General features: G+C 44.4%; 4 protein-coding genes across 9 annotated transcripts; 1 reads left to right on the top strand and 3 right to left on the bottom strand.

Annotated features, from left to right (window-relative positions):
* Positions 1–18458: 18458 nt before the first annotated feature.
* LOC122001194 (tropinone reductase homolog At5g06060-like) lies at positions 18459–19860 on the bottom strand. Its single transcript, XM_042555810.1, has 5 exons — positions 19619–19860; positions 19327–19534; positions 19038–19254; positions 18854–18960; positions 18459–18758 (listed from the first exon to the last, which is right to left on the bottom strand). The coding sequence occupies exons 1-5, from the start codon at positions 19804–19806 to the stop codon at positions 18579–18581; spliced, it is 900 nt and encodes a 299-aa protein (XP_042411744.1). The 5' UTR covers positions 19807–19860; the 3' UTR covers positions 18459–18578.
* A 1354-nt stretch (positions 19861–21214) lies between these two features.
* LOC122001193 lies at positions 21215–24443 on the bottom strand. 3 transcript variants are annotated; one of them, XM_042555807.1, is made up of 5 exons: positions 24298–24443; positions 22305–24159; positions 21982–22186; positions 21700–21896; positions 21215–21618 (listed from the first exon to the last, which is right to left on the bottom strand). In XM_042555807.1, the coding sequence occupies exons 2-5, from the start codon at positions 24115–24117 to the stop codon at positions 21524–21526; spliced, it is 2310 nt and encodes a 769-aa protein (XP_042411741.1). In that variant the 5' UTR covers positions 24118–24159; positions 24298–24443; the 3' UTR covers positions 21215–21523. The 3 variants fall into 3 exon arrangements, with proteins under 3 accessions (XP_042411741.1, XP_042411742.1, XP_042411743.1); XM_042555808.1 differs by lacking the exon at positions 24298–24443 and having other exon boundaries at positions 22305–24228; XM_042555809.1 differs by lacking the exon at positions 21215–21618 and having other exon boundaries at positions 21824–21855.
* A 19938-nt stretch (positions 24444–44381) lies between these two features.
* On the bottom strand, positions 44382–46734 carry LOC122001195 (laccase-17-like). 2 transcript variants are annotated; one of them, XM_042555812.1, is made up of 6 exons: positions 46611–46734; positions 46357–46496; positions 46023–46270; positions 45812–45940; positions 44780–45736; positions 44382–44684 (listed from the first exon to the last, which is right to left on the bottom strand). In XM_042555812.1, the coding sequence occupies exons 1-6, from the start codon at positions 46704–46706 to the stop codon at positions 44554–44556; spliced, it is 1701 nt and encodes a 566-aa protein (XP_042411746.1). In that variant the 5' UTR covers positions 46707–46734; the 3' UTR covers positions 44382–44553. The 2 variants fall into 2 exon arrangements, with proteins under 2 accessions (XP_042411746.1, XP_042411745.1); XM_042555811.1 differs by having other exon boundaries at positions 46357–46508; positions 46611–46726.
* A 7902-nt stretch (positions 46735–54636) lies between these two features.
* LOC122001196 (transcription factor AS1-like) lies at positions 54637–56351 on the top strand. Of its 3 annotated transcripts, none has more exons than XM_042555814.1 (2): positions 54637–54973; positions 55054–56351. In XM_042555814.1, the coding sequence occupies exon 2, from the start codon at positions 55150–55152 to the stop codon at positions 56167–56169; it is 1020 nt and encodes a 339-aa protein (XP_042411748.1). In that variant the 5' UTR covers positions 54637–54973; positions 55054–55149; the 3' UTR covers positions 56170–56351. The 3 variants fall into 3 exon arrangements, with proteins under 3 accessions (XP_042411748.1, XP_042411749.1, XP_042411747.1); XM_042555815.1 differs by having other exon boundaries at positions 54637–54830; XM_042555813.1 differs by having other exon boundaries at positions 54637–54830; positions 55105–56351.
* Positions 56352–71107: the final 14756 nt, after the last annotated feature.

The raw sequence follows: 71107 nt of genomic DNA on the forward strand, positions 1-71107 counted from the left end.
CTAAGATATTCACTACCTCGATCTGATCGAAGTATCTTAATACTCTTGCCTAGCTGGTTTTGTACTTCATTCTTAAATTCTTTGAACTTTTCAAAGGATTGTGACTTATGTGTCATCAGATATACATAACCTACCTATAACCACCTCTGGCAGTGACATTGAAAGAGCCACATACATCACTATGTATAAGTCCTAACAAGTCAGTTGCTCTTTCGCTGTGTCTACTAAAGGGAGTCTTTGTCATCTTGCCCAGTAGGCATGACTCGCATGTCTCATATGATTCAAAATCAAATGAGTCCAGCAAACCATCTTTATGGAGCTGGGATAGTGATTTTCATTTATATGACCTAAGCGACTAATCTTGTCCGAACGCTGAATCAACGGACGCTGGGCACGTGGCGCTCTCCACGTTGCTAACGTAGATCCCCGGCCGATCGTATGGTCCTCCGGCGAACCTACAGGGAAGTCGGGCCGGGAAGGGGTTCCCGGCGATGACCCTCCGACGCTCAAGTCAGGCAAAGCTCAACAAGAAAGTGGCTCCAAGAATCGTAGAATGCGTACCTCTGGCGAAGGATGAGGGCCTTTATATAGGGCTCTGGAGAAGTGAGTGCACACATACCGGGGTGTACACGTGTCCTCAGCCCATACCCCAGTAAGGGCATGTCAGTGAGCTTACCTGACCTCATACTGCCACAGCCCAAGCACGTCTTCGATGGGACAACGGAACCCCCTGTCGTAAGATTTGGAGTATGGCATAAACGTAGAACATGCCGCTGTCAGAAAAAGATGTCCCTTGTCTTTTTCCCCTTGCTCCCGGCCGGGCGTCCGGCCGGCCAACCTCTGCCTTACGTCCGGCCGGACACCTATAGTGGTCTACTTGGGAGATTCTCGGTAATGTGCTTTATGGGGACTGTTAGCAGTATGCTACCTCATGTCTTCGGCCGAGCGTGCCCTCCGCTCGGCCCTACGATCCTATATCATGAGCGTCGGGGCCCAGCTTCCTGCTAGGGCGCCTTTTGCCATCAGTTAGACATCGGTCGGTCGGCCGGGCATTCGACCCACCCATCTCCGGTCGGCCACCTAGCCCTTTGACTTCCACGTGGCGTTGACTCCCCAGACCGGGGGTCCCCTGTTCTTACCGTCGGATCACTTGCCTCCCCTTCAAGTCTAGTCGAAGGAGGCGATTAGTCCGACTGACTGGACTGCGAGTCTAGCCGGGCGGCACCTTCGTGCCATTATCCTCCGCTCGGCCTACCGCAGGGATGGGCTTAAGGTTAGTCAACAGCCACATTCCTTGGACCTCCTCGTAATCTGCGCCAATCTTCGACATTAAGGTTGAGCATGCGCTCATTAAATGCTTCGAATGGCTGAATGCCACGTGGTGCACTGTCGTCATCGTACGGCGGTGGCAGATGGTGCTCTGAAATAAACGGCCAGATGTGTGCTTTGGCTCCCGTGACCTGGATCCAACGGTGGAGGCCGCCCGGCCTCCACCCTATAAAATCTTCGTTTTCTCCTCCGTCGCCTCACTCCTTCTTTCGCGTGCCCCCGGTTATCCTTCGCGTTCTAGAGCTCCGGCGATCGTGTTCTCCTGCTTCCACCGATCCCCAGTGTTCTTCCTTCGATCATCCATTTTCTCGTAAGGTTCTCCTCCTTTCTTTCTTGTTTCCGGTGCTCTCTTTACATTTCTTTCCCCAGTTTTCGCTTCCAGAGTACTCTTTTCGCTTGTTGTCGTCTTTCTTCTGCCTTTTTGCCTTTTCGATTTCTTCCGATCGGACCATGGCTAGTTCTTCTCATCCTGAAGACCAGTCCCTCGACCCCTGGTACACTACCATGCAGTCACGATTCGACCAGCGTGACTTTGATATTCTGAACTTCTTTTAGCCGGTCCTTCCGCTCGGCCACACAGGCCGCCGTGCGGAGCTTTTTGTGTCTTCCGTGACCAGTTTACTGCCGGTCTGCGTTTCCCTGTACATCCTTTCATTATAGATGTTTGTAATTTTTTCGGTGTTCCGCTCGGCAGTCTAGTACCCAACACCTTTCGTCTTCTCTGTGGGGTTGTTGTTTTGTTCAAAATCCACAACATCCCCCTCCGACCGGACGTCTTTTTTTATTTCTATTACCCCAAGCAGTCCAAGCCGGGCACCTTCATGTTCCGAGCTCGGCCCGGCCTAGTTTTCTTCAACAAACTGCCTTCTTCCAATAAAGATTGGAAGGAGTATTTTTTCTATATTCGTATGCCCGATCAGGCCAATTTCCGGACCAAGTGGTAGGTCGACCTACCCCCCACTCCTGAGCTGAAGAAATTCAAGACCCGACCGGACTACCTCCATGCTGCAAATATGCTAGCCGGTCTACGGCTCGACATCAATAAGCTTCTTCACGAAGGAGTGATGTACATCTTCGGTCTGAGTCCCATACGGACTCCTCTTCCGACCGGCTTCGGTAAGAATTTTACTTGGGCGTTTGCTTTGATTGCTAACTGACATTCTGAAGAGAAAGGCGGTGGCGCTCGAAGCCGCGGCAGCAAAGGAGATGGAGGCGCTCGGCATCCAGCCGGTCGGCTCGCATGAAGAAGAGAGCGGGACACATGCCGGGGAGTCGGCCGCTCAGGCTTCTCTCCCAGAGCCAGCGGCTGGGGCAACCCTCAGCCAAGAGCCTTCCGCTCGGGGTGACGGCTCAGCTCCAGAAGAAGAGCAGCCTCACTCGAAAAGGCGCCGAGTGGAGACTCTCGTCCGCTCAGCCACGTCTGCTGTTCAACCCTCTGCACGAGCCACTGCAAGTGCTCGCAGAAAGGCTCCGGAGATCGAAGCCATTTCGTCCGATCGGACTCCTTTGGAATGGGATGAGCCGGCGGCCCCTATTGAAGCCGTTCCAGTCAGCTCCCTTCTGCTCGCTCCTCAACCAGCCCAGCGTTCGACCATTCGATCTCAGTTTTTGGCGCCGGCTTCTGATCCTCTTCCGACCGCCGGTCGGACGACCCCAGGTCATGGCCGCACGATACGAATCACTCTTCATCTTCCGACTGAAGAGATGTTGCTAGAGGTCGACCAACCGACAGCGCCCGAGCATACCATCACTCTGAAGGGTCCATTAGCTGAGATGTGGGCCGACGCTCGGGCACGCGTCACTCTGATCCCCCTCCGAAATTTGGCCAATAGCCATATGCAGCAGGCCACAGGGGTAAGTTTATTTTCTCCCAAGCTTTGTATGCATTCCTTCCGATCGGCCAATAACAACCTCTTATTTCTTTTGTCAGAGATGGGTGGAGGAGATTGCTGTCTCCAACCGCCTGGCCTTGGTAGATGAAGAACTAAGGCAACTGAAGGTGGCAGTCGGTCCGCCCGGCTCTCAAGGCCCTTCATATGCCGAGCTGCAAAAGGAGCTGAAGAAAGCTCAAGATCTGTTGGCGGTCGAGCAGAAGAAGACGGCCGATCAGGCCCACGCCTTGGCCGAGTCCGAGCGACAGGTCAAGTCGCTCGACACAAAAATAACCCTGGCCACCACTCGAAAAAACACGGCCATCTCCGATCTGGAGAAAAAGAATGTGGAGGCTCGGGGCCTAGAGCAGAAGGTAAAGGGGCTGATGGACCAGCTTGATGGCGAGAAAGCAGGCCGCTCGGCTGACGCATTGAAGCATATAGACGAGCTGAAAACTCTTCAGGAGTCCCTCAAAGCATCTCAATTGGCCTTCAAAGAATACCAAGAGACCGAGCCGAGTCGGGTAGCTGCCCTAAGACAAAGCTACATCCGCTCGCCCGAATTTTCGGAGAAAGTCTGTGAGCGGATGTACACAGCCTTCGACCTGGCTATGACTGCCACCACTACGTATCTGAAGTCTAAGGGTCTTCTTCTGGACTCTACTACTATTCCGGCCGGCGATCAAGTGACACTCCTGAACAACATTCCCAAGGACCTTTACGATTATATTGAGTAGGCATTTTCATATGTAATTAGGCCGCTCGGCCAGAAATGATCCTTTTTTGCACTTAAGCCGCTCGGCTTAAAGTTTTATTTTTAATGCAATGCTTTCCTTTCGCGTACTTCGCCCCTTTGGCTAGCTAATATATGTGTTGTCCGCCCATCTATTATCACACTTCTAGCATCCGAAAAGGATTTTTACGAAGTATTTGGCGTGACCCTTCCGCTCGGCTAAATATATAATATTCCGCTCGCTATATGCCGATGTACTCTTGGGTTCTGAGTCGAGCGGAACGTAGAGACGGTCGAATGATATTGACGGCGAGTTTCTTGGACACTTGTAGTCCTTTTTATTGGCCTTTTCCGCTCGGAGGGTTTATAGACGCCGGCTCGTCTCTCGATATTTAACGTCGGAGCTCGACGGCCTTCCGCTCGGAGGGTTTATAGACGCCGGCTCGTCTCTCGATATTTAACGTCGGAGCTCGACGGTCTTCCGCTCGGAGGGTTTATAGACGCCGGCTCGTCTCTCGATATTTAACGTCGGAGCTCGACAGTCTTCCGCTCGGAGGGTTTATAGACGCCGGCTCGTCTCTCGATATTTAACGTCGGAGCTCGACGACCTTCCGCTCGGAGGGTTTATAGATGCCGGCTCATCTCTCGATATTTAACGTCGGAGCTTGACGGTCTTCCGCTCGGAGGGTTTATAGACGCTGGCTCGTCTCTCGATATTTAACGTCGGAGCTCGACGGCCTTTAAGGCTAATTTGAACACCGCCGTTCAGCGAAGCTATTTGTCATCCTTTTTATCATTTTTGCTGCCTGCATTACAAGTACATAGGCGATCAAAATATACACAAAAATGAGTTACATCAGTGCACCTTTCACCCAGCTCGATAAGGTTGGAGATGATTCGCGCTCCACGGTCGGTCCAGCTGTCGCCCGTCTTCATCCTCCAAATAATAAGCTCCCGAGCGGAGCTTTTCGATGATTTTGAAGGGGCCTGCCCAAGGAGCCTCTAGTTTGCCGACGTCGCCGACCGGCTTTACTTTCTTCCAGACCAAGTCGCCTACCTGGAATGATCTGGGGATTACGCGCCGATTGTAGTTTTGCTTCATCCGTTGCCGGTACGCCATCAGCCGGACTGACGCCTTGGCTCGCTCCTCGTCGACCAAATCCAGCTCCATGTTCCTCCTCTCGGCGTTGCCATTATCATAATTCTGGATCCGGACAGACTCGACGCCGACTTCGACAGGAATCACCGCTTCGCCGCCGTACACCAGATGGAAAGGCGTGACGCCCGTTCCTTCCTTTGGGGTCGTGCGGATGGCCCATAAGACGCCAGGCACTTCATCCACCCAGCTTCCTCCCAAATGGTCGAGCCGAGCGCGCAGAATATGAAGAATTTCCCGATTGCCTACTTCGGCTTGACCATTGCTTTGACGATACGCCACGGACGTGAAGTATTGCTCGATGCCATAGCTTCTGCACCAATCTTCGAGCAACTTTCCTGTGAATTGACGACCGTTGTTTGAAACAAGTCGACGGGGGATGCCGAACCGACAGATGATATGTTGCCAGATAAATTTCTTGATCATCTGCTCGGTGATCTTGGCTAGCGGCTCGGCCTCCACCCACTTGGAAAAATAATCAACCGCCACCAATAAAAATTTCCGCTGTCCGGTCGCCATAGGAAATGGACCCACGATATCCATTCCCCATTGGTCGAACGGACAAGACACAGTAGTTGTCTTCATTTCTTCCGTCGGTCGGTGAGAGAAATTATGATACCTTTGGCAAGAAAGGCACGTCGCGACGGTCCGAGCGGCGTCTGCTTGTAAAGTTGGCCAGAAGTATCCGGCCAGCAGGATTTTCTTAGCCAGCGATCGTCCGCCCGGATGCTCACCGCAGGATCCTTGATGCACTTCTTGGAGGATGTACGCCGCGTCTTCCGATCTCACGCATTTCAACAGTGGGCGAGAGAAAGCCTTCTTGTATAGTTGGTCTCCAATGAGTGTGAACCGACCAGCTCTCCTCCTTAGTAGCTGTGCCTCATCCCGGTCGGAAGGTGTAGCACCCGAGCGAAGGAACTCCATGATGGGTGTCCGCCAGTCGCTCGGGAACGAGAGGCCCTCCATCCGGTCGACGTGCGCCACCAAAGATACTTGTTCAATTGGCTGCTGGATGGCGACCGACATTATTGAGCTTGCGAGTTTGGCTAACTCATCGGCCGCTTGGTTCTCCGCTCGAGGTATCTTCTGGATAATAACCTCTCTGAAGTCGGCCTTGAGTTTCTCGAAGGCTTGAGCGTAAAGCTTGAGCCGAGCGTTGTTGATTTCAAAAGAGCCTGAGAGTTGTTGAGCGGCCAATTGGGAGTCTGAATGTAGCGTCACCCGTCCGGCCCCAACATGCCGGACAGCCCATAAGCCGGCTATGAGAGCCTCATACTCTGCTTCGTTATTTGTAGCTCGATAATCCAGCCGGACGGACAAGTGTATCTTTTCTTCTTGAGGAGAGAGTAATAATACGCCAATCCCGCTTCCGAGCCGAGTGGGCGATCCATCCACGAATATTTTCCACATGGCTTCGGGTTCTGGCCTTTGTACTTCGGTGATGAAATCTGCCAAGGACTGTGCTTTTATCGCTGAACGGGGCTGGTATTGAATATCAAATTCGCTCAACTCCGTTGTCCATTTGATGAGTCGCCCGGATGCTTCTGGATTCAACAACACTCTTCCCAATGGGTTGTTCGTCCGGACGATGACAGTATGAGCTAAGAAATAGGGACGGAGGCGCCGAGCGGTGAGGACCAAAGCGAAAGCCAGTTTCTCGAGCCCAGTGTAGCGAGATTCAGTATCTTTTAAAATATGGCTCAGAAAATATACAGGCTCTTCTCCGCTCGCCCTTACTAATGCCGAGCCGATGGCTTGCTCGGTTGAAGATAAGTAGATACAAAGTGGCTCATCCGCAGCTGGCTTGGCTAATACCAGAAGAGAATTCAAATATGTCTTCAGATCTTCGAACGCCCGATCACATTCTTCGTCCCAGTGAAACTTGGTAGCCTTGCGTAAGATTTTGAAAAATGGGAGACTCCGATCGGCGGTCTTCGAGATGAATCTAGACAATGCTGTTATCCGACCGGTCAAGCGCTGCACTTCCCTCAGATTTCTTGGAGGCGGCATATCTTGTAAGGCTTTCACCTTGCTGGGATTTGCTTCGATACCTCGGTCGATCACTATGTAACCCAGGAAACACCCTCCTTTTGCTCCGAACAGACACTTCTGGGGATTTAGTTTAACTCCATACCTTCTTAGCGTTTGGAAAGTCTCCTCCAAGTCTTCCAAGAGATCGGCCGCTAGGACGGACTTGATGAGAATGCCATCCACATATACTTCCAGATTTCGCCCGATCTGCTCCTTGAACACTTTGTTCATCAAGCGTTGGTAAGTGGCTCCCGCGTTCTTCAGTCCAAACGGCATCACATTATAGCAGTAGGTGCCGTCGGCTGTAACGAAGCTTACTTTTTCTTGATCTTCCCGGGCGAGCGGCACTTGATGATATCCTTGATAAGCGTCGAGCATGCATATCAACTTGCAGCCAGCCGTAGAGTCCACCAGTTGATCGATCCTGGGTAGGGGATAAAAATCCTTTGGGCATGCCTTGTTAAGGTCCCGAAAATCGATGCACACTCTCCACTTATTGCCGGGCTTGGAGACAAGCACCACATTCGCCAACCAGCTCGGGAACTAGACCTCGCGTATGTGGTCGGCCTCCAGGAGTTTCTCCACCTTCGCTCGGATGATGACATTCTGTTCGGCGCTGAAATCCCTCTTTCTCTGCTTCACCGGCTGAGCATCTGGTCGGACATGGAGCTCATGTCACGCTATACTTGGTGAAATTTCGGGCAGCTCATGCGTCGCCCAGACGAAGACATCATGCTTTCTCTGGAGGCATTGGATCACTTCCTCCTTCTGGCTTGCCTCCAGATCGGACGCGATGAATGTCGTGACCTCCGATCGGGTCGGGTGAATTTGCACTTCCTCTTTTTCTTCATAAATCAAAGAGGGTGGCTTTTCAGTGATAGCGTTCACCTCTATCCGGGGCGTCTTCCGAGCGGCATTGGCTTCTGCTCGGACCATCTCGACGCAACATCGCCGAGCTGCCAGTTGATCCCCTCGTACTTATCCCACTTTGTCCTCGACGGGGAACTTGATCTTCTGGTGGAAGGTGGAAACGGTCGCTCGGAATTCACTGAGAGCTGGTCGCCCCAATATGACGTTGTATGCCGACGGAGAGTCTACCACGACGTAGTTTGCAGTACGAGTCCTTCTGAGCGGCTCCTCTCCCAACGATATGGCCAACCGGATCTGTCCGACCGGCTGAACTTCATTGCCCGTAAACCCGTAAAGGGGGGTTGTCATGGGCAGCAGCTCGACTCGATCAATTTGTAGTTGATCGAATGCCTTTTTGAATATGATATTGACCGAGCTTCCTGTGTCAATAAAAATGTGGTGAATAGTGTAATTGGCTATTACCGCTTTGATGAGAAGAGCGTCGTCGTGGGGAACTTCAACCCCTTCTAAGTCCCTGGGCCCGAAACTAATTTCGGGTCCGCTCGCCCGTTCCTGGCTGTAGTCGACCACATGGATCTGGAGCTGCCGGACGCTCGCCTTCCTTGCTCGATTGGAATCTCCTCCGGTCGGACCACCAGCTATGATGTTGATCTCGCCTCGGGAAGTATTACTTCTATTTTCTTCTTCCTGAGCGAACTGTCGGGGTCGTTCCCTAGACATCCGAAGATTCTCCCGCCTCGGAGAGCGATGCCGCTCAGGAGTCTGTTATTGTCGCCTGTCAGCTTGAGTCCGATCGGCTTCATGAGTTCTCTGTCGCCTGTCGGATGATGGCGATCGACGACTGCCACTCCGGGGAAAGGGATGAGCGATCAAGGGAAGACTTCGACAATCCCTTGTGTTGTGCGTGTCCGTCCGGTGAAAGGAGCAGAACATTGGGGTCCATTTCTTCTTTGGCTTGGGCCGCGCGGCAGCTACCTCTTGCACGTGGGACCTAGCATGGGGGGAGCGGATTGCTTCGGCCCTCGGTCCTCTGGGTGGCTGATGAGCAGCGTGCGGCTTTCGTTTAGCAGGAGGAGCCCGCTCGGTTGGAGTTTCTTTTTTCCGGGCGGCTTCCGAATGAGTGATCCGAAGAAATCCCCATTCACGAGGCCTTGTGTGAAGGCATTCATCATGGTCTCCGAGGTGGCCGTTGGAATATCCATGGCCACTCTGTTGAACCGCTGGATGTAGGCTCGGAGCGATTCGCGGGCTTCCTGTTTGATGGCAAACAGGCTGACACTAGTCTTCTGATAGCGCCGACTGCTTGCGAAGTGGTGGAGAAAAGCCGTTCGGAAGTCTTTGAAACTTGAGATAGATCCGTCCGGCAGTCTCCGAAACCACCGTTGAGCCGATCCAGAGAGGGTGGTGAGGAAAACCCGACACTTCACCCCATCTGTGTATTGATGCAGGGTTGCCGTGTTATCAAACTTACCCAAATGATCATCCGGGTCGGTGGTTCCATTGTATTCACCGATCATCGGAGGCACATAGTGCTTGGGCAGAGGGTCTCATAGAATAGCCTCTGAAAATTGGCGGTTGATCCGCTCAGGCAATGCGTCCGCTCGGGGGGCTTTCCCTTTTTTGTCGTCTCGTCTTGGCATTTCATCCGAAGAAGATCCCCGATCTCGATTAGTTGTTGCGGCTTCAGGAGTGCGGAATAGGGCCCGATGGAATGCAACGGTGGCCTGAGGTGCTTCCGCTCGGCCTCCTGATGCTGATGTTGCTTGCTGCTCTGCCCGCTCAGCTTGTGACTTTTGTCTCTGTTCCATAAGCTTGGCGACTCTTGTAACAATCAGAGCGTCGAGTTCCTCTGTGGAGAGCATCACCGAGTGCTGTCGTCCAGCTTCGTCCATTGCTTCCGATCGGATGCAGGAGCGATCCCACAGACGGCGCCAAATTGATCATGTCCGAACGCTGAATCAACGGACGCTGGGCACGTGGCGCTCTCCGCGTTGCTGACGTAGATCCCCGGCCGATCGTATGGTCCTCCGGCGAACCTGCAGGGAAGTCGGTCCGGGAAGGGGTTCCCGGCGATGACCCTCCGACGCTCAAGTCAGGCAAAGCTCAACAAGAAAGTGGCTCCAAGAATCGTAGAATGCGTACCTCTGGTTAAGGATGAGGGCCTTTATATAGGGCTCTGGAGAAGCAGGTGCACACATACCGGGGTGTACACGTGTCCTCAGCCCATACCCCAGTAAGGGCCTGTCAGTGAGCTTACCTGACCCCATACTGCCACAGTTTAAGCACGTCTTCGATGGGACAGCGGAACCCCCTGTCGTAAGATTTGGAGTATGGCCTAAACGTAGAACATGCCGCTGTCAGAAAAAGATGTCCCTTGTCTTTTTCCCCTTGCTCCCGACCGAGCGTCCGGCCGGCCAGCCTCTGCCTTACGTCCGGCCGGACACCTATAGTGGTCTACTTGGGAGATTCTCGGTAATGTGCTTTGTGGGGACTGTTAGCAGTATGCTACCTCATGTCTTCGGTCGAGCGTGCCCTCCGCTCGGCCCTACGATCCTGTACCATGAGCGCCGGGGCCCATCTTCCTGTTGGGGCGCCTTTTGCCATCAGTTAGACATCGGTCGGCCGGCCGGGCATTCGACCCACCCATCTCCGGTCGGCCACCTAGCCCTTTGACTTCCACGTGGCGTTGACTCCCCAGACCAGGGGTCCCCTGTTCTTACCGTCGGATCAGCGACAATGCCAGAGATATGTTTGGTTCATATCATTTGATTTGAACTTTTTGGTACTTATGTTATAGATGGGGTTCTCTAAGTCTAGAATGTAGAGTTCGTTTATCAGAGGTGCACTACAATAGAATATATCATTTAAGTAAACGGAACAACATTTGTTCTTTATTATAAAAGAAAAGCCTTTCTTGTCCAAACAAGAGACTGAAATGATGTTCTTTGTAAGAGCAGACACATAACAACATTCATCTAATTCTAGTACAAGCCTAGAGGGCAGAGATAGATAGTAAGTTCCTACAGCAATAGCAGCAACCCGTGCTCCATTGCCTACTCGTAGGTCCACCTCGCCCTTCGTCAATGGCCTGCTATTTCTCAGCGCATGTACATTAGTACAGATGTGAGAAGCACATCCGGTATCCAATACCCACGATGCAGAAATAGATAGATTGACTTCTATAACATATATACCTGAAGTAGAAGTCTCACTTCTCTTCTTCTTAAGATCTTCCAGATATACTTTGCAGTTCCTCTTCCAGTGTCGCGTCTGACCGCAGTGGAAGCATGTAGCATTCTTGGCAACCCCTCCTTTAGGTTTCATTGCCTTGCCTTTGCCCTTGGCTTGGGACTTTCCCTTACCTTTAAGCTTGCCCTTGCCTTTATGCTTTTGCACCATCAAAATGGAGTTAGGCTTTACCTTCTTAAGATTGAGCTCAACAGTTCTTAACATGCTTAGCAACTCAGGCAGTGACTTGTCAATTTCGTTCATGTTGTAATTCATGACAAATTGACTGTAGCTCTTTGGCAATGATTGCAAGATCAAGTCTATGGCCAGCTCTTGGCCAAGTGGGAATCCCAACCTCTGTAGGTTTTCTATGTACCCAATCATCTTGAGCACATATGGACCTACGGGAGTCCCATCTTGCATCTTGCACTGAAACAGTGCCTTGGAGATCACGAATCTCTCGTGCCTCGTTTGTTCTTGATATAGTTGACGAAGATGTTCAACCATATCATAAGCAGGCATCAACTCGTGTTGCTTCTGAAGCTCAGAGTTCATGGTCGCGAGCATGAGGCATGACACATCTAATGCATCATCTTGATGCTTCTTATAAGCATCTCGGTCAGCTCGCGTAGCAGTGGCAGGAGGTGCCTCGGGAATGGGCTGCTCCAGGACGTACAATTTTCTTTCTTATGTGAGAACGATTCTCATATTCCTGTACCAGTCCAGGAAGTTAGCTCCATTGAACTTGTCCTTGTCAAGGACATAACGCAAGGAGAAGGTGTTCGTGTTTGTCGACATGACAATCTACAACAGAAATAATAGAGAAAGTAAATATCATATTCCATTTATCATTTAATTAGGCCTTTAATTAAATGATGTTCCCACTGAATTATAGAGCTTTTTTGTAGAATCAAGTCATGGATGTGGTCAAATCACACTACTAGATTCATACCAATTAGCTATAATTCTCGTGGGACAAGATCCATATCATAATATGCCTTGAGTTAGCTTTGGCTAAATCACCCAAGATTTAGTATAAATGTGATTTTTATCATATCTTCCAACCGTTGGAAAATGCCTATAGTTATACCCGATCAAATAGAGTTAACTAGTTATACTCAATCTAATTGAGTTTGCACTCACCCAAGCTTTGATAGGCGGGACCAAGATTGCCCCTCCGCACCTTACCAAGATAATATGCGTTGCTCTGCTTTGACAGATTCAATAACAATAAATGATCGAGGTAGTGATGGGTATCAAAACTTGATAGACATCTCGCGTTGACTTGATTAAGATCTAATCTAATCGTTAATGTGTATCATATACGCATCAAGGCACTAATTACCCTACACTAGTATGCATCACATACACACAAGCAAATATATCAAGATATATACATATATTGTGATGAGGTCATGGCCTACTACGATCTTCTCAAGCCAATGAGAAGATCGGACGGTCAATCTAGGGTCAATAGCTTCTTCAAGCATCTCCTTTGACCGCCTTGTGTTGTCGGCTTCCTTCTTGTAACTCCATCTTGAATTGTACATTACAAAATTGAAACTCGAGTTACATTTAAGTCTAAAACTATTTTACAACAGGAATATAAATAAAAGAGACACGACGCGCAGGTCGCAAATCACATACAATACGCACAACACAAAAATGGCGCACATGCCATATTATGAATTACAACACAATTTTTGTCCAATCAAATTGGGGTTTTTGGGCCATGACTATCACAATATCACACATAATTCTAAATTATGTATTTTACATAAATTTCTATAATTTTACTATTGTTTTTATCAATTTTATGAGTCACAACTTCCCGGCGGTCCCATTTAGCGATTTTCGGACGCGATCGCGGGACAATGCCCCTTGCGAGGTTAGGGACAACGCCCCTACTCGCGAAATGAATATCACGAGTGTCCCATCTTGATCTAACAGCGCCTTGAGCCGCTGTCCCAAAACAATTTGGGCGAGACCTTGCCGTTTCGGAAGGTTTTTCTCGGTAGTCGAAGCCTACAAGTGTCCAAACACTTGTTGCTTCACCTCTACGAGAAAAATACTCACAAAATCCATAAAAATAGTAAACTTACAGAAACTTACAGATCTGATATCTTTTCACAAAAACAAAATACAAACAAGTACATGCTTCGCACGTGGCTCTGATACCACTGTTAGAAATTCGAGCCACAAAAATCGCTTTTTGCGTTGCGGAACCCCCGAAGCTAGCCACGGATCCGTGCGAAGATATATTTAAAAATTAAATCATGTACATGTTTCTACCCTAGATCTACCTTAGATCTACATGAAAAGAGAGTTACCCTTGTAGCGAAGCTCTTCGCTTATCCCGCTCGTCCAAGAGTTGCCGGATCTCGTAGGGTGTCAAGTGTACACCCCTCTATATATATCCACACGGACAAAAAGGTGGAGAAAAAACCACTTAGAGTGTGCTAGCACTCTTGGTGGTCACTGTTGGTGCAACCTTAGGTCAAGGTTGACCTGGTTGACTGGACTCGAGTTGACTGGACTCGAGTTGTGTTTTAATGTTTGACGAGTTATGTTTGACAATGGTTGTATCTTGATGTTTGACAAGGATACAAGCTTGGGAGATTGTGGGTGCAACCCGTGGTCAAGGTTGACCTGGTTGACCCGAGGTGAGTTGACCTGACTCGGAAAAGTCCAAGCAGGGAGCTTGGCATGGGAAAAGTCCAAGTAGGGAGCTTGGCACGGGAAAAGTCCAAGTATGGAAGCTTGGCACATGGGAAGTCGGAGAAGGCTCGGTAGCTCGTTCTCCGAACTGTGGTCAGAGAGGGCTCGGTAGCTCGTTCTCTAGACCGGATGTGGAAAAGTCCTGGTGAGTGAAGCTAGGCAATCGGGAAGTCCTGGTGAGTGAAGCCAGGCAGTTGGGAAGTCCTGGTGAGTGAAGCCGGGCAGATTGGAAATCCTGGTGAGTGAAGCCAGGTGAAAACCCTAGTGAGTGAAGCTAGGTGAAAGTCCTGGTGAGTGAAGCCGGGCAAGGGAAAAATCCAGATGGATCAAGGATGATCGGACATCTGGTGTTGGAAAGACCAAGTGGGTCAAAGGGATTGACCGGACACTTGGTAGGGAGTCTTAGCAGGTCAAGGGAGTGACCAGATGCTAAGCATGAGATACCAATAGGTCAAGGTTGACCGGATATTGGTTTGGAAGACTTGGGACTTGGTTTGGGCAAAAACCAAGCTCTGGATCGATCAGTGGATCGATCCAGTGATACACTGGGTATCTGGATCGGTCTGGTGACCGATCAGTAACCAAACAGTAGCCTGCTGAGTGTTATCTGATCGGTCTACAGACCGATCAGGAAACAATGATCAGAAGGCAAGAAGCTCGGGAGAAAAGGAAGGGGATCGGTCCCTGGACCGATCAGAGAAAGATCTGATCGGTCCCCAGGACCAATCAGGATAAAGCTGGACCGATCAGGAGCATGCCTGATCGGTCCACAGCTTAAGTCCAGGAGGGCTTAGCCTGATCGGTCCCCATGACCGATCAGATAGGCTCTGGACCGATCAGGGTGGAGCCTGATCGGTCCAGGCCTAGCCGTTGTGACTCAACGGCTAGGCTATTTCGGGCTTCTGTGTTCTGGCCTTTTTGCTTGCAGGTTTGCAGGTTGACTCAGGATATCAGAGGCCATATAAACGAGATCGAGGGCCTCTACAGATAATTTTCTTCCTCCTCTGAACAGCTGTGCTCTTGAGCTTTGCTGAGCTCCGAAGCTTCGTGTGAGCTTCTTTGACTGTGTTGCTTGTTGGCATTCGTCCGTGAAGTTGGTGCTTCTTCCGGGACTTCAGTCGACGAGAAGGCAAGCGAGTATTTGTACATTCATTGTATATTTTGTTCTTGCTCTTCTTTGTATCTCCTTATTGCTGTTGCAAAGATTGTGGCGAGGTTTCTCCACCCACAAGGAGTTTATATTAGCCGGTTCTCCGGGGACTCATCCACCGACGGATTGATAGGCTTCGTCCACCTTACGGACACGCCGAGGAGTAGGAGTATCATCTCCGAACCTCGTTACATCGTCGAGTTCGAGTTTGAGGTTTGTCTTCTTCCTTTTCGTTTCTACGGTTTCATTTCCGCTGCGCTAACCCTAGTTTATAGAAAGAAAAGAACGAATTTGGGGCGGCTATTCACACCCCCCCTCTCTAGCCGAGATCATCGATCCCAACAGTCACGACAATGAAGGATAGGGAGAGAACAAGAGAATGAGAGGAGGAAGAAGAAGACTTCAATTAGCACAAAAAATGCTTAATGCACACCATCATGTGGTCGACCACATTATGAGAGGTTATATACCTCCATGTAATACCAAGAGTCATGACTCTTGGTCTCCCTCATGAGGTGACACACACTTGATGTAGCCTTGATGATGTGGACTATCATCATTGGCCGGTCCTATGCCAAGTCAAAATGAGGTGACAATTGGTCAAGTCAAACTTGATCCTTCATCTTCCCTCTCAAGTCAAGTCAAACTTAACACATTTATCTCCCATGGTTGATCAAATCTAATCATTGATTCAAGTCAATTTAATTTAATGAATCTCTATTCATTGAATTAAATTGATTTAATGAGTCATAATCTAAATTAGACTCATTCAAAACATGAATCAAATTGAGTCCAACTCAATTAGCCTAATTTGGATTACTCTTAATCCAATTTGGTTCATCATATGAACTTAATCCTCTTGGTTCATCATATGAACCTATTCTTCATCTAATTGCCCTTTGTGTGACCCTATAGGTTCTTGTAACATTGGCAATGCTCCTAAACTCATTTAGAAGCATAAGTAATGAGCGATATCTAGCAACACATCATTGTTGGAGCAATCCCAATGGTCTGTGTGACCATGTGTTTTAGTGTTTGGGCAAAGGGTTTAAATTAGGTTCACCCTTGTATTTGATATGTGTATTTGAGTTGTGCAGGTTTGCAGGATACACATGTGACTCAGGTTGATAGCTTCGGGTCCAGTGAAGGATGGAGCATCCGAGGGACCGTGGACAAGGCAGCGAGGACAAGGGCCGAGGGAAGCGACTTCGAGGCATACGCGAAGGATGGCATTGGGGACGAGCCGCGGGCTTGAATGCATCCAAGGGACGAGAGCCAAAGGAAGTAGGCTTGAAGGCAAGAGATCAAAGCTGTAAATGAAGCGTCAAATGAGTCATAAGGGTGAGGGTACGAGTGCATGAGAGATTGTACTCGGAGTAAAATCCTAGTTTTAGGGTTTTACTGTAGCAGTACTGTAGCACTACTGTAGCAGTACTGTAGCAGTCGACTGCATGTTTTAGCAGTCGACTGCATGTTTTAGCAGTCGACTGACAGCGAACAGAATGTCTCTGTTCGCTCGGTTAGTGTGAAATCGAGCCGTTGGGATGTAATAGTCGAATTTCCACAGAGGGCAATCGACTGCATGTTTTAGCAGTCGACTGGTAGGCGGGGTTTTCCAACCCGTGGCCTATATAACCAAGCCTTGGGAGCTTGGTTGAGGTTGACGAAATAGAGGTGGTTAATCTCTATTAGTAGTCTACTTGTGGCCTAGCGTCAAAAGAGTTCTTGTGAGGGTTGTGGTGAGGTTTCTCCACCCACAAGGAGCTACGTGAGCTAGCCGGAGTTTGCCGGGGAGTAATCCACCGAAGGATCGGGATCGTCTACCTTACGGACAGCCGTGGAGTAGGAGCCCTAATCTCCGAACCACGTTAAACGATCGTGTAGCTTGGTTTGCATTTCTTTCTTGCCTTTATCTTTAAGCTTGTTTGTTTTGTTTGTATTTTCGCTGCGCAAACTAACGTTGTAGAAAGAAGCGAGTATTTGGGGGTGCCGTCTATCCAACCCCCCTTCAAGCCGACCGACCGATCCCCAACAATCATTACTACCCAAGTTACAAGAATGTTGAGATCCAACATCACCTTTGTGACTACTAATTGTGACTCTCACAATATATGATAATGTCCTTCTATCCTTGACATCTAGATTGATTAAATTGAGGTATAGACTGTGTCATCCTCTAATCAATCTATATCTTGAACTCCAAGTAGACTCACTCTAAACAAATGAGCTCAATATCTCATATTGACTCATTTGAGCATGACCATGCATTTAGTGGTCTCACTCTATCAAGAATCATGATATCACTCCCGTCATATAGGAGGAATAGATTCCATCTACATCACTCACATCCCTCCGCATAATTTGTTACATACCCAGTAATCGCCTTTATAGTCCACCCAGTTACGGGTGACGTTTGACGAAGCCAAAGTATGCAACTTCTTATATAGGGAACCATGGTGACTTCAGGTTCAAGGACTGATAGTCATACTAATAGTTACATGAGAAAGTATATGACACTCATATAACGATCCATGATACTTTTTCATGGCGGGTCATTCAGTATACATTCTCCAATGCATACCCATGTGTTAACTTGATATCTCCATATCCATGACTTGTGAAATCAAGTCATCGAGTTGACCTACATGCTAGTCTCATCGCATTAACATTGTCCCTGAATGTTAATACTTGACTAGAAATGATTAAGAATAGTGTTCTCTATATCATCTCATTATCGATTCAACCAATTGATTGATATAGATAAGAACCTTCTACTCAAGGACGCTATTATACTTAGTTATTTGACACCAATACAAGTAAGTATAATAACCATAAAGAAATGTCTTTATAAGTATATAGGAATATGATACATCGAGTTTATACAATAATCATCATATGATTGGCTATAGGATTTTAACTAACACTTATCTCACCTATGGTTTGAAAACTCTTATTTATTTAACACTACATCCAAATTCTTATGGAGATGTAGCGATTTTATTGATACATTACAATCAAACTCAACAACGAGAACTCTTATATATTTAACACTACATCAAAATTCTGAAGCTGTAGCTATCTTTATCGAGACGTTACTATTGAATCCTATAACACATTTCTTCTTAGAAATAATTTAATATTAATACAATAATTTAATAGATCCCTTTACTAAACATTCGTCACAATTTAATATTGACCGGCAATTTAACACAATTATTCTTTATTCGAATATGATTGTCATGGACGGAGTTAGTGAAGAATAGTTGAGCATTTAAAAAAACTTACAATAGGTCGTCATTTTTACCCAATATTTTATGATAAAACTTCGGATAAATATTAAACTTGGTATAGTTTTTAAAACTTCTAACCACATTAATTAAACTCAATATTTTTATTGAATCCACGTGGCACACACATGGAATATCACACTCGACAACGATAATTAAGCTTGCAATTTAACTATTTAGGATGGGCATATACGCAGGGAACGGATCATCTTGCGTTACCGTTGATTGATACGCCACCATCTGCATTAATGACTTGACCATTGATGTAGGACGACGTCGGGAGACAGAGGAAAGTGACCAGGGCTGCCACCTCTTCTGGCTCTCCCACACGTCCAATGGGAATACTTCGAGCACACACAGCTTTAAACTCTTCCTTCCCAACTAGCTGCATACATATTGATATCAAAATCAAGTAGAGGAGTGAGCATAGACTGACTGTATGTTACTTACTGTTGGAGCAACTGTATGTGATATACTTACCCACTGAGAGAGGGGGGTTTTGATGAGACCTGGAACCACACAATTGGCTCTGATGTTGTCTTTCGCCCACTCGCAAGCAAGGCTTCTCGTCAATTGATTTATCGCTCCTAATTAAAAGAGAAAGAGAACAAAACTACTTCAGTCTATTCTTTTTTCCCTTCATCGATAAATAGATATTATGCACCTTTGGTTGCTCCGTACACAGAGAGCGTATCGATTCCTAGAAGACTAGCGGTGGAGGAGATAAAAACAATGCTACCGCTTCCTGAAGCCTTGAGAAGAGGGTAAGCGAGCTGGCTCAGATGGAAACCTGCGTCTAAGTTGGTGCGCACAGTGAGCTCATACTCCTCCAGAGTCACTTCAAGAGCAGGCTTCCGATAACCGAACGCTGCATTGTTAACCTGCATCAACCAAGATCAAACTAAACAGTTTCAACTAAATCATAGAGTTGGCCATGCTCATGAAAGGCTCACCAGAATATTGAGCTTCCCTCCGAAGATGGAGTCGACTTCCTTCATCAGCTTCTCTCTCTCAGCCGGGGATGACACGTCGCACACTGACCCAGTTACTTGGAGTCCACAGCCTCTCCATTTCTGCACACACTCTTGGAGCTCTGCTTCATGGCGGGAGCAAGTATGGACCGCTGATCCAAATCTAGCTAGTTCTTCCACAATAGCATGTCTGCATGCGAGTTTCAAGGCCAATTGTTAGCAGATGCTGATTTAGGAGAAAACAGGAGGGGGGAATACTTAACAAGAGCAGTACCCGATGCCTTTGGAGCCTCCAGTGACCAAAGCCGTTGTGCCGGAAAGAGACCATCGATTGAGAAGGCGACTAGTTTCTGCCTCCATGACTTCTTTCTCAGAGCCAAGGTTTTTAGTGGGAAATGATTCTGAAAGAACACTGAGGCCAGATCGATCCTGTCGAATAGAGGGATAAGTGTTGTTGCGCATTTGATGAAAAGCAAAGCAAGGATTGCGGTGTGCTGTCAAATTATTGCCGAGCACTTTACAGTGCGGAGTTTGGTTGTCTGGAACGTTATTAGGCAACTGGCCGCTAGGGCACTATGGCGTAAATAGTGGTGGATTTGGACTACATCTACATGCTATTTGATTGAGAGTGAGTCCGAATTTAATACACTGCCCTCTCTATTTTTTTTTTATAACTCAGATTTATCATTCTTAATTAATTTTGAAGGCCTCTAAGACAACCGACATCCACAATCTTCACCGTTTATGTAAAACTATTTCACCAATGTATATAAATGATCGAGCCGCGATCCTAAGTTCTCTGCATAAGATTGTTGCGCTGCACCCAGCTTTCTACTTTCATGAGGTAATCTATCACTTAAATACCAATTCCCTCTCTATAGTTGAATTTGATATGGTCTATTTGATTGTTGTGCGGTAGCACCAGGGGGTAAGCACAAACTTCTGGCAATGCAACACCTAAATTTAAACATTTTAAAATCATAAAAAATACAAAAAAATATTTTTGTTTTATGAAAAAAAACACCCCGATAATTTTCAATTAGCTGGATGCTCAAATTCCAGGGAAAACGACCATGGAAACCACACACTAACACACGTTGCAACATCAATATAAGTTTTTTGATTGCCCTAGAGAGACCTTAATTTCAATTTTTGATGCTAAAGGCCTTTGAATCCCTAAAATATTTTCAACAGGGGAGTGATTAGGATATTATAGAAAAGAAAGTAGAGCCTAAACGGATAATTTATTTAAAAACACCCTCCAAGACAATTGCCCAAAACAAAATTCTACGTGAAATAAATTATCAATACATGGGATTAGTTGCAGTACACAACATGGCTAACAATCTTCATAATTAGTACAGGATTCAACTGCAGTAGGATGATTTAAGTTAAGTATCCCACAGATTAGGAAACCTAATCTAAATTTTCTTGGCGGCTGAGATTACCAAGAGAAAAAAAATCAACCATAGCCATTCCAGATCAATTGTGTCAATCAAACCAACAAGAGAAATTTTTTGGGACCAAGCTAATGAGAAGCATTTCAAAAATATTCAGAAAGAACTCTATTTTTGTTTCATATGTAGATTATACTATACAAGCTTGACAATGACCTTGGGCTTTCCTAAGATTTGCAGCAACTACTTTCTGCAGTCCAGGTTGCACCCATCACAAAGGGCTAAAGCTTTTCTCAAAGAATAAAGAATCCACGTAACAATACAAACAAAATATTAGATTTACACTTCATAGATATGGATCTTCAGAAGAACAAGGATTCCCATATATATGAAAAGATGAATGTGGAAGGAAAGGAATCAATCATTTGTTTATAGCAAATTAAAAGATACTATTTGGGTTAGAAACTGAAAAGAAGCTAATAACACCGATCTATCAAGCAATCCTTATTCAAAAGGCTGACCTGTATGGGGGGGAAGGAGCCCTACAATGGAGATTTTGAATACCCACAATTAACCATGAAAGAGCAGCCTACATCTAGATTTATCATGTCAACAGTTCCCTTGCAAATGGAATTATCTACAGAGCTACACAAACATGTTCAGGTCGGCAGTCACAAGCAAGTTGTTTACGACTGTAGTCAACAACCACCCATTTATACCAGCTTCAAAGAGGCTGAGAGCTTCCCTTTCGAACCTACCTTTCCCTGATAAGAAATTTCCATTCATGTAAAAGAAACATCTGCATGAACCTCCTCTTTTACATCACCATCATCTTCGACATTCTTACCAGCACCTTGGATCATCTCATCATCAATGCCTATGCAAATAAAGTTTCAGACCCAAATTAGTAATCAGTGACAAGTTTCAATCATGCACTAGAGGTGGAACGGAAGTATACCCGCAAGAAAAGCTTCAATTTCTTCATCATCTAGATTTACCCATTGCATTTGAGCTTCTGCTGGTTGGTTCAGTGACACCCAATTCAAAGGCTCGTTATCAACAGAGAACAAATCATTTTTTTCAACAACCCAGTCTCCCACAACATCAATATTATCTACAGAAATAGGATCAAATTGTTTGAGCCTAAAAATTTGCCTGCGTATATTGACAACAAAAAAAAAATCATAATGAGCCATTTAAATGTAAACTGGAAAGGTGTTTAACAGTCCAGATTGTTCACCTTCGCTGTAGTCGCAAGTTATAATGCACGAAGATGAGGTCACAAAGACGTTGGTGTTCTAAATAGTTCATTCTGTGGTTATGAATTTGTTCGAAAGGAAGGTGAACTTGTTCAGATCCCCTCAAACTGCAAGTTTGACTGAGTATGTGAATGGCAAGACGCATTAAGTTTGGACAAGCACCTCCATAAGTTGACCACCACTCAGCTGAAAAGTAATCAAATAAGATCAGCATCAGAAAAAGTATGAAAGAAATGTTAAATGAACCAATATTGCTTCATTCATGATACTTTCAAGGAACAACATTTTTTTCATTGTTTCTTACCAGGAAGTAAAGTGTTTCTTGCTCTAATAGCCATTTTTCTTCCAAAGTCCCCTGACGAACTTTTATATAGACTGAGCTCCTTTTGGACCTTGTCTTGGGTATTTGCATCAGGCACAAGCCTTTCTATGCAATCAAGCATTCCAGATGATATCTCATTGGATACATCTCCTTGAATGCTGAAGAAGAAGCGGGGATTCAAGAAGAAGGCAGCTGCATAAAGAGGACAAGGCAGTTGTCTATTCCATCTCCAGTCTATAATTTCCCAATATGTCATGTAATCTGCCTTCTTAACAAGCTCTTTTTTTATTGCTTGTTTGATTTGATAAATAGCAAGATGAATGTATCCCATGGCTGGTTTCTTATTGTTCTCGACTAATTTAAGAACCCGCAACAGTGGTTCTGTTATTCGAACAATTGCTACACAAGAAGACCAAAATGGCAAGCTACAAATAAGATCAGCAATTAAAACTCCTGCAGGCTTTCTAGAAAATGGTGAATCAAGCCACTCTACAGAAGTAACCATTGCTCTCAGGTTCTCCTTTAAGCTAATCATATTCCTTAATGTGATAAAGGCCATCGCTGAGCAACTGTCACAAGGAAGTATCAAATCTTTCCCGTTTGTGTGATTCCTCATAATATTCAGTATTGCTACATGAGAGTACATAAATCCTGTGATGGCTTTAGCATTCTCAATGACCTCACTTATCACTCCCAACTTACTGATATCCTCTAGGATTGCCTCAATGCATTGAGAAGAACACGATGTCCAAAACAAGGTAGGAAAAGTCTCAGTCAACTTATTCCCAGCAGCAACATGGGTCTCAGTATAATTTGTCATCACCTGAACAACATTTCTCTCACCAACTTCTTCTACAACATGCTTAAGTAGTTCATACAGAGTATCCGCAGATGACACAATGTGTGAAGCATCAATAGATTTGAGGAACATTGTTCCTTCGGGACAGTAGACTAAAAAGTTTATCAAAGTCTTACCAGTTACCGTAGTCCATTCATCTGCCAACACCGAGCACCCAGTGCGACTCCATGCCGCCCTGCATTGCTCCAATGTATTATTCATCTCTTCGACTGATCTCCTCAATATCCAGCCGCGAAAGTCGTGATAAGAGAATGCTCCCACCCCGGGTCCAGCCAATGTGAGTGCGTCTACCATTGATTGGAAATGCGGCGAATTGACAGCTTCCAACGGCACCCCAGCCTCAAATAGGAACCTCCCAATAGCCATGCAAACCTGGTCCCTAGTGACGGTGCCTCCAATGGTAGATTTTCCGGCGTCTGCAACCAGGGAAGGAGTCTGTTGCTGGAAAAGAGTGTTTTGAAGAGGCGAAGCTAGCCTTGATCTCTTTTTCCGTACTTTTTCAGGAGGTTTAGATACAACTCCCTCTTCTCTCACCTCCACCGGGACTGTGCCCATGTCAATCACATCCTGGATTTGCATCATCTGCATCCCGGAACCTACCTCACTCCCTTCCAGTTGCATCGGCACCGCTGTTTGAGCATTCGTCGCCTCCTCTGAGTACTTAAGCTTTTTCTTCCTCCTCGCCGCGGAGCCATCCAGGCTCTGCTGCATGGCAACCTGCACCTCCATAGGCACCTTGGGGCAGCAGGAGGCGTTTCCCTTATGCCGGGCGAGGTGCTCCTTGATGCGATGGATGCCCCCTCCGAGGAACAACTTCAAGCAGTACACGCACTTGAGTTTGGTCCGTCCGGCCGACCGTACCATGAGGCAATGCTTCCACGCCGGGTCGTGCTTCTGCGTGCCGATCGGCAGGATGATTTCGGATGCCGACGCCATCTGACCGGCGGATCCGGACGGAATCGAATCGCCTCCCTCCGCCTGAAAACAAAGGCCATGGCGGACCACGTTTAGCGAAGCAGGAACAACGAAGAGAAGGGCCCTCAGATCACGTGTCGCACTAATCTATGAAAATAAAAATTCAAAAAAACGAGGCTTGGTTTGGTTTAGAGAACTTACTTGGCTTTTCGCCTCGCGGTTGTTCGCTCGCTGGAGAACGGGAGAACCCAAAGAGCGTGAGAAAGGGATTCGGTCCGGTTTGGCAAATACTTATAGGAGGAGGCGAGGGTTTGGGATCTGACCGGATAAACCGGTGGGCGATCCGAGTTGGTTTTCCTGAGTAACCACGGATACGGGTCAAACTCCTGGTTGGACCGGTTCCGCGCTGGAATAACCGAGTCTTCCGGTCGCCTCCCTCTCCGTGGGCGGTTCGCTGTGCGCCCTCCGCCCGGCTCAGATCGGCCGGCGTCCAGCCGCGAATCGATCCGTTCTCTCCACCTCTCTCACTCTGCCCGGTCTATGAATTGATCCGAAAACGGATCGAGGAACACTGCGTCGCAGAATCGACCTTGTAAGAATTGTTTCTCCTCTTCGGCCTGGACTCGATGCGATGAGGAGAGGTGGACGGGATTTGGGGCGGTTCAGAGAACCGATCGACAGAGCACTTCTAGGATTTGATTCTTTCGCCCAATTCTTACAGTGAATTTGCGTGGAGAACCGGATCGATCAGTGCAAGGGTTCACTGGTTGGTTGACTAGGGCTACTGTTTGTGATATATAGTAAAATTTATGGTTTTGTTTGCATCAGATATCGTCTGCTCCATTGCTTGCGCCTTATTGGATGATTGATTCCTCTATCAATGGGTTCGTCAAGTTTACAGAACTGTAATGACACTTCTCTCTTTTCCTTCTTGTTCATCAACATCGTGATCAAAATAGAGGGGTTAGCAGACAAAGAACTCTCTAGGTCCTGCAGGAAAGGCTCAAATTCTGGAAAGCTCGGAGGTCAGTATCATTCTTCTCCGCTCATTCTTTGGTTTTTAGAGTTTGAAATGCTGGTTTTCATATTATTGCATTCTGATGTACATGCTTAGTAGATGATGGATTCAGAAAGATTTTTTTTTTTTTAAATGCTAATTTTTTCCATTAAACTGTTGCTTCTTGTTGATCTATCAATGTGTTAACTTGATTTTTTTTGTGTGTGTGTATCTTTCCGTTAGGAGAATATTTGTTGCACAAATTTTGATCAACCTGACAGGTTACAGATTCTTTGTTCAAATTTCTGTGGATTTTAGTTAAATTTTGGTTAAGATATCCCCACAATGCTCCTTTTTCGTCAAAGATTGCTAATGGTGAATCTTGTGATAACTTGGTTATGTGTCTGTACATGTGCAAAATCAAATGTATATACATCTAGATATCTATTTTAAAGCTCCATTCTATTTTCACAAATAGTCATTTGAATCGTGGAATTATTAGTCAACAGCAGTTTATGCTAGCATCAATACTAGTTTGAAACAGAGTTCAGCTTTTATCATGGAGATACTTGAAGAACATGCTTGTTATCCACTGTTGATTTGGCTAATATACTAGCACATGCTATCCAATATTTTTAAAATAGTGAGGGTAAGCTAGTATTCACCTTCCATTCCCTAGCAAAAGGAATTTCTTTAATTTTTTTGTTATTACTTTTTAAATCAAGAGCAAAAGAAGATTAGATGAACTTTTAGACATTCAGGTGTTAATTTGCATAATTGGCAAACTGTCAAATGATCTCAGTTTCTTATGAGATTTCTACATGTTTGTTGTTACCATCATTCCTCTATTGAGATATATTGCTAATAATATTTACATGAAATAAAATGTTTTTTATTACATTAAATCAAGCTCTCTTTGTGTATTTTTTATCCCTTATATCTTTCACATTTAATTATAAAATGTAATCCTGTCTAAGCGCTGAGTCGATGGACACTGGGGATGTGACGCTCTCCGCTGTCTTCGACTGGTGATGTAGATCTCCGGCGAACCTGCAAAGAAGCCGAACCGGGAGGGGTTTCCCGGCGACGACCCTCCGACGCTCAAGTCAGGCAGCGAAGAAGAAGAAGAACAAGGCTACGTTACTGTGGCTACAGTGATCAAGATTGCATACCTCCGTCGAAGTCTGGGGGTCCTTATATAGGACCCCGGGGAGGTGCGAGCACGCTTCTTGATGCGTGCACGCTTCCCCAAATATACCTCAGTAGGGTTGTGTCAGAAAAGCATGCCTGACGTCATTCCGCAATCGTCCGAGCATATCCCGGATGTGACGGTGGAAACTTCCACCGTACGATACTCTGTCCGCTCCGGCCGCCGACCATGCTGTTTGTCGGCGGCAGGTGTCTCGAGGATGAAGTTACCAGTTGTCCTTTTTGTCTCCTAGCGCTCTTGCCTGTTCCCGGGCCGAGCGGACAAGCCGCTCGACGCTCATGGCCTCCGGGAATGTGCATACCTCGGCCCGGGCGGGGAAGCCCTGCTCATGTGCTCGGATGGAATTGCGCCTTATCGTCCTGCGGCTCGGCCGAGCGGCCTGTCCGCTCGGCCCATAGACTCTTTTTACCTGAGCATCGGAAACCCGACCCCTGGTCGGACTGTCTTTCGTCCGGTCCGGGAAACCCCTGGCCGGATGTCTGGTCGGCTAGATGTTCGGTCGGCCCGCTACTCCGCTCGGCACGACCTTTGTCCGTTCGGCACGACCTTGGGGTTGACCCTCTTGACCATTGACCTTCACGTGTCGTTAACCTCCCGCCAATGAGGGTCCCCCGTCCTTACCACCGGATCACATGCCTCCCCCTCAAGTCTAGTCGAAGGAGGCGCTAAGTCCGACTGACTGGACTGCGTCTGGGTGGTGTGTTTGTCGCTCATCCACCGAGATTAGTGGTCGGCCGTCCGGGGACTATGCAAGTAGGTAACGCCGCTCGGCGTGTCCCCGGTTGGTACTTGGATGGTTTCGTTTGCCTGCCATTGTCCTGCCGTTCTGGCATCGGTCACGCTGATTATCCCTAGAAAACTCCTCGCCATTTGTGTAAATCACCGTCATTAATGCTGAGCACGCGGCCACGCTCGCATGATGATGCTTATTAAATGCGACCCGTGAGCGAGCGCCACGTGGTCACGCATTCGTCACCGTTCACTCGAGTCGTCAGGTCTGATGTGACCTTTGGCTTTTTTGAATTTGACGGTCAGATCCCCTCCTTGGATCCCGTAACCTGGATCGGACGGCTCCGGTTGATCAAGCCCAATGTTTATAAGCATCTTTCCTCTTCGGCCGCTTCACGATATCGCGTGCGCATCCGAAAGCTTCTGCTTCTTCTCGTCCAACGCTCCGGCGAGCTCGCTGCTTTGCTTTTTGGTGATCCACCACCGCCTCCTTCGGTCCTATCCTTTGTAAGGCCCTTTCGCCCTTTTCCTTTCAGTTCCTTCGTGCTTTTCTTCGCACTTCTCGCTGTTTTCGTGCTCTTTGGACACTGTTCCGACCATCCTGCTTGTCAAACTTCGATTTCCTCTGTGTCGTTCCTTGTCTTTGATAATGGCCAGTTCTTCTCGTCCATCTGATCTCGCCCTCGGCCTCTGGTATACCACCACTGAGAGCCGGTTCGATGAGAGGGATGCGCTGAGCCTTACCCGAACCTTTGAACTTCCCTCTGACCACGAACTGATATTAGTCACACCTTCCGATCGGCCACACGACCCTCCGACCGACACTGTTTGTTTTTTCCGAGACCAGTTCGTGGCCGGTCTGCGCTTCCCTATTCATCCGTTCACCCTTGAGGTGTGTAACTATTTCCTCCTTCCGCTCGGCCAACTCGTCCCTAACTCCTTCAGGTTGCTGTGCGGGGTGGTTGTCCTCTTTAGGCTGCACGACATCTCCTTAGTCCCTAAGACCTTCCACTACTTCTACTACCCCAAACAGTCCGAGTGGGGAACCTTTCTCTTCCAATCGCGGATCGGTCTAGTCTTCTTCGATAAGATGCCGACCTCGAACAAGCATTGGAAGGAAACTATTTCTATCTTCGTTTTCCCGAGCGGTCGTCCTTTCGCACTAAATGGCAAACCACTGTGCCGAGCCCGCCGGATCTCGGTAAATATAAGAGCCAGCCAGACTATTTCACGCAGCCAATTTGCTAGCCGGGCAAGATTCAACATCAACAAGCTGCTCTACGAGGAGGTGCTATATATATTTGGACTGAGCCCGATCAGAACGAAGCTTCCGAGCAGCATGGGTAAGCATTTCCCTTGTCCCCCTTCCTTTTGGTCTAACTGATTTATTCTTCTTTTATGCAGCTGACATCATGTGGCGCGCCAAGGTTGCCGATCGACTAAAGTTGAAAGTTGCCGAGGTGGAGGCGGCAGCCGCGAAGGAGATGGCCGATCTAGGTATTGAACCGGTCGGCTCACACTAAGGGGAAAGTGAAGAAGCTTCACCTGCGGTTGGAGAGTCAGCCGCTCGGACTTCTGCAACTGCACCGATCGGTGATGTTATCTCGTCCGCCGGACAACCGGCATCGGAAGAAGCGGGGCACTCGATCGAGGACTCCCCACTGATAATACGCAAACGGCGCCGGACGGACCTCCACACCCAGTCAGCTACATCTGTGGAGCCAGTGACTGAGCCGACTGGTGCCCCTACTGTAGCAATCGCCCCGGCCCCTGCTCAAGTCGAGGCCATTTCTTCGGACCGAACTCCTTCCCAGCTCGATCTGCCGATGGCTTCCCTTGGAGCGTCGCCTGTAAGTTCCCAGCCACAAGCTCCCGTCCGGCTTAGGCGGTCTGGTATAGTATCTACTCCGCTCGGCGAGTTATCCGGGCGCGCAACCTCGGCTCAATTTGATCCGAGCGGGCGTCGAGTGGTTAAGGTCGTCCTCCACCTCCCAACGGAAGAATTTCTTCTGGCGGCTGATCGGCCAGTCGCTCCTGAGCATCAGATTACTATCCGCGGACCACTCGCCAGGATATGGGAGGATGCGAGGGCCCGCGTCGCCTTGATGACTCCCGGTCAGCTCGGCGATAGCCACTTGCAGCAAGCTACCGGGGTATGTTTCTCAACACCATACATCCCTATTTGACTTGGTCCGTGATATTGTTTCCTCTGTGCGCAGACTTGGGTAGAGAACATCGCGGTCAACAACCGCCTGGCTGCACTGGAGGAAGAATTAAAAAAGCTTCAAATTTCCAGAGGGGCGCCAGCTCAGGGGCCCTCATATGCCACGCTCCGAGCCGAGCTGAGCAAATTGGAGAAATTACTGGAGGCCGAACGGCACAAGTCCTCTGGCCTGGAGACCAGGGTAGCTGGCCTTGAAGCCCAGGTCAAGTCTCACGACCAGGAGATGAAGCTGGCAACCAATAGAAAAATAGGGTCGTCTCCGATTTAGAGGAAAAGAATGTGCAGGCCCGAGCACTGCAGCAGCGTGTCAACAAGCTATCTGATTTGCTATCTGCTGAGCAGGAGGGTCGATCGGCCTCCGAAGCTAAACTTCAAGGAGAAAAGAAAGATCCCCAAGACGCTCTTGACGCTTCCCGAGCTGCGCTAAAGGAATATCAAGATGGTGAATCAGGCCGCTTCGAGGCGATGAAGAAAAACTATCTCCGCTCGGACGAATTTGGCGAAAAGTTTAGCGATCGGCTAGTTATAGCCTTCGAGGAAGCCATCCGGGCGACAACGATTTATCTGAAAGCTAAGGGTCATCTCCTGGAGACGGCCTCTATACCTGCCAAAGACATGGCCGGCCTCTTAGAGACCATTCCCGAGCCCATCTTTGATGCAATAGAGTGAGGAGTGTCTCTCACTTGTCTCAGTCTATGTTTTGAAGTTTTGTCTGTATGCTCGCCGTTCGGCGAGTTAACCTTATCATCTTTAACTTGACTTTTAATTTACTTGTTTGCGTATTTTTTGACGATGGGTCAATAAAACTCCGCTTCTGTTGATGTTACTTCCTCGACCGCATTTTTTCCAAGTGGCCTTTGGTATTCTCCGGGTCGGCGAGTTTATAGTCGCCGGTCCGACCCAGGGATTTAACGTCGCCGCTCGACGGTCCTTAAGCCGGGGGGTTTATAGTCGCCGGTCCGACTCTAGACTTTAATGTCGCAGCTCGGCGGTCTTCAACCAGGGGGTTTATAGTCGCCGGTTCGACTTTAGAGTTTAACGTCGCCGCTCGACGATCTTCAAGCCGGGGGGTTTATAGTCGCCGGTTCGACTCTAGAGTTTAACGTCGCCGCTCGACGGTCTTCAAGCCGGGGGTTTATAGTCGTCGGTTCGACTCTAGAGTTTAACGTCGCCGCTCGACGGTCTTCAAGTCGAGGTTTTTATAGTCGCCGGTTCGACTCTAGAGTTTAACGTCGCCGCTCGACGGTTTTCAAGCCGGGGTTTTTATAGTCGCCGATTCGACTCTAGAGTTTAACGTCGCCGCTCGACGGTCTTCCGAGCGGGATATTTATGGTCGCCGCTTGGACCCTAGAGTTTAACGTCGCCGCTCGACGGTCTTCATGTAGTTTGTCGTTCGGCGAATAACGCTCAGACCCCGCAATTTTTCTTATCTTCAATCCTGCAGCCAAAGGATACAGACGAACGGAACATACATGAAATGAATTACACTGGTGCACCTTTTATCCAGCACGGTACGGCTGGAGGTGGTTTGCGCTCCATGGTTGATCTAGCCGTCGTCCGTCCTCATCTTCCAGGTAGTATGCACCCGATCGGAGCTTCTTGACGACTCTGAAGGGCCCTGCCTAGGGAGCTGCCATCTTGCTCACATCGCCGACCGGCTTCACCTTTTTCCATACAAGATCACCGACCTGAAATGCTCTGGGAATTACACGCCTGTTGTAATTCTGCTTTATTCTCTGCCTATATGCCATCAGCCGGACGGCTGCTTTAGCTCTTGCTTCGTCCACCAGGTCCAACTCCAGCTGCCTTAGCTCGGCATTATCCCCATCGTAGCTTTGGATCCGATCGGACTCCACTCCGACCTCGACTGGGACGACCGCCTCGCCTCTGTACACCAAGTGGAACGGTGTTACCCCCGTTCCCTCTTTTGGGGTTATGCGGATGACCCATAGTACGCTCGGCAGCTCGTCCACCGAGCTTCCTCCCATGTGATCGAGCCGAACTCGAAGTATTCGCAGGATCTCCCGATTGGCTACTTCGGCTTGACTGTTGCTCTGAGGATACGCTACGGAAGTGAAGTGTTATTCGATGTCGTATCCTTTACACCATTCTCCGAGCTCCTGACCAACGAATTGCCACCCGTTATCCGAAATGAGCCGACGAGGGATGTCGAACCGACAGATTATATGCTGCCAGATGAACTTTTTGACCATCTGCTCGGTTATTTTGGCCAGTGGTTCAACTTCGACCCACTTGGAGAAATAGTCGACCGCCACCAATAAAAACTTCCGTTGTCCTGTCGCCATGGGGAAATGTCCCACTATATCCATACCCCACTGGTCGAACGGGCAGGACACAGCAGATGCCTTCATCTCCTCCGTTGGCCTATGGGAGAAGTTGTGGAACTTCTGACAGGAAAGGCAGGTAGCGATGGTTCGAACGACGTCTTCCTGTAGGGTTGGCCAGAAGTATCCGGCCAGCAGGATCTTCCTAGCCAAAGACCGGCCGCTCGGATGACCTCTGTAAGATCCTTGGTGTACCTCTTGGAGAATGTACTCTGCGTCCTCCGAGCTGACGCACTTTAGCAGCGGTCGGGAGAACGCTTTCTTGTAAAGTTAATCCCCGATGAGCGTGAACCGGCCGGCTCTCCTCCTCAACAGCTGGGCTTCCTCCCGATCAGACGGTGTGGCCTTCGATCGCAAAAATTCTATTATAGATGTCCTCCAATCGCTCGGGAATATGAGGCCTTCCATCCGGTCGATGTGCGCCACCAGGGACACTTGCTCGATTGGTTGCTGGATGATGACCGGCAATATCGAACTGGCGAGCTTGGCTAGCTCGTCCGCAGACTGGTTCTTGGTTCAGGGGATCTTCTGTATGACAACTTCGACGAAGTTGGTTTTGAGCTTTTCAAAGGCCTCCGCGTAGAGCCTGAGCCTCGTGTTGTTTATCTCGAAGGACCCTGAGAGCTGCTGAGCAGCCAACTGGGAGTCTGAAAATAGCGTCACCCGGCTGGCTCCCACGTGCCGCGCGGCCTGCAGGCCGGCTATAAGGGTCTCATACTCCGCTTCATTATTGGTTGCTCGGTAATGCAGCCGGACGGACAGGTGCATCCCCTCTTCTTGAGGAGAAAGTAACACGATACCAATTCCGCTTCCGAGCCGAGTGGACGATCCGTCCACAAATACTTTCCACATAGCTTCGGGCTCAGGATTTTGCACCTCGGTCACGAAATTTGCCAAGGACTGCGCTTTAATCGCCGAGCGGGGTTGGTACTGAATGTCGAATTCACTCAGCTCTATTGTCCAGTTGATGAGCCGCCCGGACGCTTCTGGATTCAGGAGCACCCTTCCCAGCGGGCTATTCGTCATCATGACGATTGTATACGCCAAAAAATAAGGGTGCAATCTCCGTACTGCGAGGATCAAGGCAAAAGCCAATTTCTCGAGACCAATGTAGCGAGATTCAGCATCCTTTAGAATATGACTTAAGAAGTACACGAGCTGCTCTTCGTTGTTCGGCCTCACTAATGCCGAGCCCACAGCATGCTCGGTCGAAGACAAGTAAATACGGAGTGGCTCTCCTACCGCCGGTTTAGCCAACACGGGCAGAGAATTGAGATAAGTCTTCAGCTCCTCGAATGCCCGATCGCATTCCTCGTCCCATTGAAATTTGGTAGCTTTGCGCAGAATCTTGAAGAAAGGGAGGCTTCGGTCGACCGTTCGAAAGATGAATCGTGATAGCGCCGTTATCCGACCGGTGAGGCACTGTACTTCTCGAAGATTTCTGGGAGGAGGCATATCTTGCAATTCTTTCACCTTGCTGGGATTCGCCTCTATGCCCCGTTCGGTCACAATATAGCCCAAGAAACGCCCACCCTTTACTCCGAACAAGCACTTCTGGGGGTTCAGCTTGACCCCGTATCTCCTTAGTGTCTGGAAAGTTTTTTCCAAATCCGCATAAAGGTCCGCCGCTCGAAAGGATTTGATAAGTATATCATCTACGTATACTTCTAAGTTGCGCCCGATTTGCTCACGGAATACCTTGTCCATCAGCCGCTGGTAGGTAGCTCCTGCGTTCTTCAGCCCGAACGGCATTACGTTGTAACAGTAAGTGCCGTCTGCAGTGACGAAACTGACCTTCTCTTGGTCTCCTCGGGCGAGCAGCACTTGATGGTAGCCCTGATAAGCATCCAACATGCATATCAGCTCGCACCCGGTTGTGGAGTCTACTAATTGATCGATCCGGGGTAGAGGGTAGAAGTCCTTCGGGCAGGCCTTGTTCAGATCCCGGAAGTCAATGCAGACTCTCTATTTGTTGCCTGGCTTGGAGACCAGCACCACGTTTGCGAGCCAGCTCGGGAATTGCACCTCTCTTATGTGGCCGGCCTCCAGGAGCTTCTCCACTTCCGGTCGGATGATGATATTCTGTTCAGCACTGAAGTTCCTCTTCCTTTGCTTTACTGGCCGAGCATCCGGTCGGACGTGAAGCTCGTGCTGCGCTATGCTCGGCGAGACTCCTGGCAACTCGTGGGTCGACCAAGCGAAAACGTCACAATTTTTCTGGAAGCATCTGATCAGCTTCTCTTTCTGGCTTGCTTCCAGGTCGGATGCTATGAAAGTCGTGGCTTCCGGTCGGGCAGGGTGGATCTGTACCTCCTCCTTTTCTTCATAAACTAGAGAAGGTGGCTTTTCGATTATAGTGTTTACCTCGACTCGTGGCACTTTCCGAGCGGATTTAGCCTCGGCTCGGACCATCTCTACATAGCATCGCCGAGCGGCAAGCTGATCTCCTCGGACCTCCCCAACTTGGTCTTCCACCGGGAACTTGATCTTCTGGCAGAAGGTGGAGACAACCGCTCGGAACTCGTTGAGAGCCGGTCGCCCCAGGATAACATTGTATGCGGAGGGAGCGTCGACCACGATGAAGTTGGCGGTCCACGTTCTTCTGAGTGGCTCCTCCTCCAGCGAGATAGCCAGCCGGACCTGTCCGACCGGCAAAACTTCATTACCGGTGAACCCGTAGAGGGGGGTTGTTATCGGAAGCAACTCGGCTCGGTCGATTTGTAATTGGTCGAAGGCCTTCCGGAAGATTATGTTGACCGAGCTGCCTGTATCAATAAAGATGCGGTGAATAGTGTAGTTAGCTATTACCGCTCGGATGATGAGGGTGTCATCATGCGGGATTTCAACTCCTTCGAGGTCCCTAGGCCCAAAGCTGATCTCGGGCCCGTTCGCCTGCTCCTGGCTGTAGCCAACCGCATGGATCGTCAGCTACCTGGCTTGCGCCTTCCTTGCCCTGTTAGAGTCGCCTCCGGTCGGCCCTCCGGCGATGATGTTGATTTCACCCCTCAACGCATTGCCTCTATTCTCCTCCTCCCGAGCGAATGGTCGGGGTCGCTCATGCGATGCCCGAGGAATGACCCTGTACTGCTGGTTATGTTGCCACTCGGGGGATCTCCTTTCTGTACGCCGGCCAGGACTTTGGTGTTGACGTCGTCGGCTTGGCAAAGGCGATTGACGGCGATAGCTCCTTGGCGTAGGATGAGCGATTGGGAGGAGGCTCCGACAGTCGCGGGTGTCGTGCGTTGCTGACCGATGGAGTGAACAAAACATGGGAGTCCATACCTTCCCTTTCGGTTTAGGCCGATCGGCCGCTACTTGTTGAACGACGTGCGGCCTTGCTTGCTGATAAGGTCGGGCGGCTTCTGCGCAGGGTCCTCTCGGTGGTTGATAATTGGAAGGCGGCTTCTGCTCGGTATGAGCTGGTGGCTCGGGTGGTGCTTCCTTTTTCCTCGCCATATGAGCTTCCTCCACGTTGATGTACCCGTTGGCCTTGTTCAACATGTGGTCGTAGCTGCGAGGCGGCTTTCGGATAAGCGATCGGAAGAACTCACCATCCACAAGCCCCTGCGTGAACGCGTTCATCATAGTTTCCGAGGTGACCGTCGGGATGTCCATGGCCACTTAGTTGAAGCGTTGGATGTAAGCTCGGAGCGACTTCCTCGGTCCTTGCTTGATGGCGAATAGACTGACGCTGGTTTTCTGATAGCGTCTGCTGCTTGCGAAGTGGTGGAGAAAGGCCGTGTGGAACTCTTTGAAGCTCGTGATGGATCCGTCTGGCAGCCTCCGGAACCACCGTTGCGCCGACCCAAAAAGGGTGGTGAGGAACACTCGGCACTTCACCCCATCTGTATATTGATGTAAAGTGGCGGTGTTGTCGAACTTACCCAGATGGTCGTCTGTGTCAGTGGTCCCATTGTATTCCCTGATCGCCGGGGGCACGTAATGCCTTGGTAGTGGGTCGCGCAGGATGGCCTCGGAGAACTGCCTATTGATCCGCTCGAGGGACGAGTCTGTTCGTGGCGCCTTGCCTTTTCTATTGTCCCGCGCGGGGGCTTCGTCTGACGAAGATCCTCGGTCGAGGTTGGCCTGAGCGACTTTGACGGCGTTTGGAATAAAGCACGATGGAACGGTATCGGGGCGGGCGGAGCTTCCACCTGAGTGTCGGTCGGACCTTTGTTTTGCCCCATATTGAGAGCTGCTCCGGCCGATCGTCTGGTGCCGCCCGACCGCCAGATTGCTGCTGCTCGACTATCTTGGCCGCCCGTGCTTGGATTAGCGCGTCTAATTCTTCGGGAGAGAGCGTCACCATGAGTTGGCGTCCAGCTTCTTCCATCGTCTCTGCTCAGATTCAAGTGCGTTCCCACAGACGGCGCCAATTTGATCCTGTTTGAGCACTGAGTCGATGGACACTAGGGACGTGGCGCTCTCTGCTGTCTTCGACTGGTGATGTAGATCTCCGGCGAACCTGCAAAGAAGCCGAGCCGGGAGGGGTTTCCCGGCGACGACCCTCCGACGCTCAAGTCAGGCAGCGAAGAAGAAGAAGAACAAGGCTACGTTACTGTGGCTACAGTGATCAAGATTTCATACCTCCGTCGAAATCTGGAGGTCCTTATATAGGACCCCGGGGAGGTGCGAGCACGTTTCTTGATGCGTGCACGTTTCCCTAAACATACCTCAGTAGGGTTGTGTCAGAAAAGCATGCTTGACGCTATTCCGCAATCGTCCGAGCATATCCCGGATGTGACGGTGGAAACTTCCACCGTACGATACTCTGTCCGCTCCGGTCGCCGACCATGCTGTTTGTCGGCGGCAGGTGTCTCGAGGACGAAGTTACCAGTTGTCCTTTTTGTCTCCTAGCGCTCTTGCCTATTCTCGGGCCGAGCGGACAAGCCGCTCGGCGCTCATGGCCTCCGGGAATGTGCATACCTCGGCCCGGGCGGGGAAGCCCTGCTCATGTGCTCGGATGGAATTGCGCCTTATCGTCCTGCGGCTCGGCTGAGCGGCCTGTCCGCTCGGCCCATAGACTTTTTTACCTAAGCATCGGAAACCCGACCCCTGGTCGGGCTGTCTTTCGTCTGGTCTGGGAAACCCCTGGCCGGATGTCCGGTCGGTTGGATGCTTGGTCGACCCGCTACTCCGCTCGGCACGACCTTTGTCCGTTCAGCACGACCTTGGGGTTGACCATCTTGACCATTGACCTCCACGTGTCGTTGAGCTCCCGCCAATGAGGGTCCCCCGCCCTTACCACCGGATCAAAATGTATAACTGTCTTTGAATATGTCCATACTATATCAATTTTTTTTTTTTCCTTTTATCATATATTAAAATTTATCTAGTTGCTATCAACATTTTTTTTCGTAAATTTACTAAACCACTTAGATAAAGTTCTCGAATGCCCAAATCATGTCCCCTCAGGATGGACTAGTGGCTAGTGCATGGGATGTTGCTATAATGAGGTATGGGGGTCAAATCCTAGCTAGTAGCCAGGTTCCTGCCCTCCCCTATGCACCAGTCATTGTCTGGGCTAGTAGCCCCCGTGATTTACCTCTTCCGTATTGGTTTAGGGACGGGTTGGGGGAGGCGCTGGGAGCGAGTGAATCACCTTTTTGCCACAATCGAATGCCCAAATCACATACATTAGTTTCATAATTAGCAAATCACGTACTGAGTTCCCGTTTTATCACTTGCCTCTTCTTCATTATCGAAACAATTGATTGGTAATAGTAACTCGACCGGCCAATCGATTTGAAACGGTTCTGTGGCCGTGAACAAGTTCCACCAATCGATTGCTATACACTTGTGATATGTCTGTGGGCAATTTCGTGCGAAAGTGGCTGATGGACTTATAGAACTCTGAATCATTCCAAATCAAAACCTTTGTACTCGTCTAAGTCTCCTTAATACATCCATACTCTTAAACATCAATGTGATACACTATATTAAGAGCAATGATTTATCAAATTTTTTATTTTCTGAATAACGTAGCTCCATCAATTGGTTTCGTCCAAAAATGGTTGATGGACCTAGGGAACTATGACTCACTCTAAATTAAGATCTCTGTACTTGTCTAAATCTCCTTAATATATCTATGCCCTCAAACATCAATGTGATACACTATATTGAGAGCAGTGATTTTTTCTACTCATTATCAACATGAAAAATGATGTCAAATGCCCATTACAAGTACTACGATTGTGATACTCACTAACTGACACCACAAGTGAGTTCCTAGGACTCCCCTCTATCGGACAATATCAAAATTTTGATTTTCTACATGGCGTAGGTCCATCAGCAGGTTTCATCCAAAAGTTGATGATTGACTTAGAGAACTCTAAATTACTCCAAACCAAGACTTTTATACTTGAATATATTCATGCCCTCAAATATCAATGTGACATACTATACTGAGTGCGGTGATTTTTTCAACTTGTTATCGGCATGGAAAATTATGTTAAATGCTCATTGTAATACTCACTAATCAAGAGATCTATCTGCAGTATGATCAACAGGCACAATACTATCTGAAATAATATACAACTAGTTACATTATATTGGATCATTTGAAAAAACATGGACATTGCGCTAGTAACTACACTATGGCTCCAACACTAATAACTACAAACTACATTATCATTCGTATCTTTATCACATCAAGATAATTACTATATATAATCACTGAATATAGAATACAAATGCAAGTGAAGAAACAAAAAGAAAGGTAGGAATACACTGCACTGCCGGAATGAAATCTAGATATAACTTCAGTCCTGTTATGTTGGATTTGTATTTGTCATCATTAACATAAAAGGGGTAGTGTTTTTCATTCATTGGTACGCTCAGTTTCATAGATGTAACCCAGAATCTATTATATGAGTATCAATTAGGGCTCGTAGTATAACAGTTGAATGTGGATGGCAGATAACACATTTGTTTGTGGTTAATGTATTTGTTGAATTTTGGGTCATTATATATGTAGTGCAGTCATAATATGCAAGTATATTGATAGAGCAGTGAGGCCAATTGGTAGTCTTCTGTGTGCTAGAGTTGCTTGGTTATTTTATACTAATTGTTGCAGTGTAATTTTTAATTACTCTTTATAAAAGGCAGTTCGGTGCATGAAGCTCCCGTCATGTGTGGTCCCGGGGAAGGATCCCTTAATTACCCTTTATTATGCCATTTTGCCTTTGAATGACTTTCTCACTTTCTGATTGTAGCCTTGTTGAGTTCTATTATTTTTGGAGATGAATTGGCCTTGATCCTTAGTCTTCAAATATGCCTTCTTGTTCGACTTGTTAGAAATGCTTTCTCAGTAACCGACTGTAGAATTTTCAGAAAGGACAAATCCTGCATCCTGAGATTTGTGTATGTTCAAAAGAAGAAAAACAATACATGGAATCTTTTACCATTTGTTTACTTATTTCAGTTATTACCCCAAAAGGCTCAATTTGAACGGTAGACACAAGATTTTGTGTTGTCATTGACGGACATGGTGGCTATGCCGTTCGACTTGCTCCACCTTTATTTTGACACCATGGAGTACTGCGATCTTGTTCAGAACTTGACTATATATCCAGTTATGAATTTAGCAGAACTGGATTTAACAATTCTGAATCTTTGTGAACACTCGTCTCTTTTCCCTTGTAGAACTAGAGAAGCACCTCCAGGTTGGAGAATGAGGACATGTTACCAGAATAAGATCAAATACAAATCTCACTGTGACAATGAGCAATGCTTTTGTGGCTATAGCAATCGATACGAAAGACACAAGAGGATGTACCATACTCATCTAGATGCTTTCTTCCCGTCCAATGCTGCAAGCTATAATTGCACCGATACTCGGAGACTGAAGCCTCAAACCCTGCAACACAATCTCAACTTGGAGCCGCAGCAGATCCTAAAATGGCCGCTGTGGTTTTCATGTACTCATCCATGGAGTAATTACGAAGATAAGGGGCTCATCATGGTGCACTGTCACGTCATATGTTAGAAGTGCTTCCTTTGCATTTACCTCTTTCATGAGCATAACCGTTTCATTTTGCAAATCACCCACCAATCCACCCACCTCCCCAGCCTATCCCGTCGTGTTTTCTTTTGTGGGTGGGATGTCTTAATTGTTGATTTATTTTTTTAATTATTATCTTTTTAATGCTAATATGGTTTATGTTTATATTAATTCGTATCCATGGATTCGACTTTAATTTGCTCAGTCATGCTTTTCTTCGTTAATTTGTCTTTTATGGTGTATAATGATAGGGATCAATTATTGGGAGTCAAGGAGACGTGTCAATCAGAAGTCAAGAAGACGTGACAATCAGAAGTCAATGAGATATACCAGTCAACAGTCAAAAGAACGTGGCAGTCAACCGCTAGGAAAAGAAGAAGTAGGATCGCATGGTGTCGTCAGACGCATAATGTTCGGTCGGATGCTTACAGATCAGGATCCCAGATCTGAATCGGGATGTACAATCGGGTGAGGCCTGACTGCTCTACCTGGTCGGGTTTTCACAGCTTGATTATATACGGGCCTGATTATCTTAGTAGACTAACTCTCGATCATATCAATTTGTCCTAGTCATACTCAAGCAGGACAGAAGACGCTACACGATAATAAGGTCAGAGAATCGTCTCGATCAAATCGAGCTGCCCTAGTTATACCCGGGCGGGACAGAAGATGCTACGCGACAATAAGGTCAGGGAATCATAACTGTCTGTTAGAGAATAATTGTTGTATGTCAGGGAATATTCTATTGGTCTGCGGTCATCTGAGATTGGAACCTTTTTCCAATCCACAAAAGGGTGTCGCGCGTCCTCCATCACTAGACAAGTCCTGACACCTGACATTTTCTAACATCAGTCAGGCTCCAGAGGTATGCATTGTCATATAAAAAGGGAGGTCCTCTCCCTTTAGCAAGGGCGTTCTCTCGTACATTCGCAATTGTTTTTTACTTTTCTTTCTCCTTCGTATACTGTTCTTATGGGGAAAAGTACTTAACTTAAGGGTTGGAGGGCTTGTTCCGGGGACTTTTTCCTTGGTTTTTGGCTTCTAACGTTTCGTGTGCTTGTCTGAGTGTGCGCAGAGGTCAAGTACCGCCGGCTCAGTCATCGTTGTCCGTCAGCGCCACGTGGGGGTTTGTTATTGTAGGCGCATACGAGAAGGGTGTCATAGTCGCCTCTCCATCAACGCCAGTGACAGTTCATCCGACCTTCGTCTAACTCAGATTTCGGACAGAATCAATGTACTTTAAGAATGGAACGGGATGATGAAAAATTAATCCTATGGAGAAGGGAAGGAATAAGTGAAGGAAGAACAATAATATGAAAAAACAACATACGGAAGGGAAAGGAATCCTTCAGCAACATGCAACCACTCATGCTCAAGCTCAAGCATGGTCACGATGTTGTGAACTCATGATGGCTGTGGAGAGGGAGTGATTCGCTGTGAGTTTCCAACAATAATAGAGAGGTCATGGGTTTACGATGTCGCACCCAAAGAGGAGCCTGTCGGAAGGTAGAAGGTGTCCACGGTCGTAGTAATTTGAACTTCTTTCATTTTTCGAATAGGTTGTCGACGGTAGGATTAGGAGTGGGAGCGAGTAGGAAGTTATATGGATTTGAAGGTGAAGAGGCTGCTGTGGTGGTGGGGAAGACGATTGGTATGGAAAGATCCAGTTTCGGTCGGAAGCGGCTCATCCGGATCCACTTCAAAAACGTTGATGTCGTCGTGTCGGATCAAATGGCAGGTGTTCGAGATCCGAGTCGCGGTTCCGTAGCGCCTCTAATGCGTAAGGTAGCAGAGCAGAAGAGGTCGGCAATGAAGAGGAGTGCAACTCTGACTGAGCCAAGCGACATGAGACGATTCCTCGGGGTGTCGAGTTGACGATGATGACACATCCTCTTTGTTCCTGGCTGACTCATTCTAGGAGCGTCTGCCGAGGCAATGGAGCATGACAACGGTCGTGCTAAATGATGTCGCGTGATGGCAGAGTGTGACGTTGGCGATGACACTATTGCCATTGAGCACAATGAAGCTATGTTGCCTACGATGTTGTTGTTGAGGTTGGGTTGTAGAGGTGGAATGAGGAAGAGGGGGAAGGAGAAAAGCAGGTGGATTAGGCAGAGTGCTCCGACGAAATGTCTAAGGAGAAGTTGAGTTGAGATCATAATGTTGCATGCTCCGGTGTGGAAGAGATTGCCTCCCCTCTCGCTTCCGTCCAATTTTGAGGGGACGAACAATAGAGGCAAAAAAATAATTGGAGATCAATGGAAATAGGGATATTAATTTGAATGGGATAGGGTCGGATTGAAGACCGATTATTAAAAGAAAAATTAACTCTGAATCCGAACTTAATCTTAAAATTCTAAACTTGAACCTAAACCCTGATGACCAGAATAATCCCCCAACTCAAAATATTTTTTTTATAATTTTTTACTTTTATCTCAATATTTCATTATTGTTATACTATATTCTATTATCTATGTATATAAAATATTTTAATTTTTAAAATAAAATTTGACAATAAAATCTTTAAATTCTAAATTTAGGTCAATCCGAATTAACCAGGTTAATTCAAATTGGATTCGGATATAAAAATCTTCAACTTGAAGTTGATTCTTTTAGGGTCAATTCTATCAAATTAACATATTTGGTTTATTTTTAAGGCTCTTAATTGAAAATATGTCCCTACGGTATTTTTTTTTATGGGTCAATGGGAAAAATATCTTGATTCTTGTACAATTCATCTTTTTCTTCATCCGCACTTTCAAGTAAATTGTTTAGTAGTATAAGAGCATCCATATCAGATATCATATTTAAATATTTTACTTTAAATTTTGGATAGAATAGCTAAAAAACATTTGTATCAACTACTCTATCCATTTTCTAAATTATACTTTTATGAACAGTACTTCTCTAAATTTAGGAAATAGATTCTATTCCCTAAATGATGTGGATATGCCCTAAGGGCATAGGGAGAATTAGACAGAAAGATGAATATTTTGGTCAAATCACTATTTAGGGATTTAAGGAGGGGAGCTACTGGTCACGAGGGGTTTTTTGGGGCTTCTTCTGGTTCGTGTCTTCTGTGTTGCCGCCATGAACAGGGGGGAGAGAGCTTCTTCGTCTCTCACCGCCACCAGCGAGCGACGCCTGCTAGCGGCGATCGTCTCCGAGCCGCCTCCTTCCTTCCTCCAGCCTTCTTGACGCGGACACCATCGAGCGGCACCGCCACCATCATTTCCCTCTCCACGCCGGCAACCTCACGCACTCCTCCACTCCTCTGCCTCCTTTCCTCCAGCTTCTTGACGCAGACACTGCCGCCACTCACCGAGCCAGCCACGCCGATCGTCGTAAACCAGTCGTCACCGACGCCCCCTCTGACGTCCACTTCTGTGACCACCTCCTCTTCTTTCTAAGGCCATCACCACCTCACGAAAACACCGCCTAACTCGTGCCGTCACCACCACCCAACACGCGGAGCCGCTTTCTCGCTCTCCACGTCGACGTCGACGTCGCCTTCGTCGTCGGCCACGCCTCGTTCCTCTCCCCTCTTGCTGTTTCAGTCGGAGGGCCTCTTTTTTGAGCTTGTAGGAGACCTCGAAGGGTTTCGCTACTGCCACATCCTCTTGCACTCGCATCCTCGTCGACGCTGACAACCCCCGTCTCTGTCTCGTCTCGTTGACAGCCCACGTGCTGGCAGCCCACTCTCCTGCTCCACGGCACAACCACCAGCCGCCGATGTCGCTGCCAGCGTCACTGTCGGCGCCCCCGCAGTTGAATCCGACCAACGACCACTCCTATTGGCAAATTTGAGTTGTTGACGCTCTTGTCTTCAGATACGACGTTGATCCATGTTTAATGGTGCCTGTGTTCTGACCACTTAGCATTTCGCTCGATCCTTTTGATCTAGCCTGTCTCCATCCTTTGAGCTATGGTTGTTCCCGGCTTTCGCGTCGTTATCTTGTTCCAGCATGTGTATTGTGTTTCGGCCTTCGTGCTGTTATTGTATCTCAGCTTACGTGTAGTTGTCATATCTCGGCTTTTGTGCTGTCGTCATATCCCGGCATGCGTGCCGATGTCATACCGTGACCTGCATGTTGTTGTGAGATCCAAGCCTGTATGTCGTCTTCCGGATTCATGTTGCGTTCGACTAAGTGTCGTCATATCCAGTTCTTCATTCACCTCAAAGTCATCTATTCTTTCGAGTCACAACAACTAGAGCAACGCCTCCACCAGCTCACCGATCCACCAGAAGGCGCTCCCCTAGGTCAGGGTATGTTCTCCATTCATATTCTATACGTATTTCATTATTATACGTCTAAGTCTGTTACTTATATATTTGTTGGATCTACCTCAAGCTTCGAGGTACTAGGGATCGGGACTATCCAGTCGCTGGCTACAGGTAGCGTTGATCAGAGGACTTCTGACGATTTCGTCAACATAGAAATCATCTCAGCATACCTCCCTCCGAGACATCATGATTCAATCAATATTCCATCCACCTTATCGAACGGTCCGTCGGACTCAAATTTCAGATATGATCATTAAATATTATAGAAGAGATTGAAGAAATAGAAAAATTGATAAATAATGTATTGAAAATGAATATCTAAATTTAATAAAGAAATTTTTTATTTTAAATTATGTATTTTAGATAAGGATGTTGGTGGGGATGTTCTAAGAGAATTAGTGTTAAACGAACTATAGTTAAAAAAAAAAAAACAGTGATAAAATAAAAAACCAGAGGAATGCTAGAAAGAATATTCATGATCTGGATAGAAGCATGTATAACATATCAATTTTATTCATATGAACAGCCATCGAAATATTGATCGAAAAGTCAAAATCACAACTAAATCACAACAAGTTGTGAGCATGCGCAGACTGAAAGATGACAGAAACCAAAAACTTCAAAAAAGTTTATTCAATTTTATTCATCTACGTGGACGGTGCAGATCAACATGTTGGGAGATCTGATGGCGGAGGAGGAAGCTTCTGGTTTGGGAGGGGTCCATCGTCGACCACCCACGTCATTCTCAGCCCCCAGCTGAGGTGTACGTCGATATGGCAGTGCATTAGCCAGACACCTGTGAATTTTCATAAATTAAACAACTAGATATTTTATGATTTAAATTAGTATTTTACTTTGACGAAATAAAATGTTTTTTTTTCCTTCACTAACCCGGATTATCAGCCCTGAACCGGACGGCCAGCCATCCCCCAACTGGCACGCCCACAGTGTTCCTCTCCACTGGGTCAACCAAATTGAACCGGCTCGGGTCGTCGACCGGGTCGAAATTTCCGAACCCCCGACCAACCACGTAGAAGTTGTGCCCATGGAGGTGCATTGGGTGGCTCTCCGCCCCCAGCACGCTGGTCCCCTGCAGCACCACCTCCACACTAGTGTTAAACGGTAACCGCACCGCCCGCGTCCCGTGCTCCACGAACGTGTTGTTGGGCGGCGTCCCCGTGAAATTGTAGAAAAATAGAGGCTCCTCCGGGAAGTCCGCCCGGTACACGTGTGACCGCCGCTGGTAGTGCTCCTGCAGCAGCGCCGTCGTCGGCATCGTGAACGAGACGTTGTTGATCGACGCGGCGAACTTGGTCCCGTTGGGCCCTTGGCAGGTCTGGTTCTTGGGGCATGGGTCAGCCCCGAGCCCGACCGTGAAGAAGAAGCGCCGGTCCACAGCCTGCGGAACGTCCACCGGGTGCCATGCATCCGCAAGGCGGCGGAGTCTCCCGGAGTAGTTCGCGGCATACGCCGTGTCATTGAGGGCGGGAAGCTTTGGCTTAAAGAGCGGGATATTTTTCAAACTCGACCTCCCATTCGAATTTTGGTACTCCAGGATGCCGGCCGCGGTGGTGTTGTCAAAGGTGCCCTGGCCGGTGGCGTACGGACGAATGGCGAGGAGGAAGGAGGCGTTTGGAAGGGCTGAGGCGGTGCGGAGGAGGACATTCGTGGTCTGCCCCGGCGTGACGAGGACGACGTCGACGTCGAGGGGCTTGACGTAGCAGGCATCGGTCTCGACGACGGTGAGGCTGTGGTTGGCGATGCTGAAGAAGAACTCGTCGTTGAGTGCGGCGTTGATGAGACGGAGCAGGTACGTCTTCCCCGGCTTCACCTTCAGCTTAAACGTATCTGATCATTACATTAAAACCGCGTTAGTTAGTAAAAATAATTTAGTTTAAAACTAATAATCATCGATTTAATTACCTTTTTTCGAGCAATTATAAAAAGGCCCAGGAAGCCCATTAATAGTGAAAGCATCGGACACATTTGGGCCGGCACCAGTTCGGAGAGCTTGGGATATAATAGCCTCCGGGTCCGCATTAAACCACTCACCTATTAACAATTAAAATAATCAAGTTTATATATAAAATTTATCTATTATCGAAATTAATTAACCAATTAATTATTTAATTACCGAAGATGATGGGGATTTCCTTGTGAGGTTTAGGGAAGGGATAAGGACTGCCGCCGGGTTTAGGAAGGATGATGAGTGGGCCGTAAACCGTGGCCCGTAACCAGGACGCGTGGGCGTGCCACCACATCGTGCCTCTCTGGCCCGTTACGGTGAAGTTGTAGACGTAGGTCTGGCTCGTTTGGATGGGGCACTGAGTGATGTACGCTGGGCCGTCAGCCCAGCCACTCATTAATTGTCTTATCCCATGCCTGAAACCATTAATCCATCTAATTAACACACACTTAACACTAATTAAATCTCAAATGCTAACACGATCTTAATGAATCCCCCGTACCAGTGCATAGTGATGTTGTACCGTACGTGGTTGACCACCTTGACGATGATGCGATCGCCCTCTCTCGCGACGATCCTCGGCCCGGGGAACTGTCCGTTGACCGTCACAATGCTCTTGCTCTTGCAGAGCTTCGTTACCTTCTGCATAGTTATCTGAATAGCAAATTATGAACGTAACCATTCCAAAGAGATTACTAATTAATTAATTACAGTACGTAAAATATTACAGAACCAGTAGAGAAAGTACACACGCACGTCGAACTTGTAGTGCCTTGTAGTGCTTGCCGCTGAGAGCCGAGCAACAGCCAGCAATATGCTAACAACTAGAAGGGAACTGATCAGGGAAGCCATGTATAGCTTCCAGAGCTTGAAGTATTCGAGTATTGAGCAGAGAGTGACCAGAGCTCTACTATATATATATATTGAAACAACAGGTACTCTTTGATTAATCTTTACAAGAGTAATTAGGCAAAAAGGAACTTGGAAGGAGTTGGGTCGAGCTGACTTGTAGCGTGCTTTCAAAGAAAATTTTCACTGTTGTGACACAATGATCAACGGTTCAGCCTTAATTTAGTACACTTGGTGTCATTCGGGCTAGGAGGAGAAAAAAGGAGCTAGGTTAGCTTTAAATTAATTCCGTGATTACAAAGGGATATATATATATAATTTTTGGGGTGGTTTGGGATTTAACTTAGAAGCATAAGCATATGGGTTTGGTGCACTAGAATTCAACAGCATATTATAGCGAGTGCAAGCAAACACACCAACTTCTTCCTTCGTATATTGTACTTTATTTACATTAATATAATATATGTGTGTTTTTACTGTGAATGGGCCCTCGAGTTGTTAATTTGCTTTGTGACCAAGGGAAACGACTGGACGTATATAATAATTGCATTCTAGTCATTGAAACATATCATATATAGTTTACACGTTAATCAATACAAACAGATGCTATTTCATTACTGGTTAAAATATTTAAAATGGATAAGCATTTCGACATTTACCTACTGAAGTTGTCAATTACGGCCGTATGCATGGCTAAGATAAAACTGCATGTTGTGTATAAAATGGCATAGTTAATGCACGATTAGACTAATTAGAAACAATAAAATCAAGATAGCATTATCACAGAGTTTGAGGATCTCAAAAGATTTGTGGGATAAGCAGTCTAATTACACATATCACATCCGAGTACGTACGTAGTAGTGGCAAGTTTGCTGCCTCACCCGCTTCATGATCTTCTCTTGATCATGTTTGATTTGATAAAAAGCAGTTAAATTGACCTTGTTTTGTTTCAATGAAAAGTGCCACCTTGTAACTTAAAATCAAAGGAGTCTGATCCTCCTCTAGAACAAAAATATTTAGAAAAAAAGTGTGCACTTTGATCAATTTTAAAATGTGATGAATATTTTGCTAAAATATTGGACAATCATTGTTGGAGATAGAGGAAAATTTATTAAATTGAAATAATGCGTACGAAATCAATGTCAGACTCACTACAAAAATAAACGGGTTTACCGACGGAATTTTCCGTCATAATTCCGTCGGTATAATTGCTTAGTGACGGAATTATGACGGAAAATCAGTTGTCGGAAGATAATTTGTCGGAAACAGATATACCGACGAAATTTAAATTTCGTCGGTAATTACCGACGGAATTAGGATTTCCGTAGTAAAATTTACCGACGGAATTTATATTTCCGTCGGTAAATCATGCTGGAAACAGTGCTTCTGGTAGTTGTGGTTACCGACGGAAACAACGTTTCCGTCGGTGTTTACCGACGGAATTTATATTTCCGTCGGTAAATATTTTGTAAATACCGACGGAAATAGCGTTTCCGTCGGTAAACCGTTACGATAATTGCCAACGGAATACTTATTCCGTCGGTATTCCGTCGGTAAAATAAAAAAAAATTACAAGAAAAAAATTATATTTCTTTTTGTACCTTGTTTACAATCCATATATACACTAAATCATCACAGACAATGACATTTCATATATACAAACACATACAAACAATCACATCCATACAAACACATACAAACAATTACTTTCACAGTTACAAACACATTTCATATATCCTAATAATTCATACAATTCTTACAAACATATATAAACTATAACATCCATACAAACAAAGTAATATAAATAAAAACAATCACAATCATCTAAAACAAATAAAATCTAAACAAATCACAATAATAGAAACAAACTAAACTATCCAAATTTCCATATATAAATCTAAATTTATATAATCAGATATTTAAATACATACCATGATAGAAAATACTCCAAGTTATATATCCGCATACAATAGAAAATCCTGCAGAAAGTAAAATGCAATAGAATATGATTATTTATGAATAAGATAAAATTTTTGTAGTGATTTATATATAGCTAATTTTGATACCTGGATATAAATGAGCAAATGATGATGACGACGACGATGATCAATATGTCAATAGGAACTCCTGAAACATACAATAATATAATATTTAGAAATGTGCAAATTAAAATATCAAAACATAATAAATATAATTTTGTAATACTATAATGAAATGCTGAAACCTAAAAAAGAATGATGCATGCCTCAACTATTCATGATTAGATCTTTCAAAAATACACAAACAAACAAAAGGTTAATAATTAAAACTAAGTAGGAAAAACTACTTACAAAAGGATGATCCCTCCAAAACTCTGTAAAGACTTCCTCTAGAAATCATTACAATGGCACTCGTTAAATATGCAAGCAAAGAAATGAGAGCAATGCACTAAAAAAGTATAATGTTTAACTAATTTTACATGTCAACGAAAAAAGATACCTAGATCATATTTTGGATATCTACTGATGGTAATGAATTGTTCCTGAGAAAATGTAATACAATTAATATCATATTTTAGAGGTGAGCAGATTATAATTAATATCAAAATAGAATAAATATATTTTGCATATTTTATAAGTGATAAATAAAAAAAAGGTAAGTTATAGTTATACGAACCTAATCAGAGTCCTGTGGGTCTTGAGTCTCTTGTAGAAGAAGAACTAGGACGAGCCCTGGCTCTTGGATCTTCAGATGATTTAGAAGTCTTGGAAATTGATGAACCTATTATAGTTAGTTATAAACTGACACTATCCTCTGGAACAATTTTAGATTCAAAAGTTACTAGATTGTTCCGTTGGGAGAAGATAAGATGAAGATATTCTTAAAAAGAGATGAAGGTGGAACGAAGCAAAAGAGGTACAACATTGAGTATGCAACAAATTTTGCAGATGTGAGCGCTTTGCTATCACATCTGCAAAATTTGTTGCATATTCAATGTTGTACCTCTTTCGCTTCGTTCCACCTTCATCTCTTTGTAAGAATATCTTTATCTTATCTTTCTCCCAACGGAACAATCTAGTAGCTTTTGAATCTAAAATTATTTTAGAGAATAGTGTCAGCTTATAGCTAACTATATTGGATGTTATATTGGTATAGTACCTAGTTTGGATTTTGGCTGCATCAGAAGATGTGGTAATGAATTAAATAAAATCAAATAACCGAGGCCATAAAGGATTTTGAAGTTGAGGTTCGATAGCTGATTGATACTTAGTTCATGAGTCAATACAATATCATATCAATTGAACAAAGTGTAACAAAAATTAGAATTCACAACCAACTGCATAACCTCATCTAACTACCATGTAAGTCCCCGTATAGGGGAAGATGTGTTGGTTCACACATCTTAATTAATGAAGTGTGAAGTGCGAATTTTGTGGATCATGCTGCACCAAAAGCATTTGAGTGAACTATGTCATTCACAAGTAAAAAAACACAAAAACAAACAATCAGTACTAATAATTTATGTGGTCGATCATCTCTTCGACTGCATATATATAATGTTTGCACAAATTAACCCAACTTAATTTGAACCACAATTTTCATTTTCCCTACACAATAGAGAAAAAAAATTATAGTAGAAACCACTTGTTGGCAGCCAACACAGCCATCAGCCGGCACAGCCGTCGGCCGCTTGCAAGCGCTCGACACAGCTGCCGTTCACTTGCAAGCGCTCGGCACAGTCGCTGACCACTTGCTAGCAGCTGGATGACCGCTTGCTAGCAGCTGACCGGCACAATTGTCGATTGTTTGGTAGAAGTCGCCGGCAAGCTACAGACCGCTTGCTAGCTGCCGGCACAACCACCAGCGTGCGGCTAGCGCCCGGCAAAGCCGCCAACCGTGTGGTAGCGACTGGCGGAGAGGAGAAAAATGGAGAGGAGAGGAGAGAACTTACCTGAAGATCATCGGAGAGGAGAGATCGCACCGGAATCGCCGAAAAGGAGAGATCGCGTCGGAATCGCCGAAGAGGAGAGATTGCGCCGGAATCGCCGGAGAGGAGGAAATCGAGCGCACGAGAGGAGAAGGGCCAGTGCCCTAATTTTATTTTCGGGATTACCGACGGAATTTAAATTTCGTCGGTAATTTCCGACGGATTTTAACTTCCGTCGGTAATCCTGATTTTTTTGTTTTTATTTCAGAATTACCGACGGAATTTAAATTCCGTCGGAAATTACCGACGGAATTTAAATTCCGTCGGTAATTCTGAAATTTTTTGTTTTTTCTTCAGGATTACCGACGGAATTTAATTTCCGACGGAATTTAACTTCCGTCGGTAATCCTGAAAAATTTTGTTTTTTATTTCAGGATTACCGACGGAAATTAGATTCCGTCGGTAATTACCGACGGAAATTATATTCCGTCGGTAATCCTGATTTTTTTCCTCGTTAATAAATAGTTCCCATCATTGTATCGACGGGAATTTAATTCCGTTGGAAAATATTACCGACGGAATTTTAATTCCGTCGGTAATATTTGAGATTACCGACGGATATTATATGCCGTCGGAGATTACCGATGGAAATTAGCTTCCGTCGGAGATGACCGACGGAATAATATTCCGTCGGTAAACCTGATTATTTTTGTAGTGACTATCTATCAAGATGACCTAAGCAAATAATCTTAGATGGCCAAGCAAGAAAGAATAAATTACTTAGGATGGCTGAGCTGCCTAGAAGACGAGTTGTCTTGTATAGCCGAGATATCATGTATGCTTGAGCTGCTTTGTAAGATCGAGCTATTGCGAATTTCACGAGTTGAGAGGCAGATCTAACTTTTTAATGAGGAGCCCGAGAGAACGCAAAAAAAGACCATATATATATATATATATATATATATATATATATATATAATACAAAATATATAGTATTTAGGTGGGATTGAGGACATGATTAAAAAGTTGATAAATAACTAAAGTGACGTTTGATTTAGGGGTTTGAGAATGAGAGAATGGATTCATTATATTCTTAAACCTTGTGTTTAGTTGATGGGAATGAAATCAAGATTTTGGAATGAAACTCGAAAACTTAGATATTGATGAAACTCACATCTTCCCTTGGATTTTAATAGAAATGATAATGAAAATTAAGTTTTAGATAAAATACCCTTAATATATTTATTCAAATTTTCTTTAATTTTACTTTCTCTTTCCTTATTCTCTCTCATCATACTCTTTCTCGTCATTCTCTTAACATACTTTCTCTCTCCATATTTTCTATCATCACACAATTTTTACCATTTTCTTCTTGTATTTTTTTCTCATCACACACACTCTCTCTTCAATTTCTTCCATCACACTTTCTCTTTTATCACACTTTCTCTTCCATTACATACTCTTTCCTCATTTTTTTATCACTTCTTATTTTTTCTCATCACACTTTCCCTTTCTTCATTCTCTCCCATCACACTCTCTTTTCTTATTTTCTCACATTATACTTTCTCTGTCTTCATTTTTCCTATCATACTTTCTTTCTCAGTACACTTTCTCTCCTCATTTTCTCTCATCACACTTTCTCTCTCTTTATTTTTTTTCCCATCACACTTTCTCTCTCAGCACACTTTCTCTTTCATCATACTTTTTCTCTCCTTAATCACTCATATCACGTTCTCTCTCCTCATTTTCTCCACCACACTTTCACACTTCATTTTTTCTCATCATACCTTCTTCTTATCATACATTCTCTCTAGCATCATTCTCTCTTATCATATTTTTCTCTCACATTCAACTTGCTTTCACATCTATTTTTTTTCTCTTATTTTTCTCTAAGGGTAAAAAATAAAATTTCATTTCACTTCGATTGAAAATATTCATACCTATTCTCATTACATAATATTATGATATATACCTATTTCTATTCCAATTTCTAGGATGTCACATAATACTATTTTGTTAATTTAGAGATTTTTTTTACGATCATTCCAAGAGGATGACATAAACTTAATCATGGTGGTAAAAAAGGCGAACACGCTCGCCCCCAGTGTCCCCGTCAATCCGTCCCAGAGCCAACACGGAGGAGGTAAATCACAGACGGTTATGAGCCTTTGGAATAATGACTAGCATATAAGGGAGACATTTATCTCGATTTTATCGAGATTCAAATCTTAGACTTCATGGTGACAACACTTCATGTGCTAGTACCGTCCCGAAAGGATGGAGATAAACTTAATCATTGTGGTAAAAAGGCAAATACGCTCGCCCCAGCGCTCCGGCCAACCCTTCCCAAAGTCAACACGGAGGAGGTAAATTACAGGCGGCTACTAGCCTTTGAAATAGTGACTAGCACATAAGGGAGGTATTTATCTCGACTTTGTCGAGATTCGAACCCCGGACCTTATTATAGCAACACCTCATGCGTTAACCACTAGATCTATCCGAAAGTAAAGAACGGCCCCTCGACTAGTAACATTATTATAAATACTCAATTGGGAATATGAGTGACATCAAATGTCTACATGAGCGGTCCGTCTCGTCAGCGATCATCCAACCCCACTCGAAGTAGTAGAGCGCGAAACAAACAGGTGGGCAGAGTGGAGTCAGCGATCCCGCACCAAATCTGCCCCTGGATCCACGCCCAAGCCGAGAGCGACGTAACCAGTCGCTGACACCAAGGCGAGCCCCGGCCCCTAAAGGCCTCAAACAAGCAGAGGGCCAACCAACCGACAAAGGCAGACAGAGACGTGCTCGTCGTCGAGTCCCCATCGCCTCAGTTGGCTCCCGGCTCGGCCCTGCCTCCTGCTGCCGCGAAACACGCACTAAAATCCCACCTCCTCTCCGGCCCACACATAAGCCCACCGTGCACTCTCTGCACGCATCCGCCTCCCCACGACACATCGCCTTCCCACCCTTTGCCTGCGCTGCCTGCTACGCGGCCAGTGAGCCACTGCCGCTCTCGACGCCCGCGCCCTTTGCCACACGCTCACGCAGCGAAAGATCCCGTCCGTATCGGGGCGCACTCGCACCACAAACCACTACGATTGATGCGAACTGCAATTACATTACGCAGCCTTTGCAAAAGTAGATCAGATTAATAGCTAAATCCATAAATGCCCCACCTGAACACCTACATGAAAAAAAAAAAAAAAAAAAAAAAGGAAAAAGAGAAAAGACAGCATCGATCGCATCATACCTACGTGCTCAGAGCGGTGCGGGCCGAGGCGATGCGATGCGATGCGATGGTTCTTGCCGTGATAAAATTTGCTGGCGAGGCACAGTAGAACGCGCCACCCTCCAGGAGGCAGCAGCCAGCTGTCATGTCAGATCGCGTTCCCTCCTCCATGATTTGGCTTGTCTCTTTTCAGCTTTTATGGGTGAATCGATTAAAGCAACGCAATCGACTTCTCATTTCGTGGGTGGCTTTGCCTTTTAACTGGTGCAGTCAAAAGCGAGGGGAAGAAGGGCTCAGAGACCGGGGTACAGTGGCAGCTGCAACTTTTTTCGCATCTCTTTATAATTTTTTTTTCACGCTCTATCCATACTCCCGAATCCTTTAGGTCAATGGATGCTTAAATACGATCTGAAAACCTTGCTTAGACACTTCCGATTGCAGAGAACTCAGAGACAGGGAACCTTTTATCTTTTGGCGCTTGCATAACTTCTCTTTGGCTCTTATCACCGTAGTAATTCAAGGACCAGATGGGAGCGGAGCTGCACAGGCACACAGCTAGCTAGCACATCGACAGTAGCGAGATAGATCATCATAAATGGTAGAGCTTTTGTAGCTTGTAAACACACGATCATGACACCACATTCCCCTTTGACGTCAACGCACCGACACACGCCTTACACCTCGCAGTGTCTTCCGTTGTCCTGCGCGATTAGTCTTTTAGTCCCTGTCCTCTTCTTCACCCGCCTTGTCTTTTTCCTCCCTCATAGCGTGCGCTTCTTTTGCGCTGCTGTCACGCCTTCTTCCTTTTGCTTCCCCCTACCCCCTTCACCTTCCCTTCCACTATATTTTCACCCTACGTGCCTCCTTCTGCTCAATTGGTGAACATTCATTAATTTTCATCATCCACATCTCTGTTTTTGTTCTCACTGCCACCGGAAGACCGTCATAACCCTTCGGCGATTCCTGTTCTCTCAATATTTCGTCTCTGGTGTGTGTTTGTTCTATTCCTTTTACCTGCCTTGTGCCATCCATTTAATTGTCAAACCAGGAAGAATATTTACTCGCATAGAAATTTTATCAAACAAATCCACCAAAAAGTCTAGCGAATCCTGCGTCTTTTCATTGTGATTGGTATGTAAGACAAAAATATTCGACTAAACATCCTTTGATGTAGACAATCATTATGTTTTTTTTTGTTGTACCTTTGCAAGGCTACTTAAAATCGGAATTTGAAAAAAAAAGAAGTAATTAATACTTGGCAGAGAAAGTTATGAGGTGTCCGGCGAGATGGCAACGGGCGTCAGCAAATGAAGGATAGGCAGCGGTGGAAAGCCGAGGAGGACGCCATATTGTGTACGTACGGGAACCAGTATGGGCCCAGGGAGTGGCACCTCGTCGCCCAGCGCATGAACGTTGCCCTTGACAGGGACGCCAAATCCTGTTGGGAGCGGTGGAAGAACTACCTCAATCCTGGCATCAAGAAAGGGTCGTTGACAGAGGAGGAGAAGCGCCTGGTCATCCGCCTGCTGGCCAAGCACGGCAACAAGTGGAAGACGATCGCCGCTGAGATCCCCGGGCGCACAGCGAAGCGGCTTGGCAAGTGGTGGGAGGTGTTCCAGGAGAAGCAGCAAAGGGTGCAGCGGGAGAGCGCGAAGTCCGCCGCCTCCCCAGCCGAGCCCGGTAAGTACGACCGGATCCTCGAGAGCTTCGCGGAGAAGCTGGTCAAAGAGGATCACATCGTGCCGCTGCTAATGACCACGCCGTTCCTCCCGCCGTGGCTCTCGAACAATGGCGCGGCCGGTGGCTACAGATCACCCCCTTTACAGTCGCCGTCTGTTACTCTGACGCTATCGCCGTCTGTTGCCCCTCCTCCCAGGCCATGGCTTCAGACTGAGAGGGGAGCAGAAGGTGGCTTGGGTTTGGGTAACTCGCAGCAAGGCATCGACGGACGCCATATCTTGCCGGAGCTGGTAGAGTGTTGCCGGGAGTTGGAGGAAGGGCACGTGGCGTGGATGGAGCACAAAAAGGAGGCAGCTTGGAGGTTGAAGCGGCTGGAGCTGCAGTTGGAATCGGAGAAGGCGGGCAAAAGGAGGGAGATGATGGAGGAGATCGAGGCGAAGGTGCGGGCGCTGAGGGAGGAGCAGAAGGTGGCGCTGGAGAGGATCGAGGTAGAGTACAAGGAGCAGATTGCCGGGCTGAGGAAGGACGCTGAGGCAAAAGAGCAGAAATTAGCAGACCAGTGGGCCGCAAAGCATATGCGGCTGAGCAAGTTTCTGAAGCAGCTGGGCGGCCGCCAGTGGCTGCTGGCGGAGATGAACGGTCGGTGAAGAGAAAAACATACCGGCTTTACTTTCGTACGGGTGTATTAATTGCTCGCGCATTCTCTTCCACATAGAGCGAAGCCCAATTCTATCTTCTGAAGAAGTGTTGCTGATGAATCATGAATGCTATACTACTCTTTTGCTTCATGATTAGAACAAGGAAATCTTTCGCCTCATCAATCTCTTAATAAACAAACGGAATTAGTTCCAACCAACTGAAACTTTAAACTCACACTGATGAATTCTGATGATGAATTCTGTGATGAACTTTAAACTTCCAGGCTTCCTCATCTGCAACCTTATCATTCATTATTGCTTCTACTTGACCTATCATTACAAACAATTCGTCAAAGCAGGAATGCAGGATTCAGAGGCCATTTTCTCATTCGTTCTTCTCATCCAAATATTGTGGGTGAATATTTACCCATTCAGCCATCAACAACTATAATCCTCCATGATGACTTGCATGCAAAACATGAAACTTCAATCTGCTATTTAACATTGACTTCAAGGAATTTTGCAAGTCCAAACTCCAATATGAATTATTTCACTCAATCTACTTTTGGATAAATATCTTTGGGAATCTGAAAGAAATGGTATATCCAGAGACTTGCATGGTCCGTTCAGCATGTAAATTGTCTTCCTCTTGCTCAATCTACCTTGGGACGAGGCGTCACCATCTGTTTTCTTTGCTGAAGTAGACATTGAGCACAGGTCAAATTAGCTCGGCCAACAATTACTGTCGACGCTGAAATGCATGTCATTGAAAACTCTACAGATGTTTTAATGATCTTAAATTTTTTTTAAGGAGGGCATTTCGAAGGAAAAAAATGATAAGGGAAGGTAAACTTTTTCAATTCATCTTGGTTTAAGAAAGAACAAGTTAACAACGCTAAATTTTCAACTCACAAAAGCGAAGAGACTATTAGTTCCTATAATTTATAATTTGAAGAACAAACCAGAAACTAGTTTGCAACAATTGCATAATAATTAAGAATTAAGGCTACTATTTAGTTAGGGTAATATAATTAAGCTTGTAATGTAATAAAATTTATAATATAATATAATATAATATAATTAATATTATATTACTATATTTAGTCAAATAGTTGTATACTATGTATATAATCTTTGATTAAGAAGATGATTATATATTTTTTTTTTGTTTGGTGTCCATTATATTTTATAAACAATATAATTCATATTATTATAAAATGATAAAAATATCCTAAGGTTAGTTATTAGAAGAACTTTTTCAATCCCTAAAATCCATCCTCTCTATGCACTTTGAGCTTCCGCTTGTGCGTTCAACAACTTCAACAACTCGCTCACCTTCTCCTTCATCATGCAGATCCCTCGACATGATGCAGAATGAGAAGCTTCTGGAAGGCCCCGACTTTGATGGCCTTTGTGGCACACTCGCCTTGCCTCTCGCTCTTGTAGAGCTTCCATAGTGTCAACATGGTGAACTGTGTCACCGTCTCTGACATCCGTAGCATGTTCTTCACCAGCACCGCCAGGCCATGGCCGCGCGCCACCTCCTGTTAGTTGCTACTCGGAATTCTATTTTACTTCCCCTGTACAAAAGGTTGTACAAGCACAGAACTTTCCTAACAACCTATGTACTCCTCATGAGTTAAACTTGAATTGGAAAGGGAACTTAACATTTTTACTTCAAGTTCAATTCATGTGTTCTTCAGTAGATAAAACTTAGATTGCAAATGATACTTAACATTATTAATCTAAGTTCATCCTATGTTACAGAAGTTGATTAAATATCTATTTCAAGGATTGGCTTCCAGATTAAACATGACGAGACACTCGACCTTCTTAGGTATGAGATCATCCACCACTTCTTAGACAAAGTCTTTCAAAGATATTGGATATTTAAACTTCTTACAGTAATCTTAGGTTTAACTACAGAGACCTCAATAGAAGCACAAGATCAAACACACTAAATCAAAACACAAAAAACGAAACACGAAATTGCTAGCATCTTGTGTTGGTATTTCAGGATCCATACAAAGAAAAACTAGTTTCGTTGTGGAATTAAGAACTAATTATACCTTTCTTTATAAACAAAGTCTTCTTGATCTTCTGCTGTATTCCTCTCCTCCTCTTGGACGTCGTGTGGGCGACGATCTACCAAGATGAAATCCACCCGAACCACTTCTTTTCCTCCAAAAAATTTCAGCCACCAAGGAATGCCAAAATAGGAAACTTTCTTCTCTTCTTCTTCCCCTTCAAGCAAACCGGCCACAAGAAGATGGAGCTTGATGTGTCGCCGGCCTTAAGAGAAGAAAACAAAGGGAGAAGGGAAAGAGAGAAGGGTCGGCCACCAAGGAATTAAAGAACCACCGGCCACCAAGGATATATATGTAACGACAACCCTTCTTACTACTGCTCTCTAAGGGCGACCGTTACCTAACTATTACTCTACTTACTAGTGCCACTTATGCTATTATTAGCGACACTTAGATTTATCACGGCCCAAGAGGAATTCCTACCGAAAAATTTCGGCAGAATCTCCCCTGTCCGGTGACCAAATCAACAATACAAACAATCTATACTCAGCCACAGGCGGCTGGAACATATATTTACACAACCACGCAGTATAATAACACAATAAGAAGAAGGAAACTACTCTAGCAATAGCAAACAACTATATCACTCCAACAATAGGACCCAACTACAAGTGCGGAATAAACTTAATTACAATCTCAACTCATAATAATATTTAAAGAAACTAAAAGAACTCTAAACAGAAGAGTCTTGACAATTTGCCAGCAAACTCTGAATCTCTCCATAGTCCAGTCATCACACACCTTCATTACCACCACCTTGTCGTCTTCCTTTCATATTTTAGCTTTTCCTTTATCTGCAGTAGGAGGAAAAGTAGATCTATAAGCGAAACGCTTAGTAAGTACTATACTATCTCACAAAAACTCGAAGTGCATAAAAATGCAAACGATACTGAAACTGAAATGCTAAAAGAAATCTACTCATGCTCATCTAATAGCAAAGTACTCAAATAAACTGCATACTCATGATATACAAGAATAAAACTGAATACTGAAAATAATACTAAACATGCTCACTAAACTGATAAGAAAGTAATGAAACAAATGCTGTATGCTTAGAAATAAAGAAACTAAACTTCTGTTGATTCTAAACATAGGTGATACTTGTTTCATTTACTTATAGCTTTATACTTGAAATTAATCTTTTAATTTCTTTTACTTTTACTTTTCTTTCTTCTTCTTTTTCTTTGGGCCCAGGCTTAGTACCATCTTATGCGCGCTCTCTAATAAAGACTGCTGTAGTCCCACAGGGTAAAGACCTCGGTCTTACCAGGGCCGAGACCTCGGAAACGGTCACTTGGATCTGTTTAACGACAACCTCGGAAGTCGGGTACTAGCATCTTACTTTAATTTACTTGTTATCTCTTTTTAACTAGACCTTGGTCTTTTTCTTACTTATAGCTGCTCATTATAGCAAGGAAAGTCCAAACTAAATGCTATATGCATACATGTATATGCTAAAATCTGTTCATGCATATCTTAAAGCAAAGGGAAACAAAAATCAGCATACTACTATATGTTATAACCTGTTCATGCACATCTTAAAGCAAAGGGAAACAAAAATCAGCATACTACTATATGCTAAAATCTGTTCATATGAATACTAAAAATCTGCACATGTGAATAACAAAAATCTGCACACGTGAATTATTAAAAATCTGTGAATGAAACAGAATTAAAAACTAATACTGCTCATGCTATTCTAATACTGCCTACTTTAAATAAAGGCTGCCCTTCTAACTAAATAAGGATTGTTTTTGCCCTTTGAGTTGCAAGGAAAATGCTAAACCATTCTAACTAAATAATGGGATGTTCTTACTCTTCAAATACTGAAATTTAGGATCCTATCTTGACCTTGGACTTGCTTTGCTTAGAACTTCTCATAAACCCCTAAACAGATTAAATGGAGCACTTTACCATGCTTCCTACCTACAAATTCTAAGGTTTCCTAGCAAAAGCGAGACACCTTAGGCTATGCTACAAAGAATAAAAACAACTTAAATATGTTGTGAAAGCAAAACTAAGCATGCTGTGGAGTTCAAGCTGTGAAAGTAAACCAAATACAATTATTAACATAATTGGAAATAAGCACCTTTCATGGAAACCGAAACATAAGAAGGTTACTGCTGCTATCAAGCATCTACATGTGATATAAAGCATGCATCACTAAATCTACCCATGTTGAATTATTTCCAACTATGCAAAGTGTAAGAAAAGGTTGCTTCTACTGACAGAAAAGGGAAATTCTGCACATGCTTAAAGAAAAGGCAACTAACTCAAATCTAGCAATACAAATAGCATGTGAAATCTCTAATTTCTCTAGCAATTAAAAGAAAGACTCCTAATAAACTCTTAACAAATTCTTAACAAGAATCCCTTTAAATCCTCTAACAAGGTCCCAAGCTTCTATGGTTCCGAACATATTTCTATAAGCTCTAAACCTGTTACAACAGAAATACATAGCAACCAGCTAAATCCTTTAATCATGCTATAACAGGATTACATAGAAGCTAACTAATCTCTTTAATCATGCTTCATCAGAAAATACTAAACGGTAATGAAAGGTACTCAAACTAAATTCTGCATTTGCTAAGAACATGCTTATTCATAACCAGCAAATTAGCACAAACAAAACTAATACTTGCTGAAATTAAAACCCTTATAACGCTTGTTTCAATGATATAAACGAAATATCAATCTGCATATGTACAGGACTAAATTCAGGACATGCATGCTATAACAGAACACAACCAGCTAGCAAATAAATCCCTTAAGCATGCTATAACATAACTTAAGCAGGAAACTTCTCTTTTCTACACAGCTTAATCCGAAACAGAAACAAGAAGGATGAATCCCTAGCTACCCTATTCTGTAAAGCATGATCCGGAAACCATAGGAAGAAAATCCGAATAGAAATAAACAACCTACAATTTATACCGAAATCAATAGGTCCTAGCAAGCACTCTGTACAACTCAAACCAACCTTAGCAATTCGGCTAGATAGACAGAGCATAGAAATAAAAGCCCTAGCTTATAAATCCACTCGGCACAGCAAAATCCGCAAGCAAGGAAAACAAATCGAAGCTCGGAGCAACTCCTAACACAGGTGAGTAGTACTTACCCTTGCTTTTAGAACTTACAACCGAAGGGGAAAAACTCTAAGGCTTCGGTTAGCTTGGATCTTCAACCTCCCTTGCGCCCACAAACCCTCCTCGACGAGGGAAGCACGGATCCGCAAGGTTCGCCGGAGAGAAACCTTCACCGGCCATCGGAGGGAGGAAACTAGGGCTTAGGTTCCTTCGTTCGGCAGAAATCGCGCACACACGAAGAGGAAGAAGAGAATTAGGGTTCGGGGAAAGAAATTAACCCTTTATAACCTAGGTTTTATTTCTGATCCTTACTATAACTTAAATACATCTCGCTTCATACTTGATTAACAAAACACGCGTAGCCTAGTTGGTTGGTTGTGTTCGGTTAAGTCCGATTCGGTCGGAGGTCTTGGGTTCGAGTCTCAACTTCAACGATTTTTGGTCAAAACTTCTTTCTTTTTGTAAACCTACTAAACGACCTCCAAAAATTACGTAAAAATACTCTAAAAATTCTTAAAAATCTCTAGAATATTTTAAAAGTATTTCCAAATATTTTTATGGACTTTTAGAACTTGAAATAGGGAAAATTGGGTCGTTACAATATAAGGTACAGTCCCTCCTTCTCTTCTTCTCCTTCAAGCAACCGACCACCAATGGAAGCAAAAGTGTGCCGCTGGCCCTAAGCTTTAGAAGAAAAGAGAGGAGCCGGCCACCAAGGATAGAACAAGAGAGGAATCATATAGATCATTATTCTTTCTCTAAGGCACCATCTATTCTCTTTTATAATCCTTGGTACTAAAAAGGAAAGTTTTAAACATAATTAAAATTTCCTTTTAATTCCAATCATGGCAAAAAAGGAAATTTTAATTAAAATTTCTCTCTTTTAAATTTCCTATTGTGATGGTTACAAAAGGAAAGTTTTAAAATTAATCTCTCTCTTTTAAACATTGTAGATGACTACAAAAAAAGAAAGATTAAAATTAAAACTTTTCTTTTAAATCATGGTTACAAAAAAGAAAATTTTATCAAAATTAAAATCTCCTTTTTAAACACTACAAATAAGGAAAGATTTTAACAAAATTAAAATCTCTCTTTTAATCCTTTGTATATAGCTATAAAAGAAAAGATTTTAAAATTTAAAACTCTCTTTTAAAACCATGTGGATGGCTATAAAAGGAAAGATTTTAATAAAAATAAAATCTCCTTTTATTCCTAGTGGTCGACCCCTAGCTTGGGCACCAAGCCATGATTTGGCCGGCCACTTCTTGGGCTCCAAGTTAATGCTTGGCCGGTCCCGTTGCGCCAAGCAAGAATGTGTCCAACCCATTACTTGGGTAAGAAGTAGACTTGGTGGATATAAGACTTTTTAGAGGCTACAACAAGGACCGAGAGGAGGAATTAGTTTTGCCCTCCCGATGAGCTTGAGCTTCCTGTGTTCGACCCGAACATCCAACTCAAGTTCATCAATAATAACCTATACTACTAAAGAGTTATTATTGAACTGCCGCACAAATCCCAAATTACATTATGGGCTCCTTTTTATTATGAATGTGTTAATCTCCCTGTGTTTAAGATATCGAATGCCCATTAATTAAATGAGTTACTGACACTCACTTAATGAACATGTAACTCCAAGAGTAGTACCACTCAAGTTCATTGTCATGTCGGACTAAGTCCACTTGCAGGGTTTACATGACAATGCTTATGAGCTACTCAAGGGGACATCATCAACCTAGATAACTAGGACACAATTTCCTTCTATAATCAACAACACACCATATAATGTTAGTAATTAGCCCTAAGAGTCAATCATGAGATGATTAGGCCTTTTGGGTTACTAATTGAGTTAGATTCAAATGAACTCACTCATTGGATTGAGTCCAATCCGAATTAGACACATTGAATTAATGGGTTACACTCAATGGGTTAGACTTATTGGGTTTTTGGATTAATGGTTAATCCAATATGATAAATCCAACCCATTAAAAGGAATACAAAGAGACAAAAACCCTTGGTATTCTTGGATGAATATAAATAGGCTTTTTGGATTGAAATTTTCATTAGATGAAAATGAGATGAAAAAGGGTGTCTCTTGATCTTCCCCCTCTTCTTCCTCTTCCTTCCTTGGGCGAATTTGCTCATGGCCGAATCATTCTTCTTGCTAGCACAAGAAAATGGTTCTTCTCCAAAGGCTTCGTTAGTGAGACGAATGAAGGATATGTTTGTGTGGATACCATAGAGGTGCGGACACTTGAACGCGCTGAGATTTGGATCCAAAGAAAAGGTTGTTGTCGGGATTGCGAAGGACACGCAATAAAGGTATAATCCTATCATGTAGCTTAGCATAGATTAGTTTAATAGAAATTATTTTCTTCCCTTTCGCATGGATCCGCTGGATAAGTGGATCTAGAATTTTTCCGCTACGTTTCCACGTCTTCTGGCACGCTAAATCCTAACATATAAATAATATTATTTCCCAACTTATCGGGCCTGTTGATTTAATGAATAAATCTCACCCATTGATAAATTAAAGATATAAATACTAAGTATATGTGCTTGTTATTATATCGGGATTAAGAGTACGCACATCTATAATAACGGAGATTATGTTCTTTTTGTTAGAGTGTATACTAAAAGTCTAGCTTTTTGTAAACATTTATTTTGAAATAAAGAATCACATTGGTCAAATGTTTACATTTATGCTAAGTATAGTTGTTCAATTAATTTATATTGTAGATAACATGGTGTGTGGTGTTACACACAGAAGATAATATTATGATTTCTTTATAAATTATAAACAGTTGATCATGAATAAGATGGATAGGAACAAACCATTGGAATAGTCGTAGTGTAATTTGATATTAGTTTATCTTGACTATAAAATTACACTAGTACACTCAGAGTGTATTGAGCTGAACCATTTAAGGTAAGTTCTTTTTATACTGACTGAATAAAAGAACAAGACATTTATTATTATGGTAGTGTGTGCTCTTAATCCTGATATAATAACAAGCACATATATCTAGTATTTATTTCTTTAACTTATCAATGGGTGAGATTTAGTTCAATAAATCAAGAGGCCCGATAAGTTGGGAAATGATATTATTTATAGTGTGTGTTGTTAATTATAGAAGGAAACTGTGTTATAGTAATCTAGGTTGATAATGCCCCCAAGAGGAGCTCAAAAGGACTGTCATGTAAACCCTGCAGGTGGATTTAGTCCGACATGATGATAAGGTTGAGTGATACTACTCTTGGACTAAGATATTAATTAAAGTGAGTTGTCAATAACTCATTTAATTAGTGGACATTCAACATTTTAAACACAGGGAGATTAACACACTCATGATAAGAAGGAGTCCAAAATATAATTTCAGATTGGTGAGGTAGTTCAATAATAATTCTTTAGTGGTATGAATTATTATTGATGAAATTAAGTTGGGTGTTCGGGGCGAACACGGGAAGTTTAATTTCATCGGGAGACCAAAACTAATTCCTCCTCTCGATCCCTATCGTAGTCTCTTATTTATAGAGAATTATATCCACCAAATACCCACTTCCTACCCACCCTTAGGTGGTCGGCCAAGCAAGCCTGAAGCCCAAGCTTGGGCCGGCCAAGCCAAAGGCTTGAGCCAAGTAGGGTGGTCGGCCATAGCTTGGAGCCCAAGCTTGGTGTGGCCGGCCATATAAAATAAAAGGATTTTATTTTTTAAAAATTTTTTCTTATGTGAAAGTCATGGTTTTAAAAGAGAGTTTAAAATTTAAATCTTTCCTTTTATAGTTTTCTACAAAAGATTAAGAGAAAAGTTTGATATCTCTCCTTATTTGTAGTTAAAAGGAAGATTTTAATTTTTGAGAAAACTTTCCTTTTATGTAACCATCCTCATGATTTTAAAAGAGAGTTTTAAAATTAAATATTTCCTTTTATAGTTTCTACAAAAGATTAATAGAAAAGATTTGATATCTTTCCTTATTTGTAGATTGAAAGGAAGATTTTAATTTTGAGAAAACTTTCCTTTTTGTAATCATCCACATGTTTTAATAGAGAGATTTTAATTTATAAAAGTTTCCTTTTATAACCAACCATGAAGGGAATTTTTTAAAGAGAAATTTTATTTTTAAAATTTCCGTAAACAAATAAGGAAATTTTAATTTTGTGTTTAAAACTTGCCTTATTTGGAGCACTTGTAGGGGCCGGCCATGAGAAGGGTTAAAAGAAATTTTTAATTAAAATTTTCTTATTAACCAATGGCAAGAAAAATAAGGGAATTTTAATAATAATTAAATTTCTTTATTTGCCAAGACCAAGGAATATAAAAGAGAGGGTAGAGGTGCCTCACCTCACAACATATCTTCTATTGTTTCTCTCTTCTCTTCCTTGGTGTGGCCGACCCTATAGTCCTCCTTTTCTCTTCTTCTTTAGTGGCCGGTGCATCCCTCTCTTGGAGTTCTTGTGGTGGCCGGTTCTTGCAAGGAGAGGAAAGAGAGAAAGGAAGCTTTGTTCTAGCATCCCTTGGAGCTTAAAGGTTGGTGGCCGAAACTTGCAAGAAGGAAGGTGTCTTGGTGGTTCTCATCTCGGTAGATCATTGCCCACACAATGTCCGAGATAAAAAGAGGAATACGATAGAAGATCAAGAGGTTGTTGCTTACAAAGAAAGGTATAATTAGTAATTATATTCCGCATCATACTAGTTTTTTTTTGTATGGATTTTGAAATACTAAACACAAGAAGCTAGTGATTCTAGATTTTCAGATTTGTGATTCGAAGTTGTGTTTCTTTTGTTTTTTTTTTATCTTGTGATTCGATTGTTCTTTTTGGTTAAACCTAGGGTTACTATAAGGAAATTAAATATTGAATTTCGTTGAGAGGCTTTGTCGAGGCAGTGGTGGATGTTCCCATATCTAAGAAGGCCAAGTGCCTCGCCATGTTTGACCTGGGAGCCGATCTCTGAAATAAATATTTAATTAAATTTATAACATGAGTGGATTTGAATCTATAATGTTAAGTATCGTTTGTGATCCAAGTCTAAACCTCTAAGAACAGAAAAGTTAAATTTAGAATCAATAATGTTAAGTTCTGTTTGTGATTCTGAATTTAATTTCTAAAGAATACAATAGGTTGTTAGGAAAGGTTCAAGACTTGTATAAAATTTTTGTAAGGGGAACCGATACAATATTCCTAGTATCAACCAACAATTGGTATCAGAGCCCGGACTGCCAGAAGGTTTAACCGCCGACTGTGCACAAGTGTTATGGTCTGATTGAGCCATGTGAGTACAATATTGACCTTGAACAAAGAAAGTGGAGAATCCTATGTTCGGATCAAGAGGACCAAACACCAGGCAGGAAGTCCTAGTTGCGTCTAGGCAAGGAAGTCCTAGTAGGTCGGGTGAACCGAGGGGCAGGAAGACCTGGTGGGTCGAGAATCGGACATGGGAAGCCTGTGGTCCTTTGTTTGAGGGAAGGGGGATTATTGAGGTTGCAAGGTTGCAAATATAGTCTCACATTGAAAACACATGGGAAAGATCATGAGTTTATAAGAGAAAAGATATCTCCATTGGAATGAGGCCTTTTGGGAAGAGCCCAAGAGCAAAACCATGAGGGCTTATGCCCAAAGTGAACAATATCATACCATTGTGGAGATATATAAATTCTTTTCGATCCTACAATTGGTATCAGAGCTAGTGTTTGCCTCTGTGTGTTTGGTTTTTAGTTTAATTATGCACATGTCATATATATTTTAGGTAGAATAATAGTAGGATGTGCAAATAGATTTAACTTTGTGGTTGCAGGCATCCTAGATCCAACTATTGTGGCCATAATGTGATTGTGTGTGATTGGACCCTCGGACATGCCGAGGGCATTTTATGTGTATGCATGATTGTATGTATTAAATACAGCAGGAGCTGTATTAGTTTTAGGATTTTACATTTTTGTTTCGATCTAGATTACATGTATATTCCTTCGTGTAATATAGGATCGATATATGTAAAATTTTATTTTTGTCGCAGATCTTATCCTTGCGAGGTGTGGTACTATTTGTGGACTAGAGGCGTAGCGAAAAAAGAAGCAAGATAGATGCAGCGACTAGACCCGATTGCGGTGGCTAAAGATGGCAGCAGCTAAGGTTGACAACACACGAAGGACAGTGATGGAAAAGGCCATAATAGTTGGAAAATTATTTTCCCATATTTATTGCTTTATTTTCTGTGATGTGTGTGTGCATGGTTAAAATTTCTCACCTTAAATAACTACGTGGGAGAGGGATTAGTAAATAAATTCCACGGTCTCCATTACTGGTTTGTAAGTGATGCAACAAACTTGCGTGTTGGATTTGAGTGCCTCCCTCCACAACGGATAAGTTTGTTTGCAGATCACTAGATCAAACTTCCTTTATGGATGGTTATAGGAAATTATTTAGGAGCGTGTGATCTTCTCCAACTGAAGGAGCACAATCTTATTTAATAGACTAAGTATCAAGTAATGGTATACACTTAGGCGCATTTAATAGTACCCTCCCCAATGAAGTCACTACTATTATTTGTGTGACCAAAGGAATACCAACTATTAAATTTATTTGTCAAAAAGTTAGGATGACAAGAATAAAATTAATGGGTAAAACCTACTCTTATAAATGTTTGAATTTGTATACGTCCACACTAACGTGACATGCAAAATTCACGGTGTTTTGAGGTGTTGGTAAATTTAAATAGTATTGTTTGAGGAATCAATATTATTCTAAATTTAGAGTCTTGACCAAAGTTTATTTTGTGATTCTTAGGATGACTTTCAACCCACTGGCTATTATACTGAAAGAGTACAAAATTACTGGTTCCAATTACTTAGATTGGAAAAGAAACCTGGGCATTGTCTTAACTGCTGAAGGTTATAAGTTTGTACTGTTAGAGGTCTGCCCTAATGTGCCTAATAGTGATTCTAGTGAAGAGGAGATTGAGTATCATAGGAAATGGGTCAAGGCAGATGAGATGGCATGGAGTTACATTTGGCTTTTATATCAAATGTGCTGCAACATCAGCATCAGACCATGCCTACTGGCCATAACATGATGTACAATCTCAAGGAACTCTTCGGACACTAGAATCAGGCTGACAGGCAAGACTGTATGATCTCTAGGTACTGGACTAAAAGAAGGAATGAAGAAGCCGAAAGGCAATAACTTCATTTACAAGCAGTCTAGACATTTGTAGGCGGACTGTCCTCGTAGGAAGAGAACAATATAGGTATATCTTATTCTCTAGTAGTTGGAACATGTTTAGTGGTGTTATCTACCGGTACCTGACGTGTAGATATGATAACCACTGATCATGTCTCCAAATCATTGCAGAGGTTCCAGGAAACCCGACAACTACACAAAGGAGAAATCACTGTTTACATGGCAATGCTACAGAAGTGACGGTTGTTGCAGTGGGAGATGTCTACTTATCATTCGATAGGAATAGAAATTTGATTTTGAGAAATTGTCTTTATGTACCAACTTTTAGAAAGAATTTAATTTCAGTTTCTAAATTATTTGTGGATGGATATTCTGTTTCTTTTGATGATAAAGTAGTTATCAAGAAGAATAGGGTTATTATCTATTCTGGTACATTAGTAGACAACTTGTATACTCTAAATCCAATTTCTCTAACAAAGTAACAAATGGAAATTAATAACACATCTTCTAATTCTAATAAGAAAAAAGAACCTTCGGAAATGAAATAAACATATCTTTGGCATCTAAGGCTTGGTCATATTAACTTAAGTAGGATTCAAAGGCTAATAGCCGATGGACTCTTGGGTTCATTAGTGTTGGAAAACTTTCCAACTTGCGAATCTTGCTTGGAAGGTAAAATGATCAAGAGACCTTTTAAGGCCAAGAGGTATAGAGCCAAAGATATGTTAGAACTAGTTCATTCTGATTTGTGTGGTCCTATGTCTATCCAGGCAAGAGGTGGTTACAAATATTTTATCTCTTTTATAGATGATTATTCGAGATACGGATACATTTACTTGATGCGCCGCAAGTCTGAATGCTTTGATAAGTTCAAAGAGTACAAGGCTGATGTGGAGAAACGACATGGTAAAAGTATCAAAACACTACGGTCTGATCGTGGTGGCGAATACCTCTTTAGAGAATTTAGGAATTACTTATCAGAGGTTGGGATTCAATCCCAATTGTCTGCACCTGGTACACCCCAACAGAATGGTGTGGCAGAAAGAAGGAATAGAACTCTTATAGATCGATAATGAGTTATTCAGAATTATCATATTCGTTTTGGGGATATGCTCTAGAAACAGCAGTGTACATTCTGAATATGACGCCTTCTAAATCAGTACCCTCTACTCCCATGCAATTGTGGAATGGGTGTAAGCCTAGTCTGAGTCATATTCGGATATCGGGTAGTTCAACACATGTGCTAAAGGAAGATACTAACAAGTTAGAATCACGTACAGAAGTTTGTCTGTTTGTAGGATATCCTAAGGGAACGAAAGGTGGTTTGTTTTATAATCCTAAAAATCAGAAGATCATTGTTATCACCAATGCTCAATTTTTAGAGGAAGATTATGTAATAAACTATAATCCCATAGGTGAAATTGTTCTAGAAGAAATGCGAGAGGACACACCTACTTTAGTACCAACAGTGCAAGATGAAATATCACAAAAAACTGTAACATGTATCACAAATGATACACAACAACAGACAGTACCTCGTCGTAGTGGGAGGGTTGTTAGGCAACCTGAAAGATTCATGTTTTTGGGAGAGTCGTCGGATTTGATCCCAAGTAAACATGAACCTGATCCCCGAACATATGACGAAGCACTCCAAGATAAAGATGCAGCATCTTGGCAAAGAGCAATGAATTCAGAAATAGAATCTATGTATTCTAACAAAGTCTGGGAGCTAGTAGAACCATCAAATAGTGTAAAAGCTATTGGATGCAAATGGATCTACAAAAGGAAAAGAGGGACAAACGGGAAAGTGAAAACCTTCAAAGCAAGGCTTGTTGCGAAGGGATATACTCAGAAAGAGGGAATCGATTATGAGGAAACCTTTTCACCAGTAGCTATGCTTAAGTCTATCCGGATACTCTTATCTATTGCTGCTCATATGGATTATGAGGTGTGGCAAATCGATGTCAAGACATCTTTCCTTAACGGAAGTCTTGAAGAAAACATCCATATGAAGTAGATATTAAAGTAACCCTGGACAAGGATATCTGTTTTGCCATGGCCATGGTTAGCATATATCAAAGTAACCTTGGACAAGGACATTGGACTGCTGTAAAGCATATATTAAAGTACTTGAGAAAGACTAGAGATTATATGCTGGTTTACCAAGCAGATGATTTGCTCCCTATGGGTTACACGGATTCTGACTTCCAATCCGATAGGGACAATAGTAAGTCTACATCAGGCTATGTGTTTACTTTAGGAGGTGGAGCCATTGCATGGAGGAGTGTTAAGCAGAAATGCTTTTTAGACTCAACCATGGAAGTTGAGTATGTGGCAGCCTCTGAGGCAGCCAAAGAAGCTGTATGGCTTAGGAACTTCCTAATGGACTTAGATGTGATTCCTGATTTGCCCAAAATCATCACAATTTAATGTGATAATAGCGGTGCAGTAGCAAACTCAAAGGAACCACGAGCCCATAAGGCAAGTAAACATATAGAGCGCAAGTACCACCTGATACGAGACATCGTAAAGCAAGGAGAAGTTGTTGTCACCAAGATTGCATCAATAGATAGCCTGACAGATCCTTTCACTAAGGCCCT

The sequence above is a fragment of the Zingiber officinale genome, chromosome 7A (genome assembly GCF_018446385.1).
Source record: "Zingiber officinale cultivar Zhangliang chromosome 7A, Zo_v1.1, whole genome shotgun sequence".
Taxonomy (NCBI): Eukaryota; Viridiplantae; Streptophyta; class Magnoliopsida; order Zingiberales; family Zingiberaceae; genus Zingiber; species Zingiber officinale.

Excerpts from the sequence above, each read along its gene's own strand:
- LOC122001194 (XM_042555810.1), bottom strand. The coding sequence starts at position 19,806 with ATGCGCAACAACACTTATCCCTCTATTCGACAGGATCGATCTGGCCTC. Across the intron at positions 19,255-19,326 it reads GAGGGAAGCTCAATATTCTG|GTTAACAATGCAGCGTTCGG; the intron begins GTGAGCCTTTCA and ends TGGTTGATGCAG. Across the intron at positions 18,759-18,853 it reads AAACCCCCCTCTCTCAGTGG|CTAGTTGGGAAGGAAGAGTT; the intron begins GTAAGTATATCA and ends ATATGTATGCAG.
- LOC122001193 (XM_042555807.1), bottom strand. The coding sequence starts at position 24,117 with ATGGCGTCGGCATCCGAAATCATCCTGCCGATCGGCACGCAGAAGCAC. Across the intron at positions 22,187-22,304 it reads AAGAAACACTTTACTTCCTG|CTGAGTGGTGGTCAACTTAT; the intron begins GTAAGAAACAAT and ends ATTACTTTTCAG. Across the intron at positions 21,619-21,699 it reads AATTGAAGCTTTTCTTGCGG|GCATTGATGATGAGATGATC; the intron begins GTATACTTCCGT and ends TTATTTGCATAG.
- LOC122001195 (XM_042555811.1), bottom strand. The coding sequence starts at position 46,706 with ATGGCTTCCCTGATCAGTTCCCTTCTAGTTGTTAGCATATTGCTGGCT. Across the intron at positions 46,509-46,610 it reads CAAGGCACTACAAGTTCGAC|ATAACTATGCAGAAGGTAAC; the intron begins GTGCGTGTGTAC and ends TTTGCTATTCAG. Across the intron at positions 45,941-46,022 it reads GGAAATCCCCATCATCTTCG|GTGAGTGGTTTAATGCGGAC; the intron begins GTAATTAAATAA and ends AATTGTTAATAG.
- LOC122001196 (XM_042555814.1), top strand. The coding sequence starts at position 55,150 with ATGAAGGATAGGCAGCGGTGGAAAGCCGAGGAGGACGCCATATTGTGT.